General features: G+C 42.3%; 2 protein-coding genes across 3 annotated transcripts; one reads left to right on the forward strand and one right to left on the reverse strand.

Annotated features, from left to right (window-relative positions):
• Positions 1 to 19,188: 19,188 nt before the first annotated feature.
• On the forward strand, positions 19,189 to 59,300 carry LOC105192432 (uncharacterized). 2 transcript variants are annotated; one of them, XM_025300728.1, is made up of 11 exons: positions 19,189 to 19,690; positions 22,194 to 22,667; positions 40,906 to 41,217; positions 41,834 to 42,058; positions 42,727 to 43,035; positions 43,697 to 43,996; positions 45,618 to 45,923; positions 47,816 to 48,118; positions 57,442 to 57,601; positions 58,066 to 58,226; positions 58,712 to 59,300. In XM_025300728.1, exons 2-11 carry the CDS (start codon positions 22,589 to 22,591, stop codon positions 59,047 to 59,049), a joined length of 2,493 nt encoding a protein of 830 aa, XP_025156513.1. In that variant the 5' UTR covers positions 19,189 to 19,690; positions 22,194 to 22,588; the 3' UTR covers positions 59,050 to 59,300. The 2 variants fall into 2 exon arrangements, with proteins under 2 accessions (XP_025156513.1, XP_011154874.2); XM_011156572.3 differs by lacking the exon at positions 19,189 to 19,690 and having other exon boundaries at positions 21,935 to 22,667.
• A 54-nt stretch (positions 59,301 to 59,354) lies between these two features.
• Vlet (COMM domain containing 10 protein valette) lies at positions 59,355 to 60,467 on the reverse strand. Its single transcript, XM_011156571.3, has 3 exons — positions 60,249 to 60,467; positions 59,780 to 60,143; positions 59,355 to 59,656 (listed from the first exon to the last, which is right to left on the reverse strand). The coding sequence occupies exons 1-3, from the start codon at positions 60,278 to 60,280 to the stop codon at positions 59,456 to 59,458; spliced, it is 597 nt and encodes a 198-aa protein (XP_011154873.1). The 5' UTR covers positions 60,281 to 60,467; the 3' UTR covers positions 59,355 to 59,455.
• Between the last annotated feature and the right edge of the window lie 6,325 nt (positions 60,468 to 66,792).

Here is a 66,792-nt window from a genome sequence, read left to right on the forward strand (position 1 = left end):
AATGTGAGATCTCAATTATTTCACATGACATCTCAATTGAGACATCATATGAAAAAGTAACGATATTTCAATTGAGAACGATAGAAAAGCTTTTCTATTTCTCATCGGTTGAAATATCATTATTTTCTCGTATGAAATAATTGAGATCTTATATAGGAAATTTTCCGGAAATCTCATTTTAGATTTCAATAGAAATTTTTCGGTAGAATTGCCTGCTGGAGATTGGTCGGAGACAAATGCTCTCATTGGGCCATCGGCTGCGACCGCGTCGAGGAGAAAAATGTCCCAATCGTATCGGAACCAATTTGCCGTTTGCGTAAAGTTCGTGGCATTTGAATTTGATGGCTTTTCTTTACATTTCTGCTTGTATAGGTTAGGTTACTTTTATATAATTCGTGCTCTTGAAAATGCGACGATGCTCTTAGAACTCTCCACGCGCAAGTTTGTCGCACTCTTGTTGACTTGGCGCGTTCATAAACTCGTAAAATACAAAACATCGCGAACTTTATGCGAACGACTGTACACACACACACGCAACATGAATATTTGTGATCGCGCGTGTACTCCATAGACAGGTGCATGCGGCTACGAAGGATGCGAACTTTTATTATTACATACGCCGTGTATTCATGCGCTGACGAAGGACAAATTATTATTACGATTACCGTTAATAGGCCACCGAATACCTGGACGAGGAGGAAGTACTGTTCGCCGATCGGTGCTGCCGCAATTCCGTGGCTCGACTTGCGCGAAATTCGGCGCTCTTGGACAATCCTTTTGTACCTTCTACCATCGTACATCGATTCGCGCCAAGGATTCGCGGCGCGATCGTCATTAAGAATTCGCGTGATTGTCGTTGACGTCCGTTTTGTCCGTTGCTGCCCAGCTTCACAAGTCGGACGATGTCGAGTCGGTGATCATTCTTCGAAGACGTTCGATTTCATAAGGACTAAATTCTTTACTGATACCGACCATGCATTGACGATGCTGAAGATTCGTTTGACGATTTATCGATTTCTACGAGATGTCGTATAGGTGGCGACCGATATCTAATTGGAATCGTGTCCAAGTCGAGTCGTATGTCGATATATCGATTGCACTTGAGCTTTTTTTTTACTTTGATTTGAGCTGATTAACGGCTTAATCATCCCATCTAACACCTACACGAAATCTTGCAGAACTTGGAAACATCAAATCGGCCATCGATTGCCACGTGACTTTCTTTTGATTTCGAGCGGCTATTATCGACTTTTATCGACTTGCGGACCTGCATGTCCTTCGGGAGCGTGTCCTTCCGCGGGCTTTTGTATCTCTCGATCGGTCATCGACCAGCGCTTTCGGGCAGGCGCAATCGTCGGACATTAATTAGGGCTGAATCGAAGAGACCAAGCTGACGACTTGTTTTCTCGCTCCAGGAGACGTCCATTCGCGCGATTATTACCTCGAACGTCAATTTTCACATTTTGCCCAGGATCTCATGGTCAAACGATTCGTCCAGTGCTGCACCAAGACTTACGATTAAGGGGGCGGAGTGGGGAGGGGGGCACCCAAACGACTCGCGAAGTACCGCGAGATTTTCCTCAACGAGAGCGGAGACGAGCAGCGCAATCGTGATCTTCGTCTCTTTGATTATCACTGCGAAAGAAAGAAGGAAGAGAGAGAGAGAGAGAGAGAGAGAGAGAGAGAGAGAGAGAGAGAGAGAAGAGAGAGAGAGAGAGAGAGAGAGAGAGAGAAGCCGGTTTTATTGAAAACGAACGAGTATTACGCGTAGAAACCTTCGAGAGAGGGTAAGTCACAGCAAAGTTTTACGATTAAGAATTATACTCCCTGTTCACTTCTTTTCGTCGCTTCTAAAAAGCTTTCGGCTAACCTCTGCGGAAAAAAAAAGAGAAACAAATTACTATCCCATTATTCTGGCGAAATAAGGTAACATTGTTACGACGCAATTTCCCATATTGATGCAGCACGCGTGTGAATGCATATACGTGCAGATCATAAATCTTTGTGTTTAGAAGATTACCAATTGAACTTTGATTTTGAGGGTTGACACGTTGACTGCCAAGATGGCCGACACCATAAAGTCACCCCAAGTACTAGCTTAAAAATTAAAAAAAATTAGTCAAACAAACCAATTGCGTGTAACAAATTAGACGTGTAGCCGAGGGAGTCGATGAGCTGACGAATATACTACGTGTCGAAATGTACTGTCGAAGTATTTACTGTACTTTGGTGATCCAAACCCGAGCGGAGCATCAAAGTGTTAAAACATGTAGAGACGATAATCGGCGCATTGATCAGCAACAATTTGACAAAAAGTAACGTCCTCGTCGTAACATTATCGTGATGAGAGCCCGGAAGAGGGGGGGGGGAGGAAATCGCGAAGAAGAATTTCGACTCAGCGAGCGAAAACAAGTGAAGAAGGAGTGTAAGACGCGGAATGCAGAGACAGTGTCGGCGAATGTTCGGCGTTCTTGTAACTTTGATTTAGCATTCGATCGAGATTTCGAGTTGTCTCGGTCGGAATCGAGAGTAAGAAGAGAGAGAGAGGGCCGCGATTGCCCTTCGAGTGCGCGAAGCCGATGGTATAACGAATGTTGACTCGCTTCTTTATGCAACGGTCGTTCTCATATTGTACCGTTCATTTGCTACAACTACCATGTAAAATCATTTATATTTGCATATGATTAATATGTTTTAATTACAAGCTGGCCGCTGGTGTCGGGTTTTCTCTTTGTCCCTTAGACTACCACGCCGCCCTGTGCGTTTGTGTGTTTTGTGCCTGTCTCACACACAGCTTCCCGCCCATTTTCAAATCACACTAAGCCCCAGTGAAGAGACCACAGACTTCTATATATAAGCTAGACTGAGAACTCCCATTAGTTTTCATGCATAAAAGTGACCCTTATGTGAAACATAAAATCGTGCGCACATGCGCATTACAAAATCCCGTTAGTGCTCTATACAGGGTGTATAAAAAGTATCGGGACGGTGAAATATCATAAAAACTAGAAAAAATTATAGTGCTTTGAAAAGGTCTGAAGAAGGGCTATAAGAATATGCAATAAAAAATAGGACGTCCCGTTTAAATAATTCAAGCTGACCTTCTCCTGACCTTGGCGACGCCATCCAAGGTCAAACTCATAATGTCGGTGAACAGATCTTTTGAAACCCTACTGAAATTTTTATTTGGGACATTTTTTTCTAAAATGCTTAGGTTTTTGTGATATTTCACCGTCCCGGTACTTTTCATATTCACCCTGTATATTGAATAAACATTGAATGTCAACATTGAATGTGTCATTGAATGTGACATTGTAAGAGGAAATATTAAGTACTGGATAAATATTAACAGTTTTTTTTGGAGTACAAATGCTTGTGCGGTGCAGTTACATTCCTTTCGGGACCTTGCGATGCGCATATGCGAAATTTTAATACATACTTTTATGGGACGCGTTAAAGAGACCGATTATCGATCTAGTGTTATAGTATATAGAAGTCTGTGGGAGATTTACAAGACACACACACACACACACACACATCGCGGTGGGTGGCGATGGCGCACGCAACGATCTCGCAGCGCGAGGACACGATTCTTCCAGCAATTCTTCTCAGCGACGAAACGCATTCCATTACATCTTACGCACACATTTCCGGATACAACCAAGCCCGGCAACGCCGTCGGCGGTCCATCGCGCTCGCTCTTGAAACTCATCGAGCGAGTTTCTCCAGCGGAGCCACGGATATCGCCCCGCACGATATCGATAAATATCAGGGACCTTTTTACGATGACGTGAATGTGACCTTTTTTTTCTTTATACAACCGTACGCCGATCGATCCATACATGATCGATTGGGCGACGCACACACGCACGTACGCACATACATAACACATATATGTGTGTGTTTGTTGAGTGTTACAACGTTCTCGGCGACTCGCTAATGCCAAAGGCAGCCGAGCATAGAGCCGCTTTGAAAGTGAGATTAATCGTGCGAGACCTATCCTTACGGTGAGTCATAAGGATCTCGCAATTATAACGTCATAATTGAATTACAAGGAAGGCGCCCGCGCGCGAGAGCGCATTCCTTACCGACGTACACACACGCCGAAAGCGTTACTTATCATTCGTTCCGCTTCGGAGCCGGTTCCGGGATGAGAAGATGCTCCGCTCCTCTCGTTCTGTCTCTCCCTCTCTCCCTCTCTCTCTCTTTCTCTCTCTCTCTCTCTCTCTCTCTCTCTCTCTCTCTCTCTCTCTCTCTCTCTCTCTCTCTCTCTCTCTCTCTCTCTCTCTCTCTCTCTCTCTCTCTCTCTCTCTCTCTCTCTCTCTCTCTCTCTCTCTCTCTCTCTCTCTCTGACTCTCTTGAACGGAATTTCGTCTTGTGGTAAATGGATTTTACGTGTATTTCACTTTCCAACGAAACTCGCCACGAGGCTGCGCGCATCTTTTCGTTATGCAAGCGTTATTAAATCGAGGCAAAATAGTCGCGGAGAGCCATCAATTGAGAAAGGAGAGAGAGAGAGAGAGAGAGAGATTGTATGTGAGGAAAGGGAAAAGGTGACATTAACCCTTTGCTGCATAGTGGTCCTCTCAGAGCGCCATCTATCATCCAAGCTTGTTTTTCCAATGATTAAAATTTTTCACATATTTCTTTAGTATATTTAGTATTGTTGGACTACTAAAATGTTCCTTCAACTAATACATCAGCTTTTAGAGTCATTTCAAAGAAGTAATTTGTTATTAATAAGCATACACTGAATAAAACTGTCGTTTTTATAGAACAAATCTGTTTACATGAAATTTTAAATAATAACATATACATCAAAATCATTATCTGAGGGTTTTTGGGATTGGTAAATACAAATCCAGAGTGAAAAATACAAATTCAAAATGGCGGACCCAACATGGCGGAGGGAATTTTTGAAAATCAATCGAATTCGCTTGAAACTTGTTACTCGGAGGTTTTTGAAGTCGTTGAATACGAATCCGGTGTGAAATATACAAAATTCAAAACGGATCTCATGTGGCGAACATAATTATAGAAATGAAACAAGCTGACTACGCTTGAGAACTAGGCAACCTGACCGGTATCAATCGAATCGTGCCGTATATATTCGTCATTGCTCTGGCATTTCGAATTTTCGAAAAGAATTTGTAATTAGCAACCTCGAAGACCCTTAAATAACAAATTTCAAGCGAATTCGGCTGATTTTGAAAATTTCACCCACCATGTTGGATCTGCCATTTTCAATTTCGTACTTTTCACACCGGATTTGTATTCAGCGATCCTGAAAACCCCCGAGTAACAAGTTTCACAAAATTATATTCATTAGAAGAAAACATGCAACAAAGGGTTAATCCTAGTTCGGCCCAAGCGACAAATCCAGACCTCAGACTTGGCGAATCCTTTATTTACCGCACATACAAACACGTCGAATTCTTTTCCTAAAGCTCGCGAAATACTTTATTTCTTTTGCACAAAATCGCAACGCGCTACGTTTTGCCTTGCACCTTAAATTTTAGAAATAATTTCACCGGAGCAACGATCACGACGAATTTCCCAAATGTAGCTTCTCTCTACGTTCGGAATTATCTGCCATCTGCACCCCGAGTAGACTTACGGATACAGTAAGTACTTTAGTAAGGACATGCGACGGAAAAGTTATTGTTGGACTTTTACCGCGAAATTGCCCGCGACTCGAGATCACCCACCACTCGAAATCGCACTTGCGGAAAAATGTCCACGGGCAATCGCACACGCGGTTAAAAATCTCGTAGACCCAGCGAGCCGACCCAAGCACGCATCAAGTTAAGGACGACTTTGATCGAGTCCCGAATGTCAGGGTCGAGCGATCCTCCTGCCTCGCTGCCGCCGTGAACGAGAATACCGCTGCATTCGATATATCGCGAATTTGCGATATATCGACTGCGTCTGCGCTGGGAAATTGTCGCGATTTCAGAAATCCCCGCGTTCCTTTTGGCACCCACGCGGTATTTTCCACCAGCCGTGTTTATCTCACTGCAGTGTCAGCTCGCTTCAGCTCGCTTCAGCGATTTAACGCGTGATGCATCGTGCGCGCGCGTGTATATATGCATGTGTATGTGTGTGTGTGTGTGTGTGCATAATTTGTGTATAATTTCGCATAATTTCGCGGACGCTAATGTGGCTAAGATGGCGTATCGTCTTCGCGCGAAGAGACCCGATCTTGGACTGGCGCGAGATAATCGGACTTTCGGGAATTTTCCAGAGCATCGCGCGCGATCGCCCCCTCCCTCTCTCTCTCCCCCTGATCGATTTCGATGACTACTGATCGCGTGGTTTTGTGCAAGCAGCGATCAACAGAACCGCTCAAGGAAGAAGCACGCGATGACTACTCGTCGCTAATAACGCGTCATTATCGCACCGCGCGGAGAACAGTAATTCCGCGTGAAATCGACAGTCCGATAGCGGGAGTACATTCCGGCCGACACCAATCCGCAAACAAGCGACGATAAATAATCATTACTCACGTTGGATTCCATCGATTGCTCGCCCACTGTCCGCTGCGTTCGCGATGATCGTGTCGCGTCGGCATCGACGGGTGAATAAATTACGCGCGCTGCCGACGAGCGAGCGAATCTCCTGAAGCGCTTTTTTTTCCTTTTCATTCAACTCCTACTTATATTGCAATCTGTCCTATTTAGGACATTCGGTAATTCAGGTTTGTTTCTGCTCGAAATGTCGACGAGTGAAGAGAAGTGCGCGAGGAATTATTTGATGCCGGCTTGGGCGGGAAGCGGCCGCGTGTCTCGGCCAATTTTCGGTTAATTAATTTTTCTCTTTGCATGATGCGTAGACAATAAAATAATACTCCCCGCGAAACTTGTTGATGTTGGATGTTGCTCTGCGACGTCGCGCGAGTGATAAAGACGAAAGCTGTGAAAATTTGCTCCGTCGCGTTGCGCTGCGCCGCGCCGCGTCGCGCAGGGAAGAAAATGAGATAAGGTTAGACAAATACAAGTGTCCGACGAAATATCATCGCCTGCCGCTACGAAGCTGCCGATACGAACGGATGAAGAAATGGGAAACGATGCGTTGGCCAAGACCAAAGTTCCTCTAACGCGTACGAGCAGCTCGGGAGCGGCAGCGTTTACGCGCAAATCCGAGTTGTTTTGTTGCACGCTAAGCGCTGATTGGCTGAAGCTTTCTTCACACGCTTCTTGAATCTCACACGTCATTCGATACGTTCAAACCTGCCATAATGTCCAAACGAATTAAATATGATTTTAGAACAACAAGACACAAGAACGTCCCGGCTAATTATAAGCTCATGCATGTCGAAGTAACACCCTCGGATTCGCGGAGCAGCCATGATGGATGACTCTGGCCGAAAATGTCTGGTAGCTTTCGATCCAGTGAACGCCCGAACATTAATCCTTTTTCCCCGAGTGGTATATAGTTATGAATGAATAATTGCATTTCTTTCACTGAAAACTTCAATCTCACTTCGAAAGAGCTTTGCCTTTGCGATTTAGGAAAGAAATTTATCGGGTAACCAAGAAAGTTCAAGCCGTTTCTATCATTGTCAAAGTGCACATGCGCACACTATTAGTCAAAAGTGTGGTTATGTCTACTTAAACAAAAGCTTATTTAACAAAGAATTCGTCGGTATATAACATTTGTGAAAAGTAATTATTGAAAATCTTGCAAATATTAACCCTTTGCATTCGAGGAACATTTCCGCATTTCCCTCCACCGACTCCACTCGATAATTATAAATATAATTTCTCAATTTCCAGAGAAGCTGCAAAAGATAATCTTTATTTCCTTTAATGCTGTCGCTGCATTTTATTATTTTATCGCTCTCTGCCTTGAAATCTTTCTCATGCCAGCACACCTGGCATTCCGAGTTGCCAGGAACAAATGTTCATGCCAGCTGTGCTGGCATTCCGAGTGCAGATTTAAAACATATGTTAAAACAGCATGATCTTTCTCGGTCACTTAACATATTCAGGGACGAGAGAGCAGCGAAATCACTCGCCCATTCCGACAAATCCTGCTCGCGACTGAATGAGAAGGTGTCTTCGTTCCACCTGTTCTGTTCGTATCGTCTCCCAGCAGATATTCTCGTTGTCGAGTCTTCGTCCGTTTCCTCGGCCGGTCACCGAGAAATTTTCGCTCTTGCGAATTACTTGTGCGATTCTCTCGGTCTTGTGTGCGCGGCATCGTGTGTCACCGTGCTTTCGTACCGCAACGCTCAGCAAATCGAGCGCGCACAGCTAAACAGCAGGTCGATTATAATGAAGCGGCACACGATGGTACCAGCGCGAAGCGGCGAGACGCGAAACGCGAAGGGTCCGGCCCGCATAATTACCGCCGACGGCCCGACGATCGATACTCCCCCCGGCTGCCTTATCACGGTCATTGCACACGACGCTCCGGCAATGCACTCGCTCGGCGCGTCTCTTCCGTTTCGAATCCGCCGACAGATCCGACCGTGGCCTCGAGATAGCGGCGTTATTATCCCGACGCGATGCACGCGTCAATCAAGTGATTATGCGATGGAAATTCACAATGAACGGAGGGAACATGGTTGGAGGCCCGAAATCGGTTTCGGAAACTTTGGTTTTGATTTTATAGAGGTTGGTAGGCCTTAAGCCAACCTTAGGTACATTCCGTAATCGATCAGCTGATCAATTATCAAGATAATAAATAATAAAAGATTTATCCATTTTTTATCTAATATTACAAAATAGCGATAGCTGAAACCAAATTTATTAACAAAACGGAAGGAGGATGATTGGAGATCTGTCCCAAAATCGGTTTCGAAAATTTTGGTTTTAGTTATAAGATTGGTAGGCCTTGAACTAATTTATATATGTTTCGTAACCGATCAACCGATCAATTATCGGGATAATAAGTAAAAAATGTATCCATTTCTCTACTTAGTATTACAAAATTGATAGCTAAAACCAACGTTTGTTGACAGAAAGAGCACACAGCTGTGAACATCCAAACGTGACCAGCTGATTAATTACGGAATGTGTCTAAGATTAGCAACTTTATAATTAAAATCAAAGTTTCCGAAACCGATTTCCGAACAGGTTAGGTCGATTGGGCAAGGAGCTATCATCTTCCGGTGATTAATCATTTTGAGCCTTATAACTTTTGTCTGAAACACTTTTCTGTAGAACTTATATCTTTCGAGATTTTTAAGGGTTTCTATCTCTTTTTCTCACTTTGTATATTCAGTCACCTAAAGCAAACATTAATATTGCTAAAGACACAAGTTTCGTTCTTTACATGGATAAATAGGACAAACGTGTATACAAGTGGAGGAGGGAGACACTTGCATGGCCGGTGGCAGAGTATTTCATACTCTTTGCAACTGTATATTCAGATTTTGCAAAATTGGAGGAGGGAGGAGGGGGTTTTTAAAAATGTCTCAGTTTAGCAAAATTTGAATACACAGTTGCAAAAAAGTATGAAATACACTACAACTTTCACATAAACCATTTTTGCGTATGCCTCGTATATTTAAAAAAATATACGCTAAAATTGAAAATAATTTTTTCTTCGAAGAGTGGTTTCACCCCCTCAGACTAGAATTCCGCACAAACAAAAAATTGTTTTGCATTACGGATGGACTACTTTATTTCCATACAAAGTTCCATAATTTTTTGAATTTCCGAGTTCCCTATGTCTCCTCCTTGTTAGGTGAATAGAAAGAGAAAATTGCCGCCCACACACGTGCAACGATTAGCGAGCGTGTCGAGCAAAATTGGAGATTTCTGGTATAATCAAACCTGACGTGCGTCACATAAGTGTGATGTTAGTAACATTTTGCGAGGAAATGGTTAAATTTCCAAGAAAATACTCGGACGACATCGTTCGTCCTATCTGGAAGAACGAACAGTTCCTCGAAGTTGGGTAATTCCGTTTCTCCTTCTTGACAACTTGAGAAACATAGCGGACTTTTTGTACCAACCCAACGAAAAACCAGTCGAGATGCGAGATTTCCGGAGGTCCCTCTCCATCTAAAAAGATTTCTTCTCAGCTGCAGTTGCGACAGAAAATTCATACAGCACGTGAGTCAGTCACCGCGCGATGACTAATTCTGTTATTTCCATTGAGTAATTGACGACCGAAAGAATTCGCTCTCTCTCTCTCTCTCTCTCTCTCTCCCCGTCTTTCACGACTCAGAAATATCTTTCTTAAAAACCGCAATGAATGTAATGTATCGCGTCACAATTTTGCGTCACGAGCAATTTTATAGCGCAAACGCGATTTTCAATTGGCCGTCGTATCATCAACTCGATTCTTGATCGCACATGATTTCAAATTTCGCGCTCGACTTTTTGCGCCTACGTGCACTTCTGAATTCCGCGCGCGATTTCGCAGGAAAAATTGGTTAATGGCCTATTGCGTTACAATTCGGAAAAAAGAAAATCACAGTAAGTACCCGCGAGATCGTATATCGCCGGGCGAATCGCAGCCATTAAGCCGATTATACAGCTCGCCGCTTATGAGCTCTTCTTCGATATACTTTGACGGCATTTACGTCAGATCAGCCGAACTCGGCCGACAATGAGAAAGGTGCCGCGATGCCATAATCACGGTATTTACACACTTGGTGACCTTGGAAGGCTATCCATGCCGCCCTCCCGGAGCCTTGAACTTGCGCAGACTTGGCGACGCTTCAAGTCCATCTACTTAATCCGCACTCGTGAATTAGAGACCGGCTCGTCACGTTTTCCCGATGACCGCGAGCTAACTTTGTCGGTTTCGCTCGCAGGACTCGCGCTAAATCGACAGTCGCCTATCGTCGTTATCGATCAAACACATCCGGCGCGCTCGTGCACTGGCGAACAGGAAACGAGGCCGCTGTCTTCGAGTTTACCGAGATGTGATTTCTCTCTCGCGAGAGCGATTTTTCATCAGCCTCAGTCGATCAGAAATTTCAACGACCCCCCTCTTTCTTCTCTCTCTCTCTCTCTCTCTCTCTCTCTCTCTCTCTCTCTCTCTTTCTCTATCTGTCTCCGCAAAGCGTGTCGCGTTTCTCACGCAATAAATTATCGCATTTAATCGTTACACACAGCGTCCCTCTCTCTCTCTCTCTCTCTCTCTCTCTCTCATAATAAAAGTCCCGTTATCGCGCTAATATTCTGCGACCGCAAATGCACATTATTGTCTACCGTGCCGTGCCTTGGGGATGAATATTACCCGCGCGGAAAATATCGCGCTACCGACTAATGCGATTCGCTCCGATCAACAGAGAGAGAGAGACGCGCCGCTCGACGCATCCTGTTATGCGCGTATTCTTTGGCGGCCTTTGGCATGGCCGAAGGCTCGTTCGATCTGTGCTCCGTTTTCCGGGTGCGTGCTGCGAACTATTAGCGCAGACTAAAACCCTTTCCCCTCTCTCTCTCTCTCTCTCTCTCTCTCTCTCTCTCTCTCTCTCTCTCTCTCTCTCTCTCTCTCACTCTTACTCGGAGCCGCTGGAAAAATCGCGTTTGCAATTGCTCTGGCGCGTTAATCCACGCACGCTATTCGAGGACGATACTTGGCTGAGGCATTGAATTGCGAAATCAAATTGCCGTGATATACTCACGTTATAAATATAGTTATAAATATAGTTATTATTATCACTATTAATAATATATGTTTTGTTAATATTTTATATCTTATATTAACGATGTTCTAGGTTGGCAACACAAAGTCGTGTCGCTTTTCACGGATAGACGGCTTTACTTGTCATTAAACGCAACTACCGAAATAAAAAATTGTTAAGATCATCCTCATGAAACATAAGGCCCCGATAAGAATAAAGTAAGATGCCCTAAAAAGGAATGACTTATTATTACCACATCAAGCCCTGGATCTTTTAGGGATACCTCAGATTTAATAAATAAGGCTTTAATAGGGGAAGCTGAGAAGGACCTTAGGCCTTAGATATTCATAGTCAGGTCTTACTTTCAGATACCTCATAGCCAATGAAATAATTTGTACAACATCTGTAGATGAACTTAAGACGATTTTAAATATCCTCCCCAGTCGGACGCCACCTTGTCGTGGTGGGGAGGCTTAAGGGTCCTTATGAGGTGTGGAGATGTGCCGGCGGGGGCCATGGCCCCTGACAGGTCTTACCTTGCCGGATTGGTCTGCATCGAGGGATCCGACTAAGAGCGTCCCCTCCGGGATGGGCAGCTGCCTCTCGGGGGTACCCAGGGACTGGTGGATCTCACTTGTGTGACCCAAAAGTCTCCACAGCGCGGGCAGAGCGGGCTCGTTAGCCTGTGTGGCAGCCGGTCTAGGGGAAGGAAAACCCCGAAATCAAACCCGAGGTTGTCGTTCTCGTTAAACCCGACATTTCATGGATTAGGATGCGTAGAACGAAAGAGACGACTGTCCCGGATTTCGGACCCGGGCAACGGCGTGCTGGTGGGGATATCGTCCCGGTTCCCCCTACGTCGGCATCAAGCGACGGGCTGGATGAGAGGTTGCCGGCGGGCCCCTCATCTGAAATAGTTACCGCCGAAGGGGGACTTGGAGTCGGTGGGACTCCACAGTCCTCGATTATGGAGCTCACATCCGTGGGCCTGAAGAATTTCAACGCTATCGCGGAGTCTGTCGATGGCCGGATGACCCCGGTCCCTGAGGACACTATAAAAATGGAGTATCACTCGGCGATGGAGGGAGACGCTCCGGGTGTGTGTGAGGTGCAGGGTCCTGAGAAGGAGGTGCTACCCGTGGTTGGCGACGAGGATCTGTTGCAGTCCGTGAGCGGTCCTGGATCGGACGCTGTTGGTGGGGAGACGAATCTGACAGTAGAGGATGCGACTGTGAGTATGGAGTCTCCGGTTCTGGAGAGTGGCCGTACCTCTGCCTCTCCGGGCCCGTCTTGTTCGCTGGCGACTGATGGGCCCCTGAAAGCTGAGCCAACGGAGGAGATGTTACCGAGGGACTCGAGCCCTTCTCCTTTGGTTGCCGGAGTGGAAGCTTCTCCGCCACTGGTGCAGCGGAAGAAAAGGAAGGGGGTGCTATCGACCTCTTCTGAGGGGGAGGGTAGCTCCCTCGACAAGGGTGAGGAGGAAGAGGAGGAGAACGAGGAGCCATCGGAGGAGATGTTACCGAGGGAGTCGAACTCTTCTCCTTTGGTTGCCGGAGTGGAATCTTCTCCGCCACTGGTGCAGCGGAAGAAAAGGAAGGGGGTGCTAACGACCTCTTCTGAGGAGGAGGGTAGCTCCCTCGACAAGGGTGAGAAGGAGAACGAGGACCTTTCCCGACCCGCGAAGAGGAGTAGAAAGTGCTCGGCGGAGATATTGTCATCGGAGTCGGAGGAAGTTGCATCGGTCTCGTCGTCCGGAAGATCCCTAAAAGATGAGGACCGAAAGGGCCGCTTTATGCAGGAGACTTGTTCTGCTATTGGAGAGAACGAATCACGTTCGGCGGCCGGTTATGAAAGGCCAAAGGAAATATTAAGGACGCGGGGGGCCCCACCCCAGCCGGTCTCGGATGCTGCCCAGTCTGGGAGCACATCGAAGGGGCTTGGGTCAGAAACAGTGGGCCCTTCTTCGCAGGGGTCTGAGATGTGTACTCGCGCGAGAAAAATGATCAGGAAGAGTCCCACCCTGGACCGGAAGGAGGAGACATCGCCGCCGGCGGCGGCGATTGCGGCTGCGGATCAGCCGTCTTTGGATCCCGCGTTTGGGAAGGCTACGGCGGCGGAGGTAGCAGCTGCGGCCATTGAGTGGTTGGAGGATTTGGACCATCAAAGGTCCACTTGTGGTAACCTGAAAGAGACGGTCAACGATTGCATGAAGCTCCTGATCAGTGACATTAGGCAGGCGGTCGGTGTCCTGGCGAAGAGAGCGGTGGAGAAGAGTGATCCCAAACTCTTCCGACTGTGCAATCAGGATCAGCTGATAGCGAGGCTGAGGACATTGGACGAGAAGGAGAAGAAGCTGCAGGAGCGGATCAAGCGTTTGGAGGAGTACGTGCATGAGCATACGAGCTTTGAGAATCGCTCGCTCGAGCGAGAGTTCCCGGCATTGGAGGGTCGCTCTGGTCCCGGCTCCGTTGCGACGAGCATGATGCGTCTCCTAAAGGAGGCCAGTTGTGAGCGCATGGTGGTGGAGCCGGATGTTCATTCGATCCTGACCGCGACGAGTGCCGAGGACAAGGTGGCCGATAGCGGGGCTCCACATCCGCTGGGAGCGGCTCTCCGCTCAGCGAGAGAGCCCTCGGATAAGGCTGAGAAGGGTCGGCCCCGCGGGGGGCTGAGCTCTCGTGGGACGACTTCCCTTGGGGTGGTCAGGACCCCGGCGGGGCCAGCCCCCCCCCGGAAGGAGACACGCGGTGCCCCTGGCGTGGCGAGTGGCCCGCATATGTGCGGTGGCCCAGCGGGGCCTGTAGGTGGGGGTGGTACCCCTGTCCGCCGCTCTGCGATCGGGAAGGGGTCGCTCCGGATAACTGAGGATATTCAAGTGGTTCTCTCCGAGGCGGCCCCTTCCGGGATGCGAAAAAGAGGCTCGGCGGATTCTGTCTCTGTACCCGTGGCATCGTCGTTCGATCGGCCGGCGAAATTGCAAACTATGTTGAGTCACAGCGCGAAGAGGCGCTTGCGTCGAAAGCATGCGCAAGAGAGAGCGGCTTCTTCGGAGGCGCAGATGGGGCTGGAAAACCCGCCTCCGTCTCCCATACAAAGGGTTCCGGTGCGTCTGGCTCCTAAGTCTGCGAAAGTATCGAGCGAGGGATCGTCGCGCGCGGGCGTCCCGGGAGGGGTACCTAAGCCTAAGCTTCCGCGGACAGCAGCGGTTGCGATTAAGGGGAAGGGAGATGCCTTCTCATATTCAGCGGCTTTGCTCAAGGCTCGAGAGGAAATATCGCTGCCTGATCTTGGCATTAAAACGTTGCGTATCCGGCAAGCGGCCAACGGTGGTCGGTTGTTGGAGATTTCAGGTCCGGAGGGTACCGCTAAGGCTGACTCCTTGGCAACCCAGCTGCGCTTGGTGCTGGGAGAGGAGGCGATGGTGTCACGGCCGACTGCGAGGGGACAGCTGCGCCTGTTCGGTTTGGACGACTCTGTGACATTGGAGGAGGTTAAAGAGGTGATCTCGGAGGGTGGTGGCTGTCCGGTGTCGGAGGTTCGGATAGGCCACATCAGGCGTACGGCCAAGGGGATAGGGTCCGTTTGGGTTCAGTGTCCCCTGGCCGCTGCGATGAAGCTGGCTGGATTTGGTCGCGTTAAAGTGGGGTGGGTCTCTGCGCGGGTTAAGCTGCTTAAGGCGAAACCTGTGCAGTGCTACAAGTGTTGGCAGTTTGGGCACGTCCGGGATGCATGCCGAGCTACTGTAGAAAGGAGCCAGGCGTGCTACAACTGCGGTCGGCCGGGACATGTTGCACGTGAATGTGTTGTGCCGTCTTGGTGTGCGGTATGCGCGGAGGAGGGTCGGGACAACAATCACCGTCTTGGTTCCTCTGAATGTACTGCGCTCGTGGTGGGGCGAAGGGAGGCCGTTAAGCCTGAACCGTTGTGAGGCTGCGGGTTCTGCAGGGGAATGTAAATAATTCCCTGCCGGTGCAAGACCTGCTGGTCGAGGCGGCAGCCCGGTCCGGTGTCGTCCTTTGCCTTATATTTGACAAGGAGATGGCAAGACATCGATAAAATCGATAATTGAATGAGTCATATTTTTTGAGATAAAATGCTCTAAAATCGCTTAAAATTTTCATTGAAGTGTCTATTTCTCGATGCCATATAGTATTTTTGAAAATTCAAAATGACGGACTCAGAATCGCGATCAGAATGGAAAAAGCCATTAAAAGCACGAAAACACTGGGCAACAAATTTTAAATGCTGCCGACTACATGAGTGTGAATAGTCATTTTCGATGTACTTTTGCCTGCTGAGCATGAATTTGTTGTTCAAATTTGGCTAACACGTCACGATTTTGAGAAAAATGTCCTCAGAGTTGAAAAACGACATTTTTTATGCTTTTCGTGACGTAGCACGGCAGCAAATTTTTTTCTCGATTTCATTAATACCACGTAAAAGTAAAAACGTACTAATTTTTGAAGCTTTGAAATGCCATGTATTTCGTTTCGTTATGATTTTTCATTTCCGAGATAAAGCTAGAATTGGAAGCACCGGTTGCGCGCTGGATTGATTCTGTTTGATGATTATCCAGACGAACAAAGTATTAATCAAAAGATATCCCAATGATACAAATGGGACGCTATGGTAGTCATGGAGAAGAAAGTAAGTGATACAGATTTCAAATATTACATGAAACACTCACCCACCCACCCACAGACATACACGCGTACGCACACATATACACACACGCATACACGTACGCACGCAAACCAATACATTCCGAATCGTGAGAGGCAAGGGGACTCACGTAAATCAAGCACCCCAAAGGGATGAAAGCCCCGCCACGTCCACGTCGTTCATCCTGGGTAATGCTAAGGACGGGAAAATGCGTGTCAGTCCGTCTGGATGATCATCAAACAGAATTAATTGAAATCCATTCTGTGCACTTAACACGCATAACGTTTGTATAATGTCCATCAGTTATACTTTCACCATTGTGGTTGAAATTGTACTAATAATTTTATATATATCCGTGCCTAAATTATATTTAACTATTACCCAAAATGAAAATAATCGGTTCCGCGAGAGGAAATTTGACTGAAAGAAACGCGATTTGATTCTAGATCAATTGGCCCTTCAAGAAACTCCCTTCCGCATATGCATGAGCAACGAGCAATAAAGAATAGAATGACGCGCACATAAGCGTCTAAAGCGAACGCAGAGATAATGAAATACTTATTTTATTTCAACCTGTATGTTGCAAACACATCTGATAACAAACTCGCATTATTTGTGTCCGTGCATATACGTGTAATCTGGAGCTGACATCGCGTGGCAATGCAAACGCAGCTTGATGGACAAACTCGCTTTGTTTGTGTGCGTATATGTGAGATCTGAATCTGAAATTGTTAGCGAAAAAAAGGACCCTTTTGCAGGTGAGATTTCGAAATCTCCGTATTTCCGACACCAATCTTGATCGGGCTTGTTGCAAATTACGCGCGAGACAGACATTATATGAGAAAAATTTTTTATTATAATTTCCATGCTCGAGATATTTGACTCGGAAGACCAATCGATCCTGAAACTCCGGAAAAGCTACTTTTGTTTCGCTTTTGTTTCATATGTACTCGGCGTCGCGCCGCACCGCGGCGCTCGATCTCTCTTTTTTGTTCCTACGTAAGAAAAATTTCTATTGTTATAACAGATATTCGTTTGCGCACATGCGTATTATGATTTCAAGAAACTGTTAGGGCTACGTGGACGTGTAAATGGCCATAAACGCATGAAAGAGAAAATGTTGAGAGACGGATATGTTACTATTAATTTAAATAATACGATAGAATTGTTTATTTTTCGTGTAAAAGCATGTATTTCTCAAATAAAAATTTACGTGGTTCTCATTATTTCCATTTCTTAAGTACCTCCTTTGAACAAACGCTTGACATATCTGATATTATTTCATCATACATGAATATTTTCAAAGAGATATATATTGCAAATAGGCATCTATAGGCACCTGATCTCGACATATTCGCATAGTCTTGGATATATATTTTCGAAAAATGTAAGGCATAAAACGAAGTAATACAAAGCCTTTTTTATAACCTTCAATAAATGTCATATTTTTATGATTAAAATTTCCATTTGGGAAAACTGATGTATAAAGACTGAGAATGAATATTTTCGGAAAATTGTACAAGAAATGACTTTTATACATGGTAACATGAAACCAGTATTATTATGCGTATTGGAAAAGAAACATACTTATACATGTGTCTTCGAATTGAAAAGAAATTACAGTCTAAATTTCTTGGAATGAAAAGAACGAATATTTTTACTCAAGCAATAATAAAAATATTTCCTTAAAAGGCCCTCATAATATTGTCTTATAAGGATCCGTTAAATCATTTGTTATACATATCTTGTAATAAGACCCTTGTCCTTCTATATGCCCGATTAATGTTTGGGAAAAATAATCAGGCCCTTACCAGAGCCCTATTAATTTTTCTCGGGTAACTTCACTCCGAATCCTACAATCTTTATATGATCATTTGACGGCTGACATTTCCAAGAATTTCCTTGTTAAAAAAAGAGTTATATCGACGACGCAATGTTCTTAATATGAGTATTTCATTAATTTTTAGTACAGAAGATAATAAATGTTTTACACCATTTTCCGACAGACAGGTCGATTATCTTCTGGCTCCGCAAATCGATACCGATGGCGATTATTTGCAACTGGATTTTTTCCTTCATATCGACGCCGCTTTGTGACCGCTTGCGACGAATAAGACATTTGGATATCGCGATGAAATCTTCGAAATTTTCGAAAATCAAGCGGACCTTGATCCTCACATGACTTCAACTTGACACTTGACGCGAATTCTATTAATCCGAACGTACCGTTCCCCGGTCGCGCGACATCTTCGCCGAAGAGCGCCGCTCTCCATAAGGCTATATACCCCATCCTCTCCTCTCTGCGAAGCCGTCGATAACATCCGCGGCGGTTTCTATGCCGCGCGGCAGTGACTCCCGTCTCTGCCGCGTAAAAGCCGCTCAAACGAGTCGAAGAGAGCGAGAAAGACAGGTGAGAGAAAGAGAGGAGCAAGAGGGGCAGAGAGGAGAAGCGGCTCTGCTTAGGAATTCCTCGTCGGGCGGATACACCTTATCGCGACTTGTCTTTAGCGAGGAGCTCTCCCCTTGGAAGGTATCCACGCGGGTCGTCAGGTGGGAGGTGGAGTCGCACAGGTGACGAGCCTCGGTAGAGCTCCTCGTCGGCTCTCGGCGGGTCGGGTAAGGTAGGGGTCCCCCTGGCTCCCACGGCGCGCACGTACCTCGTCGGGTACCTCGGCGGGTACCTCGGGTACCTGAGGTAACAGCGGCCCCTCCACTCGCGCACGGCCGAGTCGCAAGTTAGAACGCGGCGGCCGTCGAGCGTCGTCGTCCGCCTACGGCAGGCAGTTGCAATCGCGGCGCACCAGCGAGCACGCGGCTGCTTCGTCGACACTCCGTACGCGCGCCGGATCCGACGGATCCGCCACGGGAACTCTCTCTCTCTCTCTCTCTCTCTCTCTCTCTCTCTCTCTCTCTCCCTCTCCCTCTCCCTCTCTCTCTCCCTCTCTCTCTCTCTCTCTTTCTCTCTCTCTGTCTCTCGGGGCCCCCCCGCGGATTGCCGTGTCTCTCCCCCTCGGCATCCCGTGATACCATCGGACGGACGGACGCGCGCGAACTTGGACGAGCCGCCGCGGCTTGAACGGCCGCGCGAGATCGCTCGATTTCAGTTATCGACTTTTGGCGGGAGCAGCGCGAGCGAGAGCGAGTCTCCAACGCCGACTCGCGACACATCCGGGTCTCTCTCCGAGTCGCGGATCACAGCTCATTCGCGTTACCGCTCATTCGGTGACTGATCAGCCACTCGCGCGGGCGATCAGTAGCGAATTGTTATCCGATCACGCGCAGCGCGCAGTGCCTCGTTCTGCCTCGCGACGACACACTTTTGGAGCACTCGGATGATTGCACGCAGCGCTCGTTGAGTCCTCCTCGTCTGTTCCTCGTTCGCTCGCTCGATCGATCGAGATCAGGGGAGAGAAGTGTACCGCGACTTTTGAAGGAGATACAGTGAGTAATGAGGAGGACGTGGGCGGCAGCGTGTGTTTGAATGGCGCGTCGTTGAATAGCTTGATTTTCCCTCTCGAAGTAGGCGCGCTCTCGCTGGATCTGGCAAACGGTCACTGGGGAATGCATAAGGTCGGGGGGAAAGATTGAACTCGCGCGTGTGACTTTCGTGATGATATGCGTTGTAATAAGGACGGCTCTTCCCGAAAGAAGAGCACGTTTCCGATACGGGGTGTCTCGGGATGGAAGAGAAATGCCGCTTTATCGGATGGGATCGGTCAACAGCGAGTTCACTCTTCATTCAATAAGCGATATCGTGACGGCTATAGCGCGGTCGTTTTCCTTCCGATAATTGTTCCACTATAGTGATGCGGTTGATCAAAGGGAAGAAAAGATTAGCCGGATGAAGATAAGACGAAATTGTGTAAACTTCTTTCTCGGCATCGTGTGCGTTCTGTTCATAGACGAATCGACATGTGCAATCTCAGTCTCTCGACGGCGTCTCTGCGAGAAACGCAAAAAACGACGTCCACGACGTGAAGGAACAAATGATTCGGTATTTTATTCGCAGCGGTGCGGGCTGAGTTATCTGCGAATGTCATCTTGCATAATTTCGCAAAGATAACATTTTTTTTTCAATTAACATGCCGACAGACGAAAATATATCTTCGTATCTTTGTATCATCTGGATGAAGAGATAAGTCGGTGCCGGGACTTTATCCGGAGACGTTTATCCGCATAATTCTATTTAGATAATATCGAACACTGCACGCGCGCGAGTATCATTTTCCCGATAACACCGCTAGTGATTCACAAAAATTTACCGCAACAATCGCGCTGTTGATCAGCAATCCCGATGTCGATACCATAGCGTACTCCTCCCTCCTTCTCCGTACGGGAATTGTCACGAGATGAAAAAATCGTCGTCGCGATCAATCGACGAATTTTCAAGCAAAAAGTGCTCGAGAGAGAAAGAGAGACGGAAACATCCAGCAAATCACATTCTTATTAATAACAAATAATTGACATAAAAACTACGTCAACGCGATCCCGTTGAAAAACGTCTATAACATCTGAAATGAGATTTTCGGAAAATTTCCCACATAAAATCTCAATTATTTCATATGATGTCTTAATTGAGATGTCGCATGAAAAAAATAGCTAACAATTTTTCAATTGAAATACAGGTTGTTCCATTTTAAATCCCCCAGGATTAAATATCTCGAAAAATATGAAAGATATTATAAATGAAAGATAGAATATGGAAAAATATTTCAAACAAAAGTTGCATGGTTTTAAGGGGGACATAAACTATATCAGTTTGTTTACAGATAACGCCACTTTCGAGATATTCACTGATCATTACTTTTCTTAAATGGACACTCCAATTTCTTATTACATCATCTTTTTCTACCAATTAATTTGAATAACTTTTGTTTGAAACATTTTTTTATTTACTTAATATTTTTTTAGATATTTAAGGAAAACTTGGTAACTTTCTCAATATTCTTAATAACTTCAATATTTAACGATATTTCGCTAACTAATTTGAAAGAAAAAATGGTACTAGACTCTTCTACTCTATTTAGTCTCAAGAATATATTGTTACAATAGCATCCCGATTTTTGTTAATTTGATAATTTTGAAATTTCCAAAAATCGATAAGTTAACAAAAGTTACGACACTATTGTAACAATATATTCTTGAGATTAAATAGAGTAAAAAAATCTAGTAGTATTTTTTCTTCCGACAAATAGTTAGTGAGATATCATAAGTTAAATATTGAAAAGTTACCAAGTTTTCCTTAAATATCTAAAAAAATATTAAGTAAATAAAAAAATGTTTCAGACAAAAATTATCCAAATTAATTGAAGTAAAAAAAGATGGTGTAACAAGAAATCGGGGTTTCCATTTAAAAGAAGTAATGATTAATGAATATCTCGAAAATAGCACCATCTGTAAACAAATTGATATACTTGTTTTATATCCCCCTTGAAACCACTTTTCCGTATTTCCATATTTTTCTCTTCCATATTTTTCGAGATATTGCCTGGGAGATTTAAAATGGGACACTCTGTATATATCCTATTTTATATATTGAATTTTATATATATCAAAATATATGTAAAAAATCACATGAGAATGTCAGTAATGAAGTATTTCAATTTTGAGAAAAAAAAAATAGAAAAGCTTCTCTATTTTTGCGTATGATATTTCAATTGAGATATCATATAAAATAATTGAATTCTCGTAGGAAATTTTTTGCAAATCTCACTTTCGATCTCAATAGAAATTTGTCAGTAGGGGAGGCGTTACCGCGGACGGGGCGCGTTAGAATTCTCGTTAGAATCCTTTTTGAGGGGCGGAGGAGGGGAGGAGATCAAAGCGAGAGGTGTAAAACCGCGCGCGCACACAAACGACAAACGACGCGAGCCGTTCAGTCCTCATCCGCGATCTCCTCTCCGCGCAGCGTCTCTCATTTGCTCCGTTTCATTGTCCGTTCAAGATCTCCACGGAGAGCGGCCGAGAGAGCAGCGCGGCGAAAATCTCGCTCGCTCGCTCGCTCGCTCGCTCGCTCGCTCGCGCACACCCTCGACGTCGCCGGGAACGGGAGCGTCGCGCCGACCGGCGGGCTCTTGCGCATCCGTCACCTGACGTCAGGTAGCGACCAGGTGGAGACCAGCGTCGCGGAAGGTGGACATTAGCGCGGAGAAGAGGGGAGTCACTGGCGCCCTTAACACGCGTCATCGCTCCGCCACGAGCGCAAATCGCGCCGGAGCGAGCGAGCGAGCGCCTCGCGACACACACGTGGAGACGCCAGGACGCCCCAGGACGCGCGCGAGCGACGACGTCCCGGCCCCGTCGCCCGTGTGCAGTGATAAATGCGCGGCTCTGTCGCGGATGACTCGGTCCTACGCCTTCGCCGAAATGACGGTCACCTGGATTATCGCCTTGCTAGTCCTTGGCGCCGCCTGCCACGGTGAGTACCACCCGCGTCGGGGGATGTCTTCGTTGTACGTTTTAAGGTAAAAACAATATAGGATTTAGTTTGAGGATAAGAAAAGAAGCCGGTAGATGAGAAGATTTAGGATTTGACTTAAGGATAAAAAGAAAAGCCGATGGATAAGAAATTTAGGGTTTAGCTTTAGGAAAAAATGGAAAGATGGATAAAAGGTTTAGGATTTAGGATTTAGCTTTGAAACATTTAGGATTTAGCTTTAGGGAAAGCCATCGAGTCTTTTTATCCTAAAAACGCCATTAAAAAAAAACTTTTCTTATCTTGAAAAAGTCACCGGCTTTTTTATCCTAACTCGGTCCGTCTGATCGCCGCAATCTTTGAGCTCATGTGTGCTGATCACTGTGGCTTCAGTGCGGTTGGAACTTTTGTTTCTTATGCAACGCGAGATTCAATGGGTGTTCTCCAAATGCAAATGTGTTATTTTAAGCTCTAGTCATTTAACATTTAATTCTAAACAAATTTGAATTATAATTAAATTCAATTTGAATTAGAACTGTAATTATGAAAGAGAACACAAGGGGAGAAGATGTTTTTTGGATTAATTCCTAGAGATAATTCGGTTAGGTTTGTTCATTGGATAGTGAGCTGCGTTTCGGAAGATTGCGGTCGGAAAGTTTTCAGATCGTTTTGAGAGCGAACGAAGGAACATGTCGTGAAGCAACATTGGCTCCTACATAACAAACATACAAATATCTCGGGAATTTCATTCACTTCGAGGCGATGTGATTTCTGCGTTCCGACAACTACTACGTAAATCACGCTTCCTAAATAGCGACAAGATAAATGATGTTAATCGTCGAATTAACGTTCAGTGACGTTGTGAGAAATACAAGTGAGAAAAGAACAATGAAGAAAAGGTGAAGAATACTTGGAATAGGGGACAGTGCTTGTTTCTGAATTCGGAGCACTCGAGTTCACAAATCGATAAAGAATTCAGTCGAAATCATGCGGAGATCGATCGATCGATATTCCTAAGACTTCATCGCGGTATCTAAAAAATATTACACGTAGAAACAATTAGATACTCAACCTTAATTAATATCCCGGGCGAAAATGCTGGTTGACAGTCGATCAAGAAATACAAAAGCTCGTAGAAACGAGGACTCTCGAAGGACATGCGAAAGTCAATAAAGTATTCGCTCGAAATCGAGTGGAAGTTATGTAAAAATCAATGATCGATTTAACATTTCCAAATCTCATCGCGAGATCCGCAAGATATCGTAGATGTCAATAATCTATCTACCACTCAGTTTATACATCGTGCTCAAATCGAGTCGATATATTCAAATATCGCCTCAACTTGGATACAATATTAGTTCAGATATCGATTAGTCGATAATCAGTTGATACCTGTGCGATATCTCGTAGGTGTCGACAAAACGTCAAGCGAATTCGTTGTCAATGCAGCGCGTCGATACCAATAAGAAATTTAAGGCCTGTTCCGCAATCGGTTTCGGAAATTTTGGTTTTGAGGTTATAAAGTTGGTAGGCCTTAAACTAACTTAAATACGTTCCGTAATTGACTAATTATCAAGATAACAAATAGTAAAAATCTATCCATTTCTCTATCTAATATTGTGAAATTAATAGTTAAATACCAAGTTTGCGAATAAAAGTAGTACATGGCGGTGAACATCCAAGCGTGATCAGCTAATCAATCGCGGAACGTGTTTAAATTAGTTTAAGTTCAAATTAGTTACCAACCTTATAATTAAAACCAAAGTTTCCGGAACCAATTTCGGAACAGAACTTTAGCCTTCACCACCAAATCGACTTGCAAACCCACTGTGTTTGCACTAAACGCCAAAAACCCGGCAAAATTCGCAACTATACTACTAGAAACGCCACCACTAATCACCAATTGTTAACGACGCTTTCACAAATGCGAGTTTGAATCGCGGCCTGGACAGCGCTCGTTATCACCTCGGAGTTACGAGCGGTCATTTGCATCCTAATTGGCGCACTCGATATAGCCGAGCGCGATGTACGATCGAAGGGGCAGCGTAACGTCCTAAAATAGCGGGTTAAGGCGATCGATCGATACTCATTTCTAAAGACAGTAGTCGCGAATCGACGAACCGCAAATCGTGGAGACGGCGCGATATCCGTGCCGGTGTTTAACGCAGCCATTTCGACGACACGCCGTTGATTAATTGCGCCGAGACGAAAATTACTTACGCAATCGGCCGATTACAGGGACTCGCGTCGGGGATTAAAAGCATTGCGCAACGCAGGATGCGCTCGAGTACACGTAGCTCCTCTGAAAATCCTGCTGTTCTACGCGCGACGATAGGCGCGTCGCGTTCGAATCCGACCGGGTCTCCGAATGATCGAGAGAGCGGGTCTTCCGAGACTGAGTTGTCGAGTGTACGATTTATCGGCCGATCATCCAACACTTTCCCAAGCTTTGAACGTTCGGTCGTCGATGCTCGACGATGCCTCTCTCGCTCTTGTTCCTCCGCTTAGAGTCTTTTTCATCCTGTTGTTGCAACGTTGTTGAGTCGGTCCTGAGGTAAAATTCGAATTACCCGCGGAACAGAGCCATCTGCAATTTTCACGCGAAAATTCAGACGTCGAATGAGACCCGTCGAGGTGGTGTCCGATGACTACCTCCTCCACCGCCACCTTCTTCGCTTCTTCAGCTTCTTCCCTTGTCGTTACACTTTGTACAGGAAGAAAAGGAGCCTCGTCGCGATGTAAGACACTTTTTTCCGGCTTTCCAAGGTCGTCTTGCCGTGAGAGGTTACATCATTCCGATGTGTTCGCGATGAATTACCTTGAACAATACTCGGATGCCGTCTAATTGGCGATTACCTAGGAACGTTAACAGGCACTAATCGTAAACATCGTAAACAACGCGCGATAACGTAGTCTACGTGTGCAACACGGAATCAATATGCCACGAGTCATCGTCATTTTTACGACTCCAGAGGCCTTAACCCCGACAAGGGCCGCGCGTAGCCTTAAGCCGCCATACCAAGATCGCATTCGAAATCACCGTCACGAAGGCACGAAGGAGAACCGTGCAGAAACGATGCACGATAAGCAATCCAGCCGAAATCATGTCGAAATCAAGCTGAAGTCAGGTAGCGATCAATTTGATATTTCTAAGGGTGACTCTTAAGCCCGTATCAGACTATGAATTGGGATTGAGATTGGATTGAAATTTGACCAATTGGAAGAAAGAAAGTAATCTCAAATATAGTAAACTTAACCCTGATTGGTTAAATTTCAATCCAATACTCAATCCCAATCCGTAGTCTGATACGGGCTTTAGACAATTCCGTTAGCGAATCAAAGGTCATTGCATGTAAGAAGAATTTTAATCGTAACCCTAAAGTCGTAAGAAAACTGACCAATCACGGTCGATTATTCCCTTAGCGCCCTAGGAGAATAATCGACTGTGATTGGTTAATTTTCTCATGACCTTACGGTTACGAATTTTTTACATGCAAAGGTTTTCATAGACAGTGAACCAACAGAATTGCTAACAGACATTTCTAAATAGACAAAACGTCGTCCTAAACTTCCATTGACGTGGTAAAAGTTAGATTATGCGTGATATAAATTAATTAATTAAATAAATCAGTCAATTAAAATTATTGCCCGAATATAAAGAGAAAACGAGAGAATTTTTCCTCCCGTACTATAAGAAGTTGTTTAACTTTTTATATTGGCAACTCAGTCGTGTCGGGGCTGAATTAGCCGTTGGTTGCTTTGAACGGAATTTGGTAAGTCACCCTTAGACTTTATCACGATACCTGGAAAATACTTTACATTCGTTCGTTCTTACTGAACTGAATGTACACTTTGGAAATTTAGTAAGAAGATATATATAGAGATATATATCAAGACCTACTCGCGAAAAGAGAGAAGAAGAGAAGTAGTGGTAGTGCAAGGAGTCAGTAACTGAAATGCAGCTTTATGCAGATGTCGACAGTCTAGTCATTATTCGGCTTATTCATATTCAAGTTGAATCGATATATCCATATATCGACTCGATTTGGATATGATACCAATTAGATACCGACTAGATTATAGATAATCGATCAACGCGATATCTCCTAGATATAATGACGAAATGGGAGTGCAATTCCAACCTTCGAGTCGACCAGTGGTAGTTAACCAAATTTCGTTTGAGAATTCATCTTATTAGAGGGAGAGAGAGAGAGAGAGAGAGAGAGAGAGAGAGAGAGAGAGAGAAAGAGAATCATAACGAAATGTCAAGGAATCTAATCTTTATGAAATTAAGATAATAGAAGAAAATTGCTCATTTATTCAAACTGTTTCGTCTCATGGCAGAATTTTTAAAAGAAACGGAACAATCACTACAGGTAGCTACAATTTGCTGTCGCTCATACAATTCCCCGAACAATGGCGTCGGGGAATCCCGAGCAAAAAATTGTTAGGGCCATCCTCGTGAAGTATAAGATCTCTAATAAGACTGAAAATAGGATGCCCTAAAAAGGGACGCTTCATTATTACCACATCAGGCTCCGAGATGAATCTTTTAAGGATATTTTAGATTTTATTAAATAAGGCTTTGATAAGGAAAACTGATGAAGGACTTAGAAGGATTTTTTAGGGATGCCTTAGATTTTACAAAATAACGCTTTAACATTGAAAATTGATGTAGGCCTTAAAAGGATCTTTTAAGGTTAGGTTATTATCTTTAAGGATGATTTAGATATGTAAAATCAAGTTTTGTTATAAAAAATTAATAAAATCTGAAGTGTGTAATAAAATTGTCATAGTTTAGTATTGTTTTAGCAGGTACGCTTTATCTGGTTCTTTTAAATATCTTTTTATTATACTGCAATTAAAAATAAATTTTATTAGTTTTATTATTTGCTATATTCATTAGTTTCTTCCAAAGTTTTTCTAGTATTGCCATCGTTTTGAAATGCAGTAAACTTTAATAAAAACAGTAGCAAAATTTTTATGTATAAGGAATGCTATATTTTATTGTAAAATATGCTATATTTTTAAAATAAACAATTCTTGTTCTTATATACTAACGAGGTTATAGAGAAATAAAGAAATTACAGTCTAAATTTCTTGGAATGAAAAGAACGAATATTTTTATTCAAGCAATAATAAAAACATTTCTTTAAAAGGCCCTATTAATATTGCCTTATAAGGACCCATTAAACCATTTGTTACACATCTTGTAAGGCCCTTGTTTTTCTATCCCTATTGGGCTCCGATTAATGTTAGGGAAAAATAATCAGGCCCTTACCAGAATCCTATTAATTTTCCTGATAAGGCGGGATTCGCCTTATCAGACGCTTGAGCGAAAAATTGAAGAAATGAGAGTTTTCGTGAAACCAGACGGTCCCGAAAAACCTTCGTCGACATCGATTCGACCGTCGACTTGCGAAACTGAATGATGATCGCGATCGTTGAATTTTATTCTTCACACGCACACGTAACGCAGGCATGTGTGCGGGCACACAATGACAAGTGCGACGGAAAATGTCGGACTCCGTCGAAAATCTCATTCGTCGACGAGCGGAGGCAGCGGAGAAAGCATTTCGAGCCTCGATATCGCGCTTCGTTGGCGCGTCCAAGTCTCTCTCTCTCTACTTCTACGCGCTTCGATAGATTCACCTTGGCAGTGAAACCAGCTTGAGGCGAATCTCTCTCGCACTCTCGCGCGATCTGTGTTTCGGGATCTCTTTTCTCCTTCCACCGCGCGTTCACGACGCGGCTACGACGATTGCATCTCATTAACGAGTTCAGTACTCCACAGGAGGATGCACGCGCGTGCGACACGAAGCGGCCGGCCGGTGCGCCGAGAGCCATGCGAAATTGAAAGAGCAATTTGGCAGGAATGCTCTCCTTCCGATGCGAGAATTATCCCCTCTCTGCACCCTGCGCGCAGCTCGCGCACGAAATACCTCTGGTCTGGACTCTCAGGCTCGTTAATTCGCGACGCTTCGGAACGTGGCGCTTGTTGATAATTGTTACTTAATATCGCACGCACGGAGAAAAAAAACTTCCGTTAACGTTGACGACGTGACGCGTCGTAAAGCGCGAACGCGTTTTCGTCAGGGGAAGCGGAATTTCCCAGTTCTGCAGGACTCAACTTGGCCCATAAGGAGCATAAGTTGGAAATGCTGCTTCCTTCAAGCAGAAAGACGCGTTTCACTCGTTCACGCAAACTTTTCTGCGATCCGAGCGAGAGCGAGTGCAAGAGCGAGATTTTATATTTAAGGCAAATTTATATCCAAGGATCTGGCGACATCGTTATGAGAGAAGCGGCGATCTAAGCGGCGGGATTATAGATGGAAATTGCTCGCAAGTTCGAACGAAGTCGTTGCAGTCAGCCGCGAGGACGGCGACGGATTCACTTTCGTCGCCGGCGCGCGTCGCTGGAATAACAAATCGGAGATTTTCGCTCCGCGTTAAGAGGCGACGTCAAGGCGAAATCACCGCCGCGATCTCTCACGCGGCAATCGGAATCAGAGCGAGACGCGGAGCGCATCGCGTGCACGTCGCGTTTCCAGCGCCGCCGCCGTCGAGCGAGCCTCGATCGTCATCACGGCGAACGCTTCTTCGCGCGAGGGATTAACCCCGTCGTAAGAGCGATCGTTGTGGCTGGATAACGTCGGATTGGAACACGCGGCTCGCGCCGCATGCAAATCCGCAAAGCCGATGTCCCGGCTTTCCACAAGCGCCGCCATGTTCCGTGCAAGCGGACGCGACTGGGCAACTACAGGGTACAGCCGCGATCAGTGTCGCGCTTAGGTGATTTTAACTTTGCTAGGCGAATTAAAAAATTTCTAGTTCTGAATTCTAACTCGAACTTTGAGTTTGAAATCTGTTTAAATTTAATTAATTTGATTTTATCGATTTAATTAATTTAATTTCATTATTTCGATTTTGTTAATTTAATTAATCAAATTTAATTGGTTATTTAAAATTTAATTATACCTGATAAAATTTAAATTTATTTATGTTATCAATTTAATTAATTAAATTTAAATTCATTTAATTTTGTTTAATTTAATCAATTAAATTTTATTATTTCGATTTTATTAATTTAACTAATCAAATTTAACTTACTTAACATCTACTTAAAATTTTTACTTAAAATCTAATTATATTTGATTAAAATTCACATTTAAATTAAGTTGAATTTCAAATTTTAAATTCTATATTTAAGAATTTAAAATTTTATCTCTAAAAATTTTTAATTTTAAAATTTTATGTTCAAAAATTGCAATTTTTTAATTTCTTAATTTATCTAAATAATAATGAAAAACGTGTAAATTCTTCCCAGCATTTCGTCATTCTTCGCGTACGCGTCATCGCGACCAGTGTTTGCTCTATTATCTAGATAAAAGATTATTTAGATGATTATTCCAGATGAAGTTCTGGCACCAACTTATCTCTATCATTTTTGTCTTATATCCCAAAGTGCGAAAACAAATGTCATCATCGCACAATCATCTAAGACGACGTTCCGGCGGACAATTCAATCTACATTGCCGAAGACGCGTGAAACATCGAAATATTTGTCCTCACGTCGCAGAAACGTTTGCGTTAATACCGCGCATATATCAGCAGCACTCGCGAGAGGAATCCGCGATTGCGCTTAGCCGAGGAAGGCGAATGTAGCCCTCTCCAACCCACTTATCTATAATTATCCGAAGTAACCTTAATGCGGGAGGGATCAAGACAAAGACGGGAGGCAGTGCTGTATCTATGTACACGTAATATATCTATGCGATGAAATCGCGATAAAAATGCCCGCAGCGCGCTCTCCCCGCGAAAGCACGCGGCCGTGTATCCCAGAGGGCTCTCGTAGGCGCATCATCAGCGGCACAAAGCGCACCTCGCGCCGGGGGCGGTGAGGAATTCGTACGAATTCCGGCGCTCGGCTCTCCGCCTTCCCCGACGGCGGCGGCGGCGGCGGCGGCGGCGGCGACGGCGGCGGCGACGGCGGCGGCTGCGGCGGCGGCGGCGACGGCGGCGACGGCGGCGGCTGCGGCGGCGACGGCGGCGGCGACGGCGGCGGCTGCGGCGGCGGCTGCGGCGGCGGCGACAGCTTCCCATCCGCGCGCGCACATGCACCTCTACCTACCCTTCCCTTCCACACGTGTTTGCATTCCAGCGCGATGTTTCACTAAATGCACGCATTGCACCGGGTTTAACCACCCTCCGGAGGGAGAACCAGTTCTTTCGGCCGGGAGCGCCGCGCCGCGCCGCGCCGAGACAACGCGCTATCGCGTGCTTTACGAGGAGGCATGGAAAAAGGAACGGCAAGAGAGGCCGCCATGCCGAAACTCACCGTTGTGAATAGGTTGCGATTATCATTCCAGCATCGACGCTAAGTACAAAGAGCTGCCCCTGAGAGAGCTGCCCTGTTCTGTACATCAATTATCGTCATTATTTCTATTCTGTTCGTAGTCCGGCTCTCGGTATCGGCGAGACGTGAAAGCGAGCGAGCGGATTCATTTCGACCGTAAGCCGTGCGCGTCTCGCGGAATTTACATCGTGCAAGAAACACGGAGTACGGAGGCGAGAAAACGCGCGTGTATGTACGGCAAGATGAGTATATTTTCAGACAGATCGGAGAAACGAAATCGTGCGATCGTGCACAATCGAGCCGCGACGCGTCACGCCGACGAATCGCGCGATGTTTTTGCAAGGGAAAAATTAGTAGTTGCAGAATGACGAGGTAAATGACGGTTCATGCGACTACCGATCCGCCTTCGACTACCCAACGCTGCCAGCTACTTGCTTGAGCAACGCGTAACCTGGATGCTCATCGGGAACGCGTATAGCGAGCGTCGATTAACCGAACGTCACGCGTCAGTAGATAGTGCCGAGCCGATCCTTGCGTTTCACTGTCTGACTTTGCGCGTACATCTCGATTAAACCGTGCAATTTATATATGTTCCTTTTACTCGTTAATTTTAAGATGGTGCATCATCGCATGTGACTGTCCGCCAACCTTTTTAACAAATTTTTTTTTAACAAACTTTTTAACGATACAGAATTTTATGTGGTCAGCAAAATGGTAGATGAAATTTTTGTTCAGTTTGATACATATACATATATATATGTATTATAAATTATTATATATATATATATATATATAATAATTTATAATAACTTTCAATATGTGGGTATTATACGTATCTTCAAACTTATAAATGAAAGAAATATTGGTTCGATATACACAGGATGTCTGGCGCTACATATGAACTTCTCGTGTATATGTGGATTAGATTAAGCTGCACAAGAAATTCCTCTACTCTGCGAGAAACTACGTAAAATTTCAAGCTACTAGTCACAGAAGATTGATGGATGATCACATGCAATTATGCATCAATGTTCTTTAATTAATAGCTAAAAAATCTACGTAGTTATTTGTAAAATGGCACGGGACTTTTTGGCTCAGGTTTGACCTAACCTACAAGTGCACGGACGGTAAGAACCGTAATCACAGTACATCTGACATATCGCGCATGATTATTCGTCAATCTTCTTCAATTGATGATTCAAAATTTTTGTAGCAGTTCGCAAAATGTTTCGCAAAAAGCAATTTCTCTTCAGTTGGACTTAATCCACATACACCTGAGAGATAAATCGTCGTCAGACATCTTGTATATTGACACATGTACCATGCAAAGTGTCTCTTCCATTATATATTGAGAGCCATTATGAATTACTTTTCGCGACGAATTAGCTCTGATCAGTCTGATTTCTAATAATTATATTCAGTTGGTGCGTAATTTCGTACCTTCTGATAGAAATTTGTCCAAAAAGAAGAGGAATTTTCATAATGTTTCACACATAATTTTAAATCCCTAGTTTTGCTCTGAAGACTTAAAGTGATATATATATAAAATATTATAAATCTTGATGTATAAACATTATAATCCTTTTTTTTTTGGATAAATTCTTGTCAGGAAGCAAACGCTACGAAATTATTCACCAATACATCAAAGAGCTACAAATAATCACGGCATTGATCCCCTCGATAAGTTTAACTTTTATACGCGTTCCTTGCTTGCATGCGTCTAATAGCGCTCGTATAAATCTCTCGCTCTGAGGACGTTATGTTCGTCTTCTCTCAGCCAGAACGGCGAAGGTAACTTCCCCCCGCGACTGGAAGTGTCGTTTTCGCGGACGACACTCGCGAGTTGGATAATCGCAGACGGAGGTAGCGAGGGGCAGCTTCTCAAATCGGATCGACCAAGTGCACAGTCGTAGAGCGCGCAGCGGCGGTATTTCGTAACGATATCCTCGAAAATGCCCGCGCGCATGCGCGCTGACGATTAACATAAAATAATGAGTCGAGTCCTGCGGACGAAGGATGCACATTCTTGCATATCCTTGACACGATCCGCGGCTCTCGCGTCAGGCGCACGCCTCGCCGTTTACGGAATTCTCAGGTTTCAAGGCGTCGACGTCGTCGCCGTCGTCACCGTCGTGCAAATATAAAAAACGGACGTGCGCATACCTCGGCACGGAGTCAGCCGCGCGTGAAAAAAGACAGAGAGGAACAGCGAGCGGGAGAGAGGGAGGAAGAGAGAGAGAGAGAGAGAGAGAGAGAGAGAAACAAATCTGATAATTGTTATCCTAGGATCTGGGAAAGAGACGGCGAGTGTAATAAAAGCGATAATAGTATCGACAGCAGCGGAAGAAAACGAGAGAGAGAGAGAGAGAGAGAGAGAGAGAGAGAGAGAAGAGAAAAAGAGGGGAAAAATATTCAATTAAATTATATCAGCGCACGACATCCATTCCAGTTCAAATGGAGGGGTGGAAGGGGGCTGTGCGGGAGAGGGGCGTGTAGGAACAATTCCGCACGCGGAGACAAATGTTGAATAGCGATGAATCTTCGCGTCGATCGCGTAAAAGCCGGTTTGCATGGAAAAAATAACAGCAACAATGAGAATAACAAGAAGCTAGTGACAAAAATATCTTTGTTGGAGACAAGTATTATCGATATTTTTTTCTTCCAAAGTGAACAATGGTTATTGGCAAGGTGTGATCAACTTGTTCCGACAATTTGTTGGGGACGATTGTTTGCTGCAATTTTTAATCGCTTGCCCCGCGATCTTTGGTACAAATGAAACGCACTTTATTAACAATCGCCCGTATAAACCGGCCTTAACGCTGCGACCGATTGTTATTCGCGTCGTCGAGTGTCGAGCCGTCGACAGGAAATCGAAGGGCTACGATCGACTGCGTATGTGCACACATTTCCGAGGTTGGTCGCGGATAAGGGAAACGAAGAGACGGAAGCGTATTCGTGGAATGAGAACCGCACACCGAGCGTTGTTCCAAATCGGCAAGAGGCCGATTCCGAAATCGGTTTCGGAAACTTTGGTTCCAGTTGGTAGGCCTTAAGCTAACTTAGATATGTTCCGTAATTGGTCAGCTGATCACGCTTGAACGTCACCAAGCCATGTACTATTTCTGTTTGCCAACTTGGTACCAGCTATTTATTTTGCAATATTTGACAGATAAACAGAAATATCTTTTTATTATTTTGATAGTCGATTAGCTGATGAGTTAGGAATGTGTGTAAGTTAGTTTAAGGCCTGCCAACCTTATAATCAAAACCAAAAATTCCGAAACCGATTTCGGAACGGACTTGAAGACTATTAGGAAAAGGAGTCATCATCGGAGACCTCCTGGGGATAATCGACGCGGTGCGCGTGATTCGACCGCTGGAGGAATTTCAATGTGACTTCCTCACCGATGATACATCCTCCAGTCTGGAGCGTGACTACTATTTTTCGAAGCTCCCTGGTGGTTGAATGAATCCGGCGGAGAACCGTACTCGCGGCTAGCCGGGAATCTCAAAGGCAGCAAAAGGTGTGGCAATTCGGCGGTATAAGCATTATGTAATGCGCTTGCGGTAACAAGGCGTTGTATATCCCGTTCGGAAAAAAACTTGACGAAACTTACGAATTTCTCCTGCATTTTAGGCAATTCTGCATTCTTCTTTAGAGGTGATCCTTTCAAGCCGGTGCGAGCCGGTGCGAGGACGGCCTTTGCAATAACGGTGAAACGATCCCACAGTAGGCAATCGACAGTAACGATTTATCGATCGACGACTTTGGGAGACTTCAATCCCGGATTGTTAGCTTACATTGTCAGCGTCGCACGCTCAATTTTTGATCGATCACGAGGACATGAACACGTCTTACGTCCAAGTTATTGTTGCTGCGCATCCGTCGGGGTAATTATCAATTTTCATAATTACCACCGATTAAATCCACGTTAGACAACACCGGAAAATAACTCACGCGTAGATAACCGCTCGAGGCACGCATATTTCTGACTCATGCGCGATTTGCATTCTTCCGTTGTAACAATCTTTTGTGCGTCACGGAAAAAATTGCGCCGGTAATGCCAAGAGGGTCGTGTGAAAATTTCGCGGAAAAATGTTTTATTTCCTTCCTCAAAATAGCCATTATATATATATAGTATATATATATATATAGAGAGAGAGAGAGAAAGAGAGAGACTGGTATCAGCTCTCTCTCTCTCTCTCTCAGCTCAGGTGGTGGCTCTCTCATGATTTCTGAGCGCAATTGCCTCGATCTTTGCCGATGATTCACTTATATCCAGCATTGCAATCGAGAGTCAATTTTATCGCGAGATATCTCCGACTTTTCCTCTTTATTAATTTCTCGCGTTTATAACGCGTCCGTTATTCAGCGCTTTCCGTTGAGATCACACCTCCAGCGTGACTACGTCCCACGTTTCGCGAGGAAAGCCGAGGCGAATTGATGAAGGGAGACAAGATCGGATCAGTCTCGAATAGATCTCGATCATGTCGGACTCTCTATTCGCCGGTTAACGACCTCGTGCTCTTAATTATTGAGCGAGATTCATTACGGCGACCTTCGATTCTCTCGCTCTCCCTCTCTCTCTCTCTCTCTCTCTCTTACCCTCCCTTTCTCTTCTGTCTTTCTCTCTTCCTCACCGACGAACCGCCGGTCGATTCCGCCCGACTACGCGTCCGGTCTCATCTACGGCCGATGGTCTCGGGATGAAATTCCATCGTTGCGCTATTAGTCACGGCTTCCTCCCGTGCCGCTCTGCCGAAAAAGCGAATTCGGGACGCGTCTCGATCGAGCGAAGCTCAGAGCGAATATCAGGCCTTTAATCGAGCGTGCCGACGACCTGCCGGCTGTGTGAATGTAGAACGTTCAATCCGATCTTCCTGCTGAGAGACGCGCGTATCTTCCGAAGAAAGTGCACGAAAGTTAGCCGTAACTCGATGGAATGTATGCACACTTCCTTCATCCGAAAATTCCTGGCTGACTCCTCGCTGCGGATCGATCGCGCTCCATCGAGTGAGCGGGAAAGTTAGAACATGCCGGCGTCAGTTCGAGATCATTTTGCCATATATACAGAGTGTCCGGGATCTTTTGGAAGTGAAAAATTAATCAGATTAACGAATATTAATCGAGCTGAGAAGAAAAGTCCTGTACCATCTTGCAAAAATCGCAATAGTTATTAAATTATTAATAACTGAAAATCTAGAGGCTCTTTTAATTGATAATTCGAAAATTTGCGCATTTATTTGCAAAATGGTACAGGATTTTTTTATCCAGAATGACCTAACCTGCAAATTATATGACGGCTGTTGTGCTTAGCCACAGGCTCAAGATTCAGGGTTCAAAGTTCAATATACTCATATCTATCGCTAGACAATAGCCGTCATATAATTGTAAGTTAGGTCATTCTGAAGAAAAAAGTCCTTCACCATTTTGCAATTAAGTGTGTAAATTTTCAAGTTATCAATTGAAAGAATCTCTAGATGTGATAATTTTTAATCATTAATAACTTAATAACTATAGCGATTTTTACAAAATGGTACTTGACTTTTCTTCTCAATTTGATCTGATTAATCCACAATTTTTCGTTTTCTAAAAAATCCCGAACACCTTATATATATAATTGTTCTTCCTTTCCCAAGTTTCCGTTAACCCTCAATTTTAATCCTTGCGTTCGAAAACGCAAGTCTGAGAGATTGTAGTTTATGGATGGCGCTGATAGGGTTTCAAACTGAAACCGGCTTAATTATTTAAATTTTGAAAAATAGAATTATTTTGAAAATAGGATACGCGTTAACAATATGTCGGCGAACTGAAATTTAATTATTTTAAACTTAATTATTTAAAGACTTTCTGTCGGTCTGAGAGACCATAGCTTATATGTAGATAAATGGCGACGATAAAACTTTTAATCAAAACCGGTTTTATTCAAATTTTTCAAATTATTCAAATTTTTCAAAACAGGGTTATTTTAGAAGTAGTTTTAGAAGTAGAGTTATTTTTTTTAAATAGGATACTTTGATAACATGTCAAAACTGAAACATAATTATTTAAAAACAGAAAAATTATTTAAAATCTCTGTTTGTCTGAGAGAGCGTAGCTCATAAATGGCGACAATAGGACTTCCAATTAAAACCGATTTTTATTATTTAAGCTTTTGAAAGTGGAATTATTTTAAGAATAGGATTATTTTGGAAACAGGAATATACTTTGACGATATGCCAGAACTTAAACTTAACTATCTAAAGACTCTCACGTGCCGATCGGAAATACCATACGCGAATAATGAAGCTTTAATAACGCCGATACACATAGATAGGTCGACTCGATGGGGAATTCTTGCGAAATTGGTGCAACGGCCATTGGCTCGCGAAGGAGAGGTCTGCGCGCGGGAGATTCCCGGCAATCCGCTCGATCAGCCTAATCGGGGTCGATCGGCACGTAACGCCGTAAAACCGTATGCCGATCAGTGTGTCAATGTAAAGTGGAAACGACCTTCCAGTGTCAGCGACCACTACCGCTCGTCTCGACGACGGCGTCGGCACGAGGTAGCTGGCGAACGTTACGCGACAATACCAAGGACCAACTTCGGACATGTAATCGCGCGTGCGCGCGCGCACGCGCACGCGTACTACATACCCGTCATGTAGAAAGCGTACGATCGCACAGGGACGCTTTTTCCTCGACGCTTCGGCGATCGGCGCGCAGGATTTTCCACATTTTTCAGGAATCTTCACTGTTTCATCGCTGTGTAGTTCGCTCTATCGACGCGTTCGTTGTCGGCGTCGCCTACGTATGACCTGCCTTGTGCTTGGATGACTTTTAAATCAGTCCGATTAAAATAAGATGGAATACATAAGTTTCTCTTAGTGCTTCGTGTGCTGATTATGGATGAACCTCAGTGCGATTTCATTCTCCATGCTAATACAGCACTTTGCTGATACATGCAGTACTGATGCAAATGTCTATGACGCGAAAAAACTGATATTTCAATATTGTACATATTTGCAACAATATATGACAAAGCCAAAAATATAACTGTGGTTGTCACCTTAACTCTGCAAAGATGACACTTTTTTCCAATTCAAGATGCACACAATATATTAATATTGATTTAGTAGACACTTTCTTAAATATGTGATATTCTATATATGCTAATTGCCGATGTTGCAACTTGCAAAACTGTGCTTCTTTTTTTCTTTTTTAACGTGTTGTTATATTTCAGATTCGGAAAGACATTAATAAACGTTAACTCTAATTAAGGTTACTCATTTATTCATTTTATTTAAAATACTACTATTTGCCCATTTAGTACATTTCATGCGTCGCAGTAGAATTACTGAAATAGCTATAATAATCGAACGTTGAGAATCTTCGCGAGGGCAATTCAGTCCCGATGAGCGAAAACGTTTCTCTTTTCTTTCTTCTGTTTCTCTCCCTGCAAATAATCGGCTAAAATAAGCAACGACAAGCAGACAAACTACCACAAGGTGGTTTTCGCCAGGATTTCATTAACCCTGATCTTCGTTCTGACCCTGTTTCTCCGCGACGTCCGTTTGAACCTTGCCGCTGTTTTCATTCGAAAATCCATATCCTTGAAATTTAACTGTTACGCCATCAAAAATGCACGCAATTGATTCATCCCCGCCTCCGTGTATCGTCTCTCATCAATCGAAAAGACCACCGAGACTTATACCCGTATTCATAGTCTTTCCTTATCTTAAGGATGGAGGAAGCCTCGATGAAGGATTCCTTGAATCTCCAAGGCCACCTTACAAATGGATCTCGAGTCTTCCTTCAAGGAAGGAAGGAAGGAAGGAAGGAAGGAAGGAAGACTGCGTTCCGATATTCACTGTCAGTACTGAAACTCTATAATATACGTGACACGAGCTATAGATTTTTAGTACTAGCAGTGAATATCGCGGAACGCAACTATAACCTAACATCAGTTTAGCAACGCATATTGCAATATGAATAAATATAAAGCGTACATTATACGGAGCAAGAGCGAATGCTCCTGGCGCAGCTTATCGCTGAGGAGGTTATCGAAAAAAAAATTCTTCGTCAGAATCATTTAAAAATTCGTTGTCCATTATCCTTTTTTTCCTTTATATACTTTCAGTTTGAAAGCGCGACATCACAAATAAATTGTAATGGGACAAAAGCAAATGTTGCAGGTTATGTTTATAATTTATTCCGCGCATCAAGTGCTCAAAACTTATTGCACTTTTGTGCATTAGTTCGGAAGAGCAGCGAAAACGAACAGATTTAAGACAACATTTCCTCCTCAAGGAAGCTCGTGACTTCCCTTGAGATAAGCCAGTAAGGCTCCTTGCTTGGTCAAAGAAGATTTATGAAATGTAAAATAAGGAGTAAGGAATCTTTATTTCTCAAGGAAGAACTACGAATACGGATATTATTTCTCATGCTGTTCGAGGCAAATTCAGTCGTACTCTTCGGGCGCTACACTGTGTGTTTCCGACTCGCGGATAAGCGCTTACTTACGTAAGCTTTATCGTTTCCGCACACACGGAACGCTACGAACACGGCGGCTACTTTTGCTTTTGAAGACTCGGACGATTCTGTCGCCGAGTCGACCTGTCGATCCGACCCTGATCCCGTCCGCACACGGTGACAAACGCGCGACGCAAGGTGATTATCTACGTGACGATCGTAGCTTCCTGCCCATCGTGTCCCACATATCCGTTCGCTCAAGTTCTCCTTCGCATCGGCCGTTGCGTCTTCGCCTCTTCGTCCCGATGTTGGCTTGTTCCCGCCTGCACACCCTCGGCTCTTCCTGCGGATGCGGTCCATGAAGAGATTTCGCCCGCGTATCTCCGGCCCTTTCGAAGGGCTGCCATGGAACTCTCGACTAATGATGGCGACGGAAGCGAAGAAGCGCGTGCTGAAAATTCTTGCGTGCCACTTTTTTCCGAATGAAAAGATATTTGTACGAAGAAGTATACTCTTCTTCGGTATGCTTGCAAAATTCACCGGACGCTATCTCTCTTGAAAGTCGATAAAGAGCCGTAAAATGACTGTGATGTGAGGTTAGTTACGCGGAATGATTGCGCATGCGCATGCGATAAATTTCATATTACAGTCATTTTATGGTCGTTAATTGACCATCGAGGGTGAAGTATGGTGTGTACGGAGTATTTTACAGGTATGCTTCAGCGGTCTGAAATATTCTCTCGTACTTTTTATTCGGGAAAATGATACGCAGGAATTTTCAACGTGTCATTTCCCGCCTCTGACGTCACTGTGCAATATGGCCGTGGCGAACATCTACGAGACTTAACGCGGAGAATATACCAGAGAACGGTCAAACGACTATTTTATAAGCTCTCATGAAAAATTATTCGAATCTTCATAACGATGCGTTTTATATTTTTAATAACCTTGAGTTAATACCGCTTTTAGTTCTCAAATTACTTATCACGATCTTCAAGCTTTTTTCTTGATAACTTTCTAATGAACAATGAACGACGTGTATGATCTTTCGGATGTCACTCAGGGACAACGTATGTAAAAGGATCAAACTCGTTAAGAAGGTGGCCTTGGTGAACAATTAGCACTTTTTCAGAAGATTTTTCCTCAGACATTTTTCTCGAACCTGTCATTTTGACCGCCCCGGTAAGAGCAGATCCCATTAATCGTCAATAGCTGCACCGCCGATTACCTTTAGCAGCCATTTTGCAAGAGTAGAAGCTTGCTTCTTCCATTCTCCTCCTTCCTCCGCCTCCGTTTCCGTCTCCTTCGTTTAACTACACTATCTGTGCCGTGAACCGCTAATGACGCTATGTTCCCTTCGTAAGCGAGTGCGTCCACGTCGTCCGTGACTTGAATCACTTGCGATAACATGGTCGCTTATCTCACACTCGCAGGTCTTCCCGTGGCCGACGAGAGCCCCGTTAACAAGAGTACGATCGTGGAGGTCGCAAATGTCGCGGAAGAGACAGCCCTTCCCGAAACGAAGGGTCATTCCATGGACGACGTGATGCCAGGGACGAAGCCACCGCCGACCTCCGTGGTGTTCGTCGACGTCCCGGAGCACACGGAAACGGAACTCGGCTCGTCCGTTCTGCTGGCATGCCGGACCGCCGATCCTGTGGCCGAGTGCCAGTGGTCCTGGCAGCCATTGCCACCGGTTCACCTGCCGCTTCCGGACATCAGTGAAAGCCCGCCGGTCTCCACGAGTAAGAGCGACCGCATTGTTCCCGTCGCAATTTGACGATCCTTCTTGGCGAATTTTCATTAAATAACTCGCGAATTCTTTGCGGTTAACCCTTCCGAGCCGCTCCCGAGTACATGCGTTGTTGAAAAGTCGCGTCCTTGAAATATCTGTGATTATACCCATAATTATATCCGTTATAATTTCCTTTCTTTTTTTTTTTTATTTCAAGGGAATGGCAGGAACCGATCCGTATTTTTGAGGAAAAAATCCTCAGGACTAAATCACACTCCTAATAGGTGCCCTCTTCGGTATCGGCGGGCAACGGTTTGTTTCGTTCGACAGGCAGAGTCTTACTGGATTATTCGTTTGGTTTGGTTATTTAGTTGCTTTTTGAGGGGAGGGGATACGTTCATCCTTTAATTCGGACTAATGAAAAATATGAGTGAAAAATCGCGAATTATCGTAGCGATTCTCAGGATTCCAGCGCATCGTTGCGCCAATGACTACTCTTAGAAACGGTAGGCTTATCTCTTTCCTGGTCCGGTTATCGAGGGCATTGATCGTCCGTAATTTCTGCAACTGCGCGCTGAATATTCATCGCAGCCGTTCACGCTCGGATCTATCATCGGTGATTTCAGCCACGGTGATCTCGCCGATCTCAACCACGGCGACTCCCACGACCCACCCGCTGCCGGTACGACAGTTTCCAGCGTTCGGGAACAACAGCAACGACTGCTCCGTGAGATTCTCCAGCACCAAGCACGAGCAGACGGGATACTGGACCTGCGCGGCAAGAATCTCCACGACGGATCCTTTCACTAACACCGAACCGGCCAAGCTCAGCATTGTCAATGCTAATCACGGTAGGGCGCACTTCGCTCGCAGACCCTTTGGTCGTCGCTCGATAACTCGAATTGATCAAGTTCAATTGTGTTTTACTCAAATTTCTGATTCCACTCTTTTCACACGATTATTGGTTTATTTTCATCAAGGACAAATGGACGCGCAAACGCGCGACGTAATGTGCGTTTTCCTTTATTTTTCTTTTTTTTTTTATATCGAGTCTTTTTCTCTTTCTCTCTGTCCCTTTCTCGTTGAATAAAGAGGCGGTTCGAAAAAAATCCATAAAACATCACGCTATCGCTTTTTACCGTCTCTCGTCGATCGTCGGCGTATTTTCTCGCGAGGAATGGCGAATAATCGCGATGTATTTACGCAGTTGCTTTCGGACGGCCTCGAATTCTTGGTGACAAAACACGCTTGACACAGCTGTTTGTCTTCGTCAGTCATACCTACTGTCACAATATTTCCTGCATCAAGAACTTTTCGACGTGAGATGCCGTCGTCACCCGTCACTCGTCGGTATTGACGAGTGTCCGGAGATGTGTGTTTACTTACAGATTAATTATTGCCTGCAATGTACGCTTTAGGGATGTACGTAAATTATACGCACATACGTAATGGCCTCCAAAGTAAAAGATGAGGGCACAAGAACTATGAGAGATGCAATCGGTGCATTCGTGTCTCCTAGGCATCCTCATCACGTTCGTGAAGCATGAAAATATCATCGAGGTGCCGGCGGGATCCTCGGCGCAGATAATGTGCCAGACGAAGTCGCCGGTTCGAGAATGTCAGTGGTCCTGGCGGCAACTCAACCAGTCGCAGCCCTGGAACCTCGACGTGAAATCGTTTCCAGCCTTCGGTAACGACAGCACGGAATGCAGTATCAAGTTCAAGAACGTCCTGCCCGAGCAGGAAGGCTACTGGACTTGCGGAGCGCGAATCGACCCGAATTCCTCCTTCACCCAGTCGACTCCTGTTCGGTTCCTCATATCGGAAGGTATCGCTCCCTTCATTTCTTTTCTTTCGTGTCTTCTTCCAAACAAATCGATTGAACTCGCAATCCCTCCCATTTGCAACAATGATGATACAAATTTAACACGTACTTTGAGCGATAATAAGAAACTATTATTTAAATTCCTCAGATTTTACGTAAACCTTTACTCAACTTTTCTCAAGATTCCTTAGATTTTTAGTAAAAAGTCGTTACTTAAATTTCATTTCGTAAAAAATTGCTCAAATTCCAAGAAGTCGTTACTTATACTTTTTATATTTTACATAAGAAATCGTTATTTAATTTCTTTAGATTCTTTCATACAAGAGATTGTTATTCAAGTTTCTTAGACTTTTCTTGCGCAAGAAATCTTTGAATACTTGAATCCTCTAAATTTTATGTAAAAAATCTTTGCTTAAATCCTCTAAATTTTATATAAGCAACCATTACTTACATTTCTTAGATCTTTCGCGTAAAAAATCGTCGCTGCAATATCTCAGATCTCTCAGATTTTTGAGATCTCGTTTCCGACAACCTTTTCACACGCTGGTTATCGAAAAATATTCGTGTCGTATTGTCTGAAGCATTTTATTCAACACGGTTCGCCGGCGTCAGAGTAGCTCGGACGATCGAAAAACCACCGAGAGCTTTCGTTTCCCTTTTATAGTCGAGTTCGTGCAGCTGTCGCGCGGCGTGCAGGTTGCTGCCGGCGAGTCGGTCTTTCTGAGGTGCCTGGCGAACAAGCCGGTGGTACAGTGCGAGTGGTCGTGGAGGGCGTCGAACTCGAGCAAGGAACCGCTGGTGGTTAAGAAATTTGGCCCGAACAAGGACGCCGAACACGACTGTTCCGTGCGATTCAAAAACATACTTTACGATGAGGAAGGATTATGGACCTGCGGAGTCCGTTTGACGCCCGACGGGATCCTGCATACGGCTCCTGCGGCCACCGTCAGCCTCTTGCCCACTGGTACGCAACGACATTGTCGCTTTCATCCGGAAATATCAGGTGTATGCAAAAGTTTTAGTCTTATTTCAGCATCTAATGTAATTATTTTAAATTGACGTATCTCCTCCATTTTTGTAAGATTGACACTGAACTTTCTAAAACGCCATTCATTATGATTTATTGGTGTACACATAACCTTCCGCATCCTAATCGAATGCACAAAAGGACCCTTTTGAATATTTGGTTCTGTTACTGATATAGAAGGCTACGCGGAGTTCATCCACAAATGCCTGCGTTTAGAGCTATCGTACATAATCCACTTTTCATCGCCAGTAACAACTTTCGACAAAATAATTTTTTCGCACTCTCTGGAAAGCAATGAAACGTAGTCAACCGGCGGATAATGCTGTTTCGCGACAATTCATGCCACACCAATTTTCCGAGTTTCTGAATTTTTCCAATTTCATGAAGTCGCCTCGAAATTGTTGCTTGGTCTACTCCGAGCTGTTTTGCAAGTTCTACTTACGTTTGGGACAGATTTTCACTCAACAACGCTTCCAAATTGTCGGTCTCGACCTTTCGTGGAATTCTAGAGCTTTAAAGCAACGAAACTAATATTGTGGGATACAATATTTTCCCCAAGAACAGAGCAAATGAATTTACAAGCTTTAAGATTTCTTCTTGCTGAAATTCATATCGAATGCAGTGTATCGAATATAAAGTTTTTCGTCGCTCATTGTATCAACTGTTATTTTTAAAGTTATGTGCACCAATGAATCATAATATGGATGGCATTTTAGAAAGTTCAATATCAACTTTACAAAAATATAAAGAAAAAATATTTCATTTCAGAATAATTACACTAGAGGACTGAGAAAAGGATTAAAACTTTTACGATCCCCTGCTGCGAGTGTCGTTTGATCCGATTGTTGTACGTCGTATCGAGAAACGGTTCTTTTGGAAAACGAATTCGTTTGTATACCCGGAGAAAAATATTTGGTTGAGAACGAATCAATTTTCTGATGAAATTTGAACGATTCAGAAATTCTGATTAAAGATATCCATATCCCGTTTACGTTAACTAGAAATTTTGATAATTCAGACCCGAATTTTGGTAACAGTCAGAATTTCTGCATCGTCCATATTTCACTAGAAAGTTGTCTCACGAAACGAAAACATTTTTCTCCTTATAAAATTCGTGACATCGGAAATCGTTGTGTTGAAAGGACGTGACTTTGGTATGACTTCAAATTGGATTTAAATTCAGATTTGGTGACTGGCGAATATTTATTGCCAAATTCTACGATTCCTGATTTCGACTTCAGAGTGAAAAGCACATCCGCGAGTGCGGATCTCGTTTTCTTCCGCTATGTTCTCCAAGTTTCTAAGACTCTAATAATCAATTACTACGAGAGAATGTAATCGGCAATCAGTAGAGAGAACTCGGCATTTAACGTCCGTCACGCACCGTGAAGAATTTCTCCGAGTTCGCGCGGCTGCTCATCTTTTCTACGTGCCTCGACAAAGAGAAGGAGAAGAGGCTTCGTCAGCTTATCCGCCGGGGCGCCATAGCGCGAACGTGCTTAATTCGTGTCTCGTAACTCCGTTATCGCGATGCCGTTATCACGTCGACTAATTTTAGCTAAGGTGAATTTCGTCCAAGTGCCGACGGACATGGCGGTGCTGGTTGGCACGGAGACCACGCTGAAATGCGTCACCAGTAGTCGCGTGGAAAAGTGCGCGTGGACCTGGCGTCCGCTACACAGCAGCGATTCTGAGATCGTCGTCGAGGAATTCCCGAGTAACGGCGACCTCGGTCGCGACTGCTCGCTGAATCTCCCGCACGTGTACGTGGAGAAGCAAGGCCACTGGGGCTGCCAAGTGTCGATCGCGTCGCTCAACACCGTTCTGACGTCGCCGCCGGCCAAACTCACGGTTTTCGAGCAAGGTGAGTGTCCGTCCAGTGACTTACGTTCAAGATCGTCTTCTCAGTTCGTCTTCAATTGCTTCGTAATCAATGATGACAGATGCAGCAATTGCAACTAAGGTAAACGTCCCAGTGGCCGGACACGTCTCAGTATCCGACCACTTCGAAAATAAATATTTATTATTTATTTTAATAATAATGAATGGAAGTAATAATTATTATAAAAAAGAAACTCCAACAATATTTGACGAATTAGTTGGAAGAAAGATATATCCAATTTGATACTTTTGTGTTAAAATAAAAATTAATTAAATAAGTATGCACTTATGGTTTGAGCATCTATATTTATATTATTTCCCGTTAGCACATACTAATTTTCTAATTGTGGCCAAACACTGGGACAAGTATATTCGAACATTGGGCCATAACCTATTTCAACTGTCCAATCACTCGTACGTTAATGCGCTTCATTACTTGTGTGAATATTTCACTAATAACAGATATACACTGGTTTTCAAATCATTTTTCTCTATTTAAGGGAATCTTAAGTTTTCGAATAAATGCAAATATTTATATCAAAACTATTCTTAATATTATATATTATATTTTTTGTAATGACCTGCGCTTAAATATCTGGTTACTTTTCCGTCCGGACATTTCCTTCCAACCTTAGTTCCATTTTTTGCATTTATGTTAAAATATCTCACTTGAAATAAAAATATAATCTTAGTGACTTCACACACAACATTTATGTAAAGTTCACTTCGTTGACTCAAGAATAATTTTTTATTCTTCTTAATTTACAAAATGCAATGAAATATATAAGGAAATTTTCAAAAAATTTTGTCTTTCAGTCATCACATGCTTGAAGAATGTCTAAAATCTATTTAAATACTAGAGATGTGTGAACTATTCGAATTCGAATCCGAATCCCTATGATTCGAATTCAAATAATTCGAATAGGAATCAAATACATGATCGTTGGTGTGCATCAGCTACAAAACGGGCCATCTGAACCTGTATGTTTAAAAATTTAATTTGTAATTAACTTAACTTATAATTAATAACTTAATTATAAATTACTTTAATTATTTAAATATATATTTTACTTTAAGATGATATTACAATATCAATATTCCCTTTCATATTAAAATCTTCCATCATTATTTGCATGTTTAATAGTCATGTTAAATTTTTTAAAGATTTGATTCGATTTCATTTGATTCGATTCGATTTGAATTCGAATTTAAAAAATGAGACTCGACTCGATTCGATTCGACATAAAAATTCTTAATTCGCACATCTTTATTAAATACGTCTTATCTGCGTTTATGTGCATCTTATCTGCATAGTTGCCTGACATTTATTGATGTTATATAGTAGAAAATTATAGTTAACAAGAAAATAAGTTGAAGATATTGGGAATGAGCGCGAAAGCTTTGCCTAGCAAATAAAAAATGTCGTGACCGATTCAGTTTTGTGGTAAATATTTACAAATATATAGATGTGTATAATATACTATTGGATAGTAGAAAATGACATTACTTAGTCGAATGAATAAGTCGTTTTTAATAAAATTATTTAGTCCACACACACACACACACACACACACACAAAATTTTCTGTCATGGAATTCATCAAAATTTGTGTCTTACTTAATATTAGATAAGTTCTTGCCAATGTGGATAGATGGCATCCATTATACTACATACGTTAGTATGGTTTTACGAGCAAAAATGTTTTTCGTTTTTATACGTTAGCTTTTCTACACTGACATTTGTGCACGACGAGCCCATATAACCTTTCATTTCAGCATGATTGAAAATGGATCCATGTACGGAGCATATGGTTTAATTTTCAATGCACAAAACCGCATATTTTTTTGGTTACCCAATAATAATATCTTCTTCCAGACGAAGTAAAGTTCTCGGAGCTATCGCAGGACATCCAGATTTCGTCCGGCGGCAGCGTCCTGCTGCGCTGCGTGACCTCTTCGACGGTGGAGCAGTGCCGTTGGTCTCTCACCCCGGTGAACTCCAACACCACGGTGGTGGTGAAGCAGTTCCCGGCGGCCGGGAACGAGGCTCGGGACTGCAGCGTCCGTCTCAGCCACGCTCTCGCCGAGCAGGAGGGCCTGTGGACCTGTGGCGCCAGGATACGCGGCCGGCAGAACTACACAGACGCACCACCCGCGAAACTGAGCCTCCTCGAGCCAGGTATCGTCGAGTAGCTGGATCGTCGACCTGAGACGATCCAGCGCCGCTTCTCCGCCACGGTGAAGGGTGGAGCGCACGGGAAGCACCGCGTCATCGCGTCGCCGCGTTGTCGCGGTACATGGAGACCTCCCCGATTCTCTCTCCAGGTATCGTGCACGCGAGTCGAACGTGTATCGTGAGCCACACTGGTTACGTACTGTCAAGGTTCGCTTTCTACGAATACTTGGATCTGGCGGGCGATCTCTGGTAGAGGAATGCGATTTACGAGACTGCGCACCGCGATGCGATCTTTCTAAAGGCTCCGTCGCCCTGGCTCTGGCCCTCCGTCGCGAAACTCTTGGCTGATGACGGCAGAAGAAAAGGAAATCCGCGCGTAAGCTTCTTACGGCATACGTCGAGATCGAGAGATATATTTAGAGAATGACACTTGCAATCGACTGATCACATTTCTAAGATGCTCCGAGAACTTTGCTCTCGCTCCAACACAATCAGAAGATAACCGTAGAATTTACATGATACGCAAACTTTCCCTCTTAATCTATCTTTTCTTATGATTTTGGCACGTTGATTCTCCACTTATTTGTTGATTGCTTCGGCAAGAAAAAAGTTTCCGGCGTATTTTGAAAATGAGTAGTGCCCAATCGATCGCAAGTGGTATTTCACAGATATATTTTTTATTTTGACGTAATCCATAGAAATTTTGGGATTTCTCGCTTCTGACGCCGTCGTTAAAAATTGAATTAAGGTTGCGACCTTAAGATTCATGTCTCCATGCCACGGCCATATCGCATTGTAACGTCAGAGATGAGAAATGATACGCTGAAAATTCTTGTGTCATTCTTGAATAAAAAAATATTTGTATGAGAGGATATTTTTCAAATCACTTAAGCATACTTGTAAAATGCTCCGGCAACTATTCTGCTTTCTTGATGGTCAATCGACAGCCATGAAATACAGCCATGAAATAGTATAACGCGCATGCGCAATCATTCCATGTGACTAAACCTCATTTCATAGTCACTTTACGGTTGTTGATTGACTGAAAGGGAGAAGAATAATGTTCGGAGCATTTTACAAGTATACTCTAGCGATTTGAAGTATCCTTTCATACAACTATCTTTTTATCTGAAAATAGCACGCAAGGATTTTTAACGTGTGATTTTCTCGTTTCTGACATTACGATCAAAATGACGTGGGTAGAAGTACCTTAAGCTGCAACACACAGTTTTGTATCATAAAATGCATAAATGCGACTTCATATCGCAAACGCGATTTTGCATCGAGAGTCACTTTGATTTTCATCATATCCAATTTCAAGTCGCATGCGACTTTTCGCGCTTACAAGTGCAACTTCGAGCAGCGTGTGATTTTGAATCGCAGGCGCGATTGCGATAAAAAAATCCAATTGCTTATCGTATTACGTACTGGAGGAAGGACAAATCGCAGTGCTCGCGACACATCGCACTTCTCTAAAGCCTGATACGCCCGAAACGGATATTTTGTCACGTTACGCGCCCCATCGAGATCATCGATCGTTTCATCGCGCGAAATACGCGAAGGGGACCTCGCGTCATAAGGATACGCGTGCCACCGTGTGCGAGAGGACCTTGTCCTTCGGGCAGGAGTAATCTCCTTCGTGAAACTCGGCGAATTGACTGGCGACGAGCGACGTAACTCGGCAGCTTCGGAACACGAAGGCAATGCATTCTCATGTTGTTTTCCTCTTTTTCTTCTTCTTCTTCTTCTTCTTCTTCTTCTTCTCTACCTGCATATTTTCATTTTCACTTACTTTTTCCTCGGCAAATCGGTCACGATGAGAGCCGAAGTGACAGCGCGCGAAACAGCCGACGTCACAACTGCAACGGAGAATTGAGGAAAAACTATAAGTGTCGCGTGATACTCTCTCATCTGTCAGATAAGGACGTGATAAAAGCTCGACCTTTACACCGTGCACTGTCACTTCAGCTCTCCTGTCATAACCGATCACCGCCTGCAGGCCTATCAATAGCGGCTCTCGATCGTGACAATTCGCTAAGCTCTTTATTTCATTGTGTCTAAACCATTTTGCAAGCAAGTGTGTACACAGGTGTAGACCATGAATTCGCGATTATCTGCAGTCGTCTAGACCTCGGGCGAAGCCTCGCGACGTCCTGGCGAACGTCGATTGAATGACGACGAGCTCTCGTGTCGCGGAAAATCGAACGAATCTTCACGACCTCGAGATGCCTTCTGCTCGTCAGACCATATCAAGGATTTCATTTGAGAAAATAGATCGCTCTCGACTGGTTTACTTTGTAAGCGACATATCTCTGAGATGTCTCTGCCTCATCGGTATCATCATTCTCATTTGTGGAGCTGACCGACAACACGATATATAGCTGTCCCGATCGTCCCGATTGAAAGACAAGACGCGCACATTCATCGTCCCACATCTGTGTGTACTCCTCGGGTCAACAAGTCGATAAAGAATCCAAGTCGAAGTCAAGTTGAAATCGTGTAGAAAGCAACAATCGATTATTCGATATCTCAAAGATTTCGCTTAATATCTGGAAGGTCTTTCGTCTGTTCTTTTTAGCTGCGCTGCTGAACTAGTGCAATAAGTTAGAGCGAGGCAACTCTATATTTTTTCTCACTCTAACCTATTGCACCAGTTCAGCAGTGCAGCTAAAAAGAATAGAGCCATTGTGTAGATGTCGACGATATTTAGTCGTTATTCGATTTATATCATACTCAAGTCGAAGTCGATACGTTCGTATATCGATTGACAGATACTGACTAGATCATTAATAATCGATCAATCGATATATAAATACCGACTATACATCGACACGATCGTCATGCGAATTCGAGTCTTTATCAAATCGAACGATCCGAAAAATCATTGACTTCGGATATCGATTCGATCATCGACTTGTAAATCCGGGTTCGAATAGCGAGGATCCGCGATGGAAAGCCAATCGGCCAGGAGTCGCGCGCGGCGAAAGTGAAAGTACCGATCTCGCCGATCGATCGTGGATCCTCGCCCAACATCCCGAAGACTATCGTGGGTGGGATGTGTCGGATCCGCTCGTCGAGCGAGTTTCATGTCAATAGATTCGGAGGGTGGATGTGCATTGTTCCGAGAGAAAGGGCATCGAAATTTAAAAAGTGGAACAATTTCCCTAGAAAAGTCATAATACTCGAAATCCGAATCTCGAGGCAAGGTGAAACGAGAAAAGCCAGAGAAACAAGGTTACGTAACAGAATATAAAAGAAAACAGAAGACACCAAAATATTATTCACATTTCGTCTAATTTCAGTTTGCTCGAGAGTGTGACGCGAGTGAGCAGATATCAACACGTGCACCGTTTTCGAGCTGACACTTTCTCCTGAAAACAATTGCGCATTTATGAAAAATTGTTTCTCAAGATATTTTGTCTCAATATTCGAATTTATGACATCTCGCCAGGAAATTTTCAATTTTCGATATTTGGATATCTCGGGACAATGCATGTCCGCTGATTAGAGCGGTGGAAATGTCTGAGATGCTGAGTTTCGTGTTCCGTTTGAGCGTCGGGCAAGATTTTCTTTTTTATTTTTGTACATTTGTTTTCAGTCGACGAGCAGCTTCACGATGTAGACGCGTCGAAGCGCACTCCCCATCATGCTGTTAAACATTCGCCATCAACGATGTCATTCTCACTCCATCTTATTTATGTTCTTAACGGCTCGAACGATTTTGCATTTAGCGTAGCGAATAGTCGCTCTAGGTAGACAGAGCGCGAGCCGATCGCGCTAGCCTTAATAGTCGTCGTCCCTTGGCGCGAGGAAATCGTTTGGACGAAAGCTCTCAACGCATTCCGCAACGTGACGCACAGAGTTGTCCTCGAATTCGTAGGTCATAGAGAACGATTAAGAGATCGAGCGAAAGATCTTCACGTCGGATTCATAGCGACGGACGGGCAACTTATCGTTCCGAAGAATTCCGAAGTAAATCACCTGCGATGGAGTAATCGCGCGATATCGTGTCTGTATCGTCTCGCTCTATCTTAGCGGTCATCACGGATATTCTCGTTTCTTTTAGAACTCCAGCTGTCGCGCGACGACTCTTTTAATACGTACACACCTCGGACAAGTCGCGGACGATAAACAAGCCGACAACACCAGACTCGACATATTTGCTGAAACTAAAGGTTGCCTGAATCTTTTATCCAGATAGTCTAGTAATAGTGCGTAAATTGCTGGACACGTGTTGTCCCGAACAAAAAGCGTACCGAAGTTCACAAAGTACGGCAATTTCCGGCGGACACGCGTTGTCCCGGAGAGGAATGTACCGAAATTTACAAAAAGTAGGACAGTTTCCTGAAAAACCGGAATATCAAGGTCTACATATCGAGATAATCCCCCGAAATATACAATATTACAAAGCTACCGAAATATTAAAACCGTCTCATTGTACACCCGGGCGCATTATTATCTGCAAATCTCAGCGAAGAACGTAAATGGATGGATAGATATCCGCATGTACAGGATGTAACATATAGGTCAGCATGACGAGTTGCCTGCCCCTATTCGGACGATAATGCAGGGATTGCCGAAAAAGTCACTCGTTGACTTTGTCGATAATGATATTGGCAATGATCGTTATAACAGTTTATTGACCGTTTATTTAACGGGAGTCGAGCCTCGTTGAATTAAAAAAAATGTTTAAAAAAATAAAACAGAAATAAACATTACGGATTTAATTACAGAGTAATAGTTAAGGAGATAAATAATACGACATATTGTTTTATTTCACGTAATTTCTTAGTTTCTTTCTTGCGTTGAAAAGTTCGATAGGAATTGAAGATTAGAAAGAACGGTATAGAATTATTTAGAGAAGTCATATACAATGGCCGGTATTCATAGTCAGATCTTATATTTTAAGACCGTCTTAAGTTCATTAACTTAGACAGTACATTGTAGCCAATGAAATAATTTGTGTAACATCTAAAAATGAATTTAAGACGGTCTCAAATATAACTGAAGACGTTAAACAGTGGATTCACTTCATGGCCGGTATCTGCCTCAGTACCATAAAGTATCATAAAGTATATACCTCAGTACGTACTGACTTATGTCAAACCGCCCACATTCATGCCGATCTAAACCTAAGCTAACCTACTAGCCCGGCTAGCAACCGACTTAGGGAACTTAAAAATGCTCACAGTTTTTATAATAACCGATCTCGGAACTAAAAATATGAACAGGACATAATCCTACTAAAAGAAGAGGAATAAATATAAGATCCGACTATGAATATCAGTCTATATTCCATCCATGTTTCTACAAAAGGTCGCTTCTGCAAAAGTATGGATCGGCCAGAAACACAGTATAAATATTGATTGCAACTTAACCGACGACATCTATTAAGCGGTCATATTTTCGGTCTTCTATCTTAACGCCTCTTTCATCGAAAATAAGACTGGATTGTTGTCATCGATCAAAAACGTTCGAATAGGGGCAGGCAACCCGTCATACTGACCTATATGTGTTACACTCTGTACACCTGGGCGCATTAATGTCTGTACATCTCAACGAAGGACTGGAATTGATGGATAAATAATATCTATGTGTCTCCGAAGCAGTATAACTTTTTGGAATAATTATACATTTTAGGAAAATTATATTATACTCCGGTCTCGACATCACAACTTTTCGGCAAGTTGTCTTATTTTGCCATTTTCGAATTTCGAGACTTTGATTTTTCAGGACAGTGCATGTCCATACAGTTTTCAGTTTATAATTACAACACGGGTTTCGGTGTTACATCTCGGATCTTTCGGGAGATATTGTCCCAGTTTGCGAATTTCCAGATCTTGACTCTTCAGGATATTGCGCGTGGCCATCGGCGATCAATTGGCACGAGTGCGCCGCATACACGCGGGGTACGCCCCTTTCCTCGTATCTCTCTCGTGCATTATTTATTACCGAAAGCGCATAGAGCCCCTCCCTTCCTCTTGAATTTCAAACACATCACGCGCGCGCGCGGTCACGATTATCCGTTAGCGTTTGTTGTTTAGCTCGAGGCTGATCTTGGCACACGTCCGTTACGAATACTTCATTATTACTCACGACTATAGCCGTTACTACATCTAATGCTAAGTAGACAATTTTTAGAGTTAAGGCGTTTAGCGTCCAGAAAATTCATGTTCACGACGAGTAACGTTCGCTCAGCTCGTTGCTCTCGGCAACAAGCAAAGGTCACCGCGTGCGCCTGTGCGATCCTGCGATACAGGAACGGTGTCATCGCTCGATATACTTCTTGCGGACTCGCACACGCTCCTCTTTCCTCGAACCTCATACCGTTCTTTATCGCACACCTCGTGCACATCCGATGCGACGCAGCGCGAATTTCATCCGCACGTTGGAAATCAGGCTGGAGATCAGGACGGCTGTGTCCCACAAAGAATCAGGACGAGACACGAACGTGATCGAGCTCGAGCAACGACTTACTCGCGGAGCGTATGAATCTTCATGTGCCATTAAGTATCGCTAAGTCCCGCGCGTTCTCAGACGAGCGGCCCGAGTTGCTGTGTAAGCTGTTTTTGTGTCCATGAATAAATAATAGTGTGCGAAAACGTCACGGCGGCCTCCTCATTTCGATCATTCCGGATTCACTGACAACCGCACGCGCGCCAAGCTCCACTCGCACCTGGAGAAGCTTGCAGGAAACTTGGTCCTGTCATGCTCGAAAGCGTCCCCGGGCAGGTAATCGGACGGGAAATCACGATGTTGTCAAAATGACGAGAAAATGATTACCGAAACTCATTTTTTTCTTTTTTTACCATGATCCGATCACTTTCTCGTTATTTTTACAGTGATTTCATGTAATCCTATTTCCTGTTCTCCTTGGGGGGGTCCTGAACGCGTGTATGTGTTTTGCACAACGCGGTCGAATCTTGACGGTTCGTTCGAGACGTTCAAAGCGAAACGTCGCGAGCGCCGATTCTCCAAAAAAGTGTGAGACTTACGAAAGAACTCGAATAGCTGTCATCTCGATGAATTGTCTCGAGTTGTTACATCGTATTTTAAGCTCCGTTCCGTTTCCTCGTCGCAGCCATCTTGAATGATAACATCAGAAACGAAGAAATGCACGCTAAAAATTACGTCGGATTACGTGAAAGTAAAAAGTTATATCCGTAAAATTGCACGATCGATTGAACACATTTCCAAAATGCTCCGGAAACTTCTCTTTTGTCGAAGAAATCAGCAAACAGACGAAAAACCAACGTGATAAAATGATGAGAAAAGATAGGATAGGTTAAGAAGGAAAATGTTGCATATTATGTTACTTTGATCATTATTCACTGATTGTTAGAAAAAATAAAGTTCTCGGAGCATTTTGGATAGTGTGCTTAACCGACTGCAAATTCCGCGGAAAACAGTTAAATATGTTTTGAATATGGCATCATATTTGTCCTTTACATGGGCCAAGTTAAACACAAATAAAAACCAAATATTAAATTAAAAAGTAATTTAATTCAAATAAAAACCAAATATTAAATTAAAAAATAATTTAATTCAAATAAAAACCAAATATTAAATTGAAAAGTAATTTAATTCAAATAAAAACCAAATATTAAATAAAAAAGTAATTTAATTCAAATAAACCAATCAAAACCAAATATTAAGTTTAAAAGTAATTTAATTCAAATAAAAACCAAATATTAAATTTAAAAGTAATTTAATTCAAATGTCCTTCATGTGTCAATTCATGTATCCTTAATACGCATCCAAATGAAATTTAAATATGATCCTGCTATTAGATTAACTTTGTCCAAGTGCATATATAGGATGTTCCATTTTAAATGAGCCAGGCAAAAATTTCGAAAAATACTGAGAAAGATACTGAGAAATATTTCAGACAAAAGTTATTAAAATTAATAGGTAGAAAATAATGATAATAAAAAATTGGGGTTTCCATTTAAGAAAAGTAATGATCAGTGAAAATCATACAATTTTGTCTGACGTTTATTAATATCTTTCATATTTTTCGAAATTTTTGCCTGGCTCGTTTAAATTCTGTATAGATCATATTAATATTATAACATGCACCTAACCAAAACTGAGTCCAAATTTTATTTTATATTCGAAACAAATAAGATTCTAACCAACACTTAACTTGGTTTTTATTTGAGTTTAATTTGGCCCACATAAAGAACAAATATGATGCCATATTTAAAACATATTTAACTGTTTTTCGTGAGATGTCGTTGTATGGATAAATCTTTTTCTTCCGACGCAATCCCAATTTTTAGCATGGATTTCTTCACTTCTGACGTCACCGGACAAGAGTCCCACTGCGAAGGATCGAAAGCCTTAAAAGTGAATCATCCTTTATACTTTTTACGAAACGCTTCAACATTCTCGAGGCATTAATACAGAATGTCTCACGATGTCTCTTCTCGTTGAAGTGATACGCGAGTCTCTCATGAATCTGGCGCCCGCGAAGTTTCCCTCCGAAGACGACTTAACAAACACATGCGATTAACACACGCGAAATCGGCGAATGCACGCTCTAACGCGATTCTAGCACTTATCAAGTCTCACACAAAAGTCATCGATGCACAAGCGAATGGTGGTTGGTAGCCAAGGTGGTTCGCTCATCGGAAAAACTGCATAGAAGATCTAGCGGCTTTTTGGGTGAGTGGGATGATAAAAGAAGACTTTCTACGAGAGGAAGGTTTTCACCCTCGAGCTTCGAGAGTAATTCACGTCGAGAGGTTCGCGTTATATCGATTCATTTAAGAGAGAAAGAACGCACATACGTTATAATAATACTGATGATATTAATGATCATGATACATTAATTTATCATAAAGGAAGAAACGTTAGAGAATTGTATGTGGAATTACGATGTTGTTCCGACCAATTTGGAAACTCGTGTTTAGAGAAGATGAAATTTTGCTTTTGCCATAGACAAATAAACATGAATTACTTGATTTTTCCGAGTTAGCGCCACGTCTGTTGTGGATTTGTTTCCGTTTCGTCCCAGTTCCGTAAACATTCCAGTTCGCTTCTTCGGGGAGGAAGAAATAACCTGAACCATCAGATTCAGTTGCAGGTTGTTCCTCCCCCTGAAAAAATGAACTGGACCAAGCCGAAAGCCAAGTCAAGTATTTCTCTATACCGTGGAGACCTGAAATATCGGGACAAACGTAAACTAGTGTAGACCCGGCTGTAGATCCGCAAGATCACCAGATCGGGCTGCACTATACAACTCGAGGCTGCAAGGGTTGAAACCGTCGAGAAACCGGCGAGTGGATTCCGGCAATGATCGCCGACATTTCGGTCATTTTTAGAGCCGGTTACTGTCGCAGTTTGGGCCACACCTCATCAGATGGTTACTCTCGCGTGTAGAGTCGGAGTCGTATCGTCGGAGACTAAATGCCATTGGATACACGCTCCAAAAATTCATATACATCAGAACTCCAGCAAGCCCCAGCAAGCGAAGAAGATGAGGTGATGCGCGATATATTCAATAATAATAGCACATGAGAGAGAGAGAGAGAGAAAGAGAGAAATATTTAGTTGAAAGAATTTTCCGATGAATACGAACGATTCAGAAGTTCCGGCTAAAGTTGTTAAGATTCAGCCCAAATGATCAAGATTCCTGCTTGGCTTAAACGGAATTCTGGTATTCTCGATCGGGATTTCTGAATCGTTCATATTTCGTTAGAAAATTGGCTCATTTAACTGAACATGTTTTCCTCTCTGTGGATCGCATTAATTCTGAATTGCAACATGGTTACGATTGTCCCATTTGCCATTATTCAGGTCCCGTATTCGGGTCTTGGAAGAATCTGTTATACAAGAAACATTAGAGATGACTCGAAAATTATACTTATTTGTGCAAATATAAAAGTAGTAGTAGAATAGTGGAAATCAGCTTTTATTCATCTGTTCTTGTTTCTATCGCGGCGCAGGCACAACGTGCAAATGGATTACATCACGGGTGTATGTAAACTAGTCTTCAAACCGGATCACTCCGACCTGGGACAATGGACCTGCAAGTTCACCGTCACTAATGAGAACGCCGAAATAGAGATAGGAAATGCATCGCTCGTTCTGCTAAATACCTTGGCAGGTTCGCTGCAAAAGCTTCGTTAGAGCTTACTTATCCTTGCGCGTCGCCAGTGTTGTGCCAGAACGATTTTTGAAAAAGTTAGCCAGATAAGATAAGAGGAGATATGTAAATTCTTCTCAGCGCTTTGTCCTGATTACGGACGAATCCCAATGCAATCTCAAGTCCTATCTTAACGCAAGTGTCTAATGACACAAAAACAAATATTTAAACATTTGCAGCAACGTAGACTGAATTATCTTAAGTAATTTAAAAAGATAGTAAAGATAATATTCTCAACTTGATATGCAGATAAAAGATAATACATACATATTTATATTATCTAGATAAAAATAATTTGGTGTTAGAACTTTATCTATATGATCATCTAAATCTAAATGATCATCTGTATAATTTTATCTAGATTTATCTAGATAACAGCAAACACTGCGTATCGCGATCTTTACGGTTGACGGTGATTGTAATCGAACATCCCTTATATCGTACAGATAAGAAACTAGGATGGATCGTGGGTGCTCTAACGGCCATGATCCTGTTCCTGATGATAATAGTCGTGGTGCTGGTGGTGTGCAAGACACGTATCTTCATCCGCAAGACACCGGAGATCCTGGAAACCTTACCATCCAATGAAAGGGAGCGGAGTGCGAGATGCTGCAACGACAGATACAACGAGAATTCGGGCAAGATCAATTTTGGATTTTCGGCTGCAGAGAGCAGTCGCACGTCGAATATCGACAGCGTCCTGTCGAACCGGAGTCCGCGCATCTACAATCGTGCAGAGAGAATCCATGAAACGTCCAAGATATACGAGAACGTTGGATTGTAATATGCCGATCTCGCCGATACGAGACGTTTTTTCATTCGCATCACAGGAAATGATAAATAAAAAAAAAAGTTGTTCTGAAAGAAGAAAATAAAAGAAAGAAAAAGTGTACTTTCTTCGTTCTTATGAACATTATGAGCGAACGTCAGTACTTCATGCAACTCTCCCAAGAGAACTTCCTTCCAGAGTAAATTTTGTATAAATGTAATATCACATAATTAGTATATAATAGATATATGTATATTGTGTGTTTTTTGCAGTTTTCTATAGTTTTAATTTTATGTATGTTAATATGTAAGAAGATACAATAGATTTATATAATTTATATAAAGATCAAGGATTCTATTTTCACATGACAAATTATTATCTATTTACAATAAATGTATACACAAAAGATATCTGAAGCTTATTATTTAAGAGCATCCAGTTGAGTCTGAATCTTTTCTAAATTATAATAGAGACTTGTTAGTTGTTTCTTATCAAATTCCACAGTTAACATAGACGTCTTATCACCAGTAAGACCTAGTTGAAGTAATGCCACAGGTCGTGCATCTTTGGAAATTGTAGAGGATGACGATTGAACATTCAAACACCAGTTGATGTCTTTTACCTTGAAATAAATGAGGAATACAGCTAATTCCTTATTAATTTGCCACTAATGACACAAATAAACCATAGTGATCAAGCTACAATGAAATATTTTTGTAACTATATAATCATATGTTAAGAATACCTGTGTGGGAAAAATGGATTGTTGCCTCTGATTCTCCACAATGCCTTTTCCATGGGTAATCCATGCATTTGTAAAGATTGATATTTTCTCATCGTCTACCTTAAAATTATCTTTCATAACTGCTTCCATGATAGATGGTTTGACAATATTACATGCAGCTTGTGTATAAATTGATGTTACGGTATCCAATAGAAGAGTTAGCTCATCTTTCGTCAGATCTAAAGAAATCAATAATTTCTCTTCCTCTTCCTCATTGAACACTTTCGTATTGTTGCTAGTTTGCAGGCTTTGGCATATACGGTTGACCAGAAGCCGGAATTTGCTATTATCCATACGGCTCACTACCTTTAAACCTTGCTCTAATCTAGAGAAACACAATATTTAAAGAATAATGATTATTATGGGAAAGAGTATTGTATAAATGTATTTACGCGCATTGACAATAGATGCAATATCAAAATACACCTACTTTGGAGTTATACTGATCCAAGCAGCCATCATAACTAACGATATTAATTCTCCAGTTATTTATATACTGCTTCTTTATAGTACTTTATTCTTGTCATAGTATTAATTTAGATTTATCAATAAATGTTGAAAGACTACCGCACACTGTTCGCATTGACGTTATGAATCCCTGTCAGAGGTTATGTTCTTTTGCGTCCATTAGGGATGTTCCGATCCGAATCGATATTTAAAAATATCGATACGTCAGCCATTTGATATTCGATACTTTGTATCGATATTTTAAATTACAATACCTTAACGTATCGTTTAAAAATTTAAATATCAATTGATTCGATACGAACCAAAACATAGTTTGACTGCGTTCAACAGAGAAAACTGCTTTGTTAAGGCTATGGCACATAAAAAAACGAGCAGTGAAACGTGAGCAATAAGTAAATTGACCAACCACAATCGACGATTCTCCTTACGGTCGGAGAATAATTGATCGTGATTAGCTAATTTCCTTACTGTTTAAATTTTACTGTTTATGTTTTTTTATGTACCATAGCCCTAACTGAGGTTTTATCAAAATCTTGCAAGAGAAATAGAGACATATTTTCAATCTCTTTCTTTGTCTATCTCTTCTGAACCTAAGATAACCCTATTGTGATTGCGTACTGTATATGATTTGATGAAACACGAAAGGACTAATCAAAACTGACTCTCTTATGTCCAGTATCTGATTGAAAGGTCCTAGCAGAGAGGAACGTGAGAGCGGCCAACACGGTGTTTTCGACGACACCGACTTTCCGCACTGGGAAAGGACGTCATCTGCATTCATTTTGAGAGGGGAACTACGATGCTACATCCGATTTCAGATTCCGGCGGTAAAACCTGTATGTGGTGGCAGTCCGTGCTACATCCATTTTTAGGCGGTTTATGTCCGTGCTACAACGGTACCGAAAGTAGATTGGGTTAAGACAAATATAAAAGTCCCATATCATTTTGCGAGATTCGTAATAATTATCGAGTTATTAATGACAGAAATCTGAGGAGTAAAAGCGCGCCGACATAGATGATTCGAAAAGCGTTGCAGCTGCTCGGGGCAGCGATCATAAATCTTTTCCCTAGCGTGAACTAATAAAAAGTGAAAGACTTCTGTGAATCAGTGAAAAATGAAAAATTTTATATGAATTTGTGAAAATCGAAACATTTCACACGACAATTGAGTCGTTCAACATGGCAGTTGCGCGTTCTGGATAATTCAATGAATACCAAAGAAATCAAAATGATCAAAATAATAATGTCCGTGTAGTCCGAAGGATATTACGTGACACGCAAAATCCGTTTGATATAATATCCAAAGAAAATGTTTCAAAATATGTATGTACAGGTAATATAAACCTTATGCACCGACGAGATATACTACAAAGACTGATGGCCTTATGGGCCCTGATGGGATTTAGCGTACCAGAGAAATTTTCGTGGTCAGGCAGCCGGGCGAAAGAGACCGTCTCGCATTTAGCGCAGTAAAATTTAATAGGAACTAAAACTTTTCAATCCTTTTCTTTGGATCAAAAAGATTCAGAATTCAGACATATTCAAAATGTCAATACTTTTTAATACGTTTCAACTCGACATTTTATACAGGGAAGCAGGACGAAGGGAATGGGATGCGGGCAACGATACATCATGCGTCTCCAGACGCGTCAAATCGTTTATTATAGAGGAAACTTTGATACGGCAACATGTATTCGAATATTTAATCGTTCCATGGACCACTTATATATAATAAAAAAAAAATAAAAATTAACGCGGATAAATAAAAGATTCGTATCTATTTTTCCTTTTCTTATAAAGCAATGAAAGAGTAAATCAGTATCGAAAATCGAATACCGATTAATACCATAAATCAGTGTCAGAAAATTGTCCAATGACAATTTGTTCTCATTTTTCAAGATAGTAACCGCTATAATTTACACAACAAATTAACTCGGTTAAACGAACGAATCGTACCAATTTTTCTTCTCTTATAAAGAAATGAGAGAATAAATAAGTACCGAAAATCGAAGGCCGATCAATACCTAATTTATTCATCAAATTAACGCGGATTAATGGACGATTCGTATTAATTTTCTGTTTTCTTATAGAGAAATGAAAGACTAAATCAGTACCGAAAATCGAATACCGATTAATACCATAAAGCAGTGTCAAAAAATTGCACACGTGCAATGACAATTTGTTCCCATTTTTCAAGATAGTTACAGCTGTAATTTACACAACAAATTAACTCAGATAAACGAACGATTCGTATCAATTTTTCTCTTCTTATAGAGAAATGAAAGAGTAAATCAGTACCGAAATCGAAGATCGATCAATATCTAACTTATTCATCAAATTAACTCGGATAAACGAACGATTCGTATCAATTTTTCTCTTCTTATAGGAAAATGAAAGAGTAAATCAGTACCGAAAATCGAATATCGATCAATACCGTAAATCAATGTCACGAAAATTGTCCAAGTGCAATGACAAGTTGTTTTCATCTTGCAGGTATTTACCCCACTAATTTACTCAACAAATTAAGTCGGATAAAAGAATGTATCAATTGTTCGTATCAATTTTTAATCTCTTATAAAGAAATTAGGGAATCAGTCAGTACCGAAAATTGAAGACCGATCAATATTTAATTTATTTATGAAATTAACGTGGATAAATGAACGATTCGTATGATTTTTTTCTTTTCTTATAGCGAAATGAAAGAGTAAATCAGTACCGAAAATCGAATATCGATCAATACCGTAAATCAGTGTCAGAAAATTGTCCAAGTACAATGACAATTTGTTTTCATTTTTCAGGTATTTATCCCTCTAATTTACTCAACAAATTAACTCGAATAAACGAATGATTCGTATCAATTTTTCTTGTCTTATAAAGAAATGAGAGAATAAATCAGTACCGAAAATTGAACCGATCAATATTTAATTTATTCATCAAAATAGCGCGGATAAATGAACGATTCGTATGAATTTTTTTTTGTAGAAAAATGAAAGAATAAATCAGTATCGAAAATCGAATACCGATTAATACCATAAATCAGTGTCAAAAAATTGTCCAAGTGCAATGACAATTTGTTCTCATTTTTCAGGTACTTACCCCTCTAATTTTATTCAACAAATTAACTTGGATAAACGAAAGATCGTATTAATTTTTTTGTCTTTTAAGAAAATCAGAAAATAAATCAGTACCGGAAACCGAATATCGATTAATACTATAAATCAGTGTCAGAAAATTGTCCAAGTGCAATGACAATTTGTTCTCATTTTTCAGGTACTTACCACTCTAATTTACTCAACAAATTAATTCGGTTAAACGAACGATCCGTACCAATTTTTCTTTTCTTATAAAGAAATGGCAGAATAAATCAGTATCGAAAACCGCAGACCGATCAATACCTAATTTTTTCACCAAATTAACGCGGATAAATGAACAATTCGTATTAACTTTCTGTTTTCTTATAGAGAAATGAAGGAGCAAATCAGTACCGAAAATCGAATATCGATTAACACCATAAATCAGTGTCAAAAATTGTCCACGTGCAATGACAATTTGTTCTCATTTTTCAGGTACTTACCCCTCTAATCTTATTCGACAAATTAACTCGGATAAACGGACGATTCGTATCAACTTTTTTGTCTTATAAAAAAATGAGAAGATAAATCAATACCGAAAACCGAACACTGATCAATACCATAAATCAATGTCAAAAAAATTGTCCAAGTGCAATGACAAGTTGTTTTCATCTTGCAGGTACTTACCCCATTAATTTACTCAACAAATTAAGTCGGATAAAAAAACGATTCGTATCAATTTTTATTCTGTTATAAAGAAATTAAAGAATCAGTCAGTACCGAAAATTGAAGACCGATCAATATTTAATTTATTCATTAAATTAACGCGAATAAAGGAATGATTCATATAAATTTCTTTTTCTTATTGAGAAATGAAAGAGTAAATCAGTACCAAACATCGAATATCGATTAATACCATAAATCAGTATCAAAAAATTGTCCAAGTGCAATGACAATTTATTCTCATTTTTCAGGTACTTACCCCTCTAATCTTATTCGACAAATTAACTCGGATAAACGGACGATTCGTATCAATTTTCTTTGTCTTATAAAACAATGAGAAAATAAATCAGTACCGAAAATCGGAGACCGTTCAATATCTAATTTTTTCTTCAAATTAACGCGGATAAATGAACAATTTGTATCAATCTTTTTTTCTTTTATAGAGAAATCAAAGACTAAATCAGTATCGAAAACCGGATATTGATCAATACTATAAATCAGCGTTAGAAAATTGTCTAAGTGCAATGACAAGTTGTTTTCATCTTGCAGGTACTTACCCCACTAATTTACTCAACAAATTAAGTCGGATAAAAGAACGATTCGTATCAATTTTTATTATTTTATAAAGAAATTAGAGAATCAGTCAGTACCGAAAATTAAAGACCGATCAATATTTAATTTATTCATCAAATTAACTCGGATAAACGAACAATTCGTATCAATTTTTTTGTCTTATAAAAAAATGAGAAGATAAATCAATACCGAAAACCGAAGACTGATCAGTACCATAAATCAATGTCAAGAAAATTGTCCAAGTGCAATGACAAGTTGTTTTCATCTTGCAGGTACTTACCCCATTAATTTACTCAACAAATTAAGTCGGATAAAAAAACGATTCGTATCAGTTTTTATTCTTTTATAAAGAAATAAGAGAATAAATCAGTACCGAAAATTGAAGACCGATCAATATTTAATTTATTCATCAAATTAACGCGGATAAATGAACGATTCGTATGAATTTTTTTTTCTTATAGAGAAATGAAGGAGTAAATCAGTACCGAAAATCGAATATCGATCAATACCGTAAATCAGTATCAGAAAATTGTCCAAGTGCAATGACAATTTGTTCTCATTTTTCAGGTACTTACCCCTCTAATCTTATTCAACAAATTAACTCGGATAAACGAGCGATTCGCACCAATTTTTTTGTTTTATAAAAAAATGAGAAAATAAATCAGTACCGAAAACCGAAGACTGATCAATACCATAAATCAATGTCAAGAAAATTGTCCAAGTGCAATGACAAGTTGTTTTCATCTTGCAGGTACTTACCCCACTAATTTATTCAACAAATTAAGTCGTATAAAAGAACGATTCGTATCAATTTTTAGTCTCTTATAAAGAAATTAGGGAATCAGTCAGTACCGAAAATTGAAGACCGATCAATATTTAATTTATTCATCAAATTAACGCGGATAAATGAACGATTCGTATGAATTTTTTTTTTATAGAGAAATGAAAGAGTAAATCAATACCGAAAGTTGAATATCGATCAATACCGTAAATCAGTGTCAGAAAATTGTCTCAGTACAATGACAATTTGTTCTCATTTTTCAAGTATTATCCCTCTAATTTACTCAACAAATTAACTCGAATAAACGAATAATTCGTATCAATTTTTCTTGTCTTATAAAGAAATGAGAGAATAAATCAGTACCGGAAAATTGAAGCCCGATCAATATTTAATTTATTCATCAAGTTAACGCGAATAAATGAACGAGTCGTATCAATTTTTTTTCTTGTAGAGGAATGAAAGAGTAAATCAGTACTGAAAATCGAATATCAACCAATACCAGAAATCAGTGTCAGAAGATTGTCCAAGTGCAATGACAATTCGTTCTCATTCCCGAATCTTTCCCGAGTCGAAATATTAATTCTACATTGATCCTGCAAATTGCATTCAATTTGAAAAATCAATGCAAAATATCTAGATGCGCAATAGTGAACAAGCTTTGGCCTACCTGAACGTATCTGACTACTCTCGCAGTCTCGCCCATGATGAGTCTTCAACAGCGACGTATTCCGCAGTTATTTAATACTTGTTTATCTCGATAATGTATATGTACTTAATCCTTATATTTTTAATTTAAATGAACAATTTTTGTTGATGTTGATTATATATTCGCTTAACAGCGTAAGAAAGAAACAAAGATAAAACGTAAATATAACTGCCCTTTGTTAGAACTGCGCGTGAGATAAATATATAAGGATTAAATAATCATATAAGAATTAGAGGAAATGGGAGATGAAAAACACTTTTAATTCTCATCATTCTTAAGTTCTTTTTTCCTTTTTTTCTTCTCTTTTTTTTTCTTTTCTTTTTTCTAATGAGCATGATGAGAATTGTAGCTCTCAAAAGAGCTGAAGCTGCAAAGGCAAAGACAACGTTATGTCTAATAATGCTGTTTCACTAATAGAGATTTAATTCAGATTCCGGTACAATAAGAAAGATAAACCAAGAATGAGAAACGGGACATTCTAGCAGATTCTAAACGAAAACAGCAATCTGAGCATATTTAGACGAATAAAAATCAACACTCGTAAAATTTAATATCAGATTCTAAGATCATTATTCATAGTTTTCTAAAAATTATGTGCAACTTTTATTGAGAACATAATTAAGAATTTATATTTCATAAACCTTAGCTTGCC

The sequence above is a fragment of the Harpegnathos saltator genome, unplaced genomic scaffold, assembly GCF_003227715.2.
Source record: "Harpegnathos saltator strain DR-91 unplaced genomic scaffold, Hsal_v8.6 scaffold381, whole genome shotgun sequence".
Lineage (NCBI taxonomy): Eukaryota > Metazoa > Arthropoda > Insecta > Hymenoptera > Formicidae > Harpegnathos > Harpegnathos saltator.

What these genes read in the sequence shown, in the direction of transcription:
- LOC105192432 (XM_025300728.1), top strand. Translation starts at nt 22,589, where the DNA reads ATGACTCGGTCCTACGCCTTCGCCGAAATGACGGTCACCTGGATTATC. An exon ending in CCTTGGCGCCGCCTGCCACG is followed by an intron (nt 22,668 to 40,905) that starts GTGAGTACCACC and finishes TCACACTCGCAG; the next exon opens with GTCTTCCCGTGGCCGACGAG. An exon ending in ACTCACGGTTTTCGAGCAAG is followed by an intron (nt 45,924 to 47,815) that starts GTGAGTGTCCGT and finishes ATCTTCTTCCAG; the next exon opens with ACGAAGTAAAGTTCTCGGAG.
- Vlet (XM_011156571.3), bottom strand. Translation starts at nt 60,280, where the DNA reads ATGATGGCTGCTTGGATCAGTATAACTCCAAA. An exon ending in TGGATCAGTATAACTCCAAA is followed by an intron (nt 60,144 to 60,248) that starts GTAGGTGTATTT and finishes GTGTTTCTCTAG; the next exon opens with ATTAGAGCAAGGTTTAAAGG. An exon ending in AATCCATTTTTCCCACACAG is followed by an intron (nt 59,657 to 59,779) that starts GTATTCTTAACA and finishes ATTTATTTCAAG; the next exon opens with GTAAAAGACATCAACTGGTG.